A 72089-nucleotide genomic window follows, 5' to 3' on the forward strand; every position below is an offset into this window, starting at 1 on the left:
TAGCAACAATGGTGTTCAAAGCGTTCATACTAATATTATTGCTACTAGCATGCAAATAAGGTTCCATAGGTTTTTTAATTTTCGCAGCAAACAATCCATGTCTTAACTCAGGAAATAGATTAAAAAGCTCATAGTTGCTTTTCATTATGCCAAACTAGTGATAAACAAGAAACAAAAAGATGCAATTGCAGGATCTAAAGGAAATAGCTTCGAGCACTTACAACGGCACCAGAAAATAACTTAGTTACCTGGGACCGGAGTGTGAGTGCCTTTTACCTTTCCTCCCCGGCAACGGCGGCAGAAAATAACTTGATGTCTACGCACGCTTCTATTCCTGTAGACAGTGTTGGGCCTCCAAGAGCAGAGGTTTGTAGAACAGCAGCAAGTTTTCCCTTAAGTGGATCACCCAAGGTTTATCGAACTCAGGGAGGAAGAGGTCAAAGATATCCCTCTCAAGCAACCCTGCAATCACGATACAAGAAGTCTCTTGTGTCCCCAATACACCTAATACACTTGTCAGATGTATAGGTGCACTAGTTCGGTGAAGAGATAGTGAAATACAAGTGGTATGAATGTATATGAGCAGTAGTAACGGCGCCAGAAAATAGCTTGCTGGCGTGCAGTTGATGGTAGTGATATTGCAGGAAGTAAAGATGCAGTAAAACAGTAAATAAGCTATGATTGCAGTATTTGGAAACAAGGCCTAGGGATCATACTTTCACCAGTGGACACTCTCAACATTGATCACATAATAAAACCACTCTACACTCTCTTGTTGGATGATGAACACCATTAATTGTGTAGGGCTACAAGAGCACCTCAATGCCGGAGTTAACAAGCTCCACAACATTCGATGTTCATATTTAAATAACCTTAGAGTGCATGATAGACCAACGCAATTATACTGAGTACTAACATAGCATGCACACTGTCACCATCAAGCTATGAAAGGGGGAATAGATCACATCAATACCATCATAGTAATAGTTAACTTCATAATCTACAAGAGATCACAATCATAAACTACGCCAAGTACTACATGATGCACACACTGTCACCATTACATCATGGAGGAGGAATAGAGTACTTTAATAACATCACTAGAGTAGCACATAGATTAATAGTGATACAAAGCTCATCATATGAATCTCAATCATGTAAGGCAGCTCATGAGATCATTGTATTGAAGTACATAGGAGAGATATTAACCACATAGCTACCGGTACAGCCCTTAGCCTCGAGGGAGAACTACTCCCTCCTCATGGGAGACAACAGCGGTGATGAAGATGGCGGTGTTGTCGATGGAGATGCCTTCCGGGGGCACTTCCCCGTCCCGGCGGCGTGCCGGAACAGAGACTTCTGTCCCCCAGATCTTGGCTTCGCGATGGCGGCGGCTCTGGAAGGTTTCTCGTACCGTGGCTTATTCCCCCCGAAGTTTTTAGGTCAGGAGGCTTCTTATAGGCGAAGAGTCGGAGTCGGAAGGGCTACGGGGCAGCCACGCAACAGGGGGGTGCCCCCCGGGCCGCGCCGCCACCACGTGTGGTGGCCCTGGGCCTCTCCTCTGGCCCCTCTCCGGTGTTCTGGAAGCTTCGTGGAATTATAAGATACTGGGCGTTGATTTCGTCCAATTCCGAGAATATTTCCTTACTAGGATTTCTGAAACCAAAAACAGCAGAAAACAGGAACTGGCACTTCGATAGGTTAGTTACGGAAAATGCATCAAAACGATATAAAGTGTGAACAAAACATGTAGGTATTCTCATAAAACAAGCATGGAATATCAAAAATTATAGATACGTTGGAGACGTATCAACCCTCTGGTCTTGAAGCCATGCTTAAAGAATTTATTAGTACACAAACTGCTTTTAACAAATCCGTTGAAGAAAAGCTTGGTAAAATTGATGTTCTTGCTTCTAAGGTTGATAGTCTTGCTGCTGATGTTGATCTTTTAAAGTTGAAAGTTATGCCTAATGAAACTAAAGATATTAAGTCATTTGCTACAGCAAACGCTATCAAAGTTCGAATTAATGAAAATATTAGATTGATGGCTGAATTGCATGCTAGGTGGGAAAGAGAAGAAAAACTTGCTAACGAGAATAATGTAGCTAAAGTTTGGACTATTATCACCACTAGTAATGTTGATGCTTCACACGTTGCTAAACCTCCTACTATCAATGGTAAAATAATTGGTGTTGGCAATGTTTCTACTCCTAATACAAAGCGTGCAAAACTGTCTGAAACTGCTAAAACTACTGAAACTGTTTGTGATAAAAGTGCTGAATTTTTTCAGAATATTGGAGACAATGATCCCATTTCTTTAGATCATAATGGTTTAGATTTTGATAATTGTCATATCTCTGAATTTATTAAGTTCTTGCAAAAACTTGCTAGAAGTCCTAATGCTAGTGCTATAAACTTGGCATTTACAAAACATATTATAAATGCTCTCATAAAAGCTAGAGAAGAGAAATTAAAACTTGAAACTTCTATTCCTAGGAAGTTGGAAGATGGTTGGGAGCCCATCATTAAGATGAAGGTCGATGATTTTGATTGTAATGCTTTATGTGATCTTGGTGCAAGTATTTCTGTTATGCCTAAGAAACTCTATGATATGCTTGACTTGCCACCATTGAAAAATTGTTATTTGGATGTTAATCTTGCTGATAATTCTATGAAGAAACCTTTGGGGAGGATTGATAATGTTCACATTACGGTTAACAATAACCTTGTCCCCGTTGATTTTGTTGTCTTGGATATCGAATGCAATGCATCTTGTCCTATTGTTTTGGGAAGACCCTTTCTTCGAACTGTTGGTGCTATTATTGATATGAAGGAAGGGAATATTAAGTATCAATTTCCTCTTAAGAAAGGTATGGAACACTTCCCTAGAAAGAGAATGAAGTTACCTTTTGATTCTATTATTAGAACAAATTATGATGTTGATGCTTCATCTCTTGATAATACTTGATTCACACTTTCTGCGCCTAGCTGAAAGGCGTTAAAGAAAAGCGCTTATGGGAGACAACCCATTATTTTACTTCTGCAATTTTTGTTTTATATTTGTGTCTTGGAAGTTGTTACTACTATAGCAACCTCTCCTTATCTTTACTTTATTGCATTGTTGTGCCAAGTAAAGTCTTTGATAGTAAGGTTGATACTAGATTTGGATTTCTGCGCAGAAACATATTTCTTGCTTTCACAAATTTGAGTAGATCTCTCTGTAGGTAACTCAGAAAAATCTGCGAAAAATCATGAGTAATCCTCAGATATGTACGCAACTTTCATTCAATTTGAGCTTCTTCATCTGAGCAAGTTAAGTGCCTCTAAAAAATTCGTCTTTACGGACTGTTCTGTTTTTACAGATTCTGCCTTTTATTTCACATTGCCTCTTTTGCTATGTTGAATGGATTTCTTTGTTCCATTAACTTTAAGTAGCTTTGGGTAATGTCCAGAAGTGTTAGGAATGATTGTGTTACCTCTGAACATGTGAATTTTTGATTATGCACTAACCCTCTAATGAGTTTGTTTTGAGTTTGGTGTGGAGGAAGTTTTCAAGGGTCAAGAGAGGAGGATGATACAATATGATCAAGAAGAGTGAAAAGTCTAAGCTTGGGGATGCCCCCGTGGTTCATCCCTGCATATTTCAAGAAGACTCAAGCATCTAAGCTTGGGGATGCCCAAGGCATCCCCTTCTTCATCGACAACTTATCAGATCACCTCTAGTGAAACTATATTTTTATTCCGTCACGTTTTATGTGCTTTACTTGGAGCGTCTGTATGTTTTTATTTTTGTTTGTGTTTAAATAAAATCGGATCCTAGCATTCTTTGTGTGGGAGAGAGACACGCTCCGCTTGTTCATATGAACACTGGTGTTCTTAGCTTTACTTTTAATGTTCATGGCGAAGGTTGAAAACTGCTTCGTTCATTGCTATTTGGTTGGAAACAGAAAATGCTTCATGTGGTAATTGGTATATGGTCTTGAATAATTTGATACTTGGCAATTGTTTTGAGCTCTCAAATAGATCATGTTTAAGCTCTTGCATCATGTAGATTGAACCTATTAGTGGAAAATTACTCTAGAGCTTGTTGAAATTTGGTTTGCATGATTGGTATCTCTAAAGTCTAGATATTTTCTGGTGAAGTGTTTGAACAACAAGGAAGACAGTGTAGAGTCTTATAATGCTTGCAATATGTTCTTATGTAAGTTTTGCTGTACCGGTTCATACTTGTGTTTGCTTCAAACAACCTTGCTAGCCAAAACCTTGTACTAAGAGGGAATGCTTCTCGTGCATCCAAAACCTTGAGCCAAAACCTATGCCATTTGTGTCCACCATACCTACCTACTATGTGGTATTTCTCTGCCATTCCAAAGTAAATTGCTTGCGTGCTACCTTTAAAATTTCATTCCTTGTCTTTGCAATACATAGCTCATGGGAAATAGCTTAAAAACTATTGTGGTAAAGAATGTGTAGCTTATGTATCTTATTTCTTATAAGTTGCTTGTTGAGCGGTAACCATGTTTCTGGGGACGCCATCAACTGTTACACCTTTGTTGAATATCAAGTGAGTTGCTATGCATGTTCGTCTTGTCTGAAGTAAGGGTGATTTGTCATGATTAAATAGTTTTAGTATGCATATTGTTAGAGAAGAACATTGGGCCGCCAACCAAAGCCATGTATCATGGTGGAAGTTTCAGTTTGGACATTAATCCTCAATCTCTTATGAGAATATTATCTGTTGTTGAATGCTTAAGCATTAAAGAGGAGTCCATTATCTGTTTTCTATGTTGTCCCGGTATGGATGTCCTCGAGTTGAGATCTATCAAAAACGAGAAATCAAATGCGATCTATCTCCTCGGACCTTTGTACATGCGGCATAGAGGTACCCCTTTGTGATACTTGGTTGAAACATATGTAATGCAATGATAATCCATGGAAATCCAAGCTAATTAGGACAAGGTGCGAGCACTATTGGTATTCGATGCATGAGGCTTGCAACTTATAGGATGTTTTATGCATAACACATATGAATTATTACTACCGTTGACAAAATTGTTTCTATGTTTTCAAAATAAAAAGCTCTAGCACAAAGAGTAATCCATGCTTCCCTCTGCGAAGGGCCTTTCTTTTACTTTATGTTGAGTCAGTTTACCTACTTCTTTCTATCTTAGAAACAAACACTTGTGTCAACTGTGTGCATTGATTCCTACATACTTGCTTATTTGCGCTCATCATATTACTTTGTGTTGACAATCATCCATGAGATATACATGTTGAAGTTGAAAGCAACTGCTGAAACTTATATCTTCCTTTATATTGCTTCAAAACCTTCTACTAAGAATTTATTGCTTCATGAGTTAACTCCTATGCAAGATTTATTGATGCTTGTCTTGAAAGTACTATTCATGAAAAGTCTTTGCTATATGATTCAGTTGTTTAGTCATTGTCTTTACCATTGCTTCGAATCACTTCATTCATCTCATATGCTTTACAATAGTATTGATCAAGATTATGATAGTAGCATGTCACTTCAGAAATTATCCTTGTTATCGTTTACCTACTCGAGGGCGAGTAGGAACTAAGCTTGGGGATGCTTGATATGTCTCAAACGTATCTATAATTTCTTATGTTCCATGCTAGTTTTATGACAATACTCACATGTTTTATATACACTTTATATCATTATTATGCATTTTCCGGCACTAACGTATTAACAAGATGCCGAAGCGCCAGTTCCTGTTTTCTGCTGTTTTTGGTTTCAGAAATCCTACACAGGAAATATTCTCGGAATTGGACGAAACAAAAGCCCAGGGTCTTATTTTCCACGGAGCTTTCCAGAAGACCGAAGGAGATACGGAGTGGGGCCACGAGGTGGCCACACCACCTGGCGGCGCGGCCAAGGGGTTGCCCGCGCCGCCCTATGGTGTGGGCCCCTCGGGCGCCCCCCGACTCTGCCCCTTCGCCTACTTAAACTCTCTGTCGCGAAAACCCTATTACCGAGAGCCACGATACGAGAAAAGTTCCAAAGACGCCACCGCCGCCAATCCCATCTCGGGGGATTCAGGAGATCGTCTCCGGCACCCTGCCGGAGAGGGGAATCATCACCCGGAGGACTCTACATCACCATGATCGCCTCCGGACTGATGTGTGAGTAGTTCATCCTTGGACTATGGGTCCATAGCAGTAGCTAGATGGTTGTCTTCTCCTCTTGTGCTATCATGTTAGATCTTGTGAGCTGCCTATCATGATCAAGATCATCTATTTGTAATGCTACATGTTGTGTTTGTTGGGATCCGATGAATATGGAATACTATGTCAAGTTGATTATCAATCTATCACATATGTGTTGTTTATGATCTTGCATGCTCTCCGTTGCTAGTAGAGGCTCTGGCCAAGTTGATACTTGTAACTCCAAGAGGGAGTATTTATGCTCGATAGTGGGTTCATGCCTCCATTGAATCTGGGACAGTGACAGAAAGTTCTAAGGTTGTGGATGTGCTGTTGCCACTAGGGATAAAACATCAATGCTTTGTCTAAGGATATTTGTGTTGATTACATTACGCACCATACTTAATGCAATTGTCTATTGTTTGCAACTTAATACTGGAAGGGGTGCAGATGCTAACCGGAAGGTGGACTTTTTAGGCATAGATGCATGCTGGATAGCGGTCTATGTTCTTTGTCGTAATGCCCTAAGTAAATCTCATATTAGTCATCATGATATGTATGTGCATTATTATGTCCTCTCTATTTGTCAATTGCCCAACTGTAATTTGTTCACCCAACATGCTATTTCTTATTGGAGAGACACCACTAGTAAACTGTGGACCCCGGTCCATTCTTTTACATCTGAATACAATCTACTGCAATCATTGTTCTCTGCTGTTCTTTGCAAACAAACATCATTCTCCACACCATACGTTTAATCCTTTGTTTACAGCAAGCCGGTGAGATTGACAACCTCACTGTTAAGTTGGGGCAAAGTATTTTGATTGTGTTGTGCAGGTTCCACGTTGGGGCCGGAATCCCTGGTGTTGCGCCGCACTACACTCCTCCACCAACAACCTTCACATGGTCTTCATCTCCTACTGGTTCGATAACCTTGGTTTCTTACTGAGGGAAAACTTGCTGCTGTACGCATCACACCTTCCTCTTGGGGTTCCCAACGGACGTGTGCTTCACGCGTTATCAATATGGACGATTTTAGTTCCTTTTATAACATCTGGTTATCAAATGATCATATGGCTAGTATTACTACTGCTGCTTTCCTCTAGTCCTTCTGGAAGAAGTTATGTGTTTCCAGGGATGGAAGTGGTTGAGCATGTTGATAGTTTGGGATCGTGCAACTTCGATGCTACAGAGCTGGGCGCCTTTTCCTCAAAGAATCGTGATCTCGATTGATGGACAGAAGCCTACGTTTGCTGGATATGAAGCGGGCGGATTTACGGATTGCTTGGTGGGTCTGAAGACTGATGCGAAGTGTCGGCGGTACCTGATCGCCAACACTACCTGGTACATGCAGGAGTAGTCTGTATCTTCCTGAAGATAGTTCGAAAATCTTTGAGCTTTGTCAAATTGTAATATTTGCTGGAGGGTTACTCTAATTCCTCGGAATGTTGTACTGGTACCTCGGCTTAGTTTTAATAAAAATAGGGCTAGGGGGCCTTTGGCCCTCCTATTTTTCAAAAAAAAGATAAAAAAATATAATAGACGCAACACAAGTAATTTTGAAAGAAACTGCATAGGCTCCTATGGTAGGACCAATCCGTAGATTACGCTAACTTCCATGTTGGATAAAAGTATCCTTCATCGCGTCCTCTTCAATCATGTAGATACCTCCATAAAAAGGTCGTGGTTCTTCATGCACTAAAGAGACGACCATGAACGGAGAAAAGTTGTGCACCGGTAGATAGCCTACATAAGATAAGAAGTTTTATCATTAAAAAACTTGTCATTTATACATGGCTGCAGTGACCAAATAACGGCAAACACTTCCACCCTAATAAGTATTTTTAACCTTTGATCGATACCGTTTAGCCAATTGTCGAATATATTAGCAACGTACAAGGCGGGTATAAGGTAAAACTGTAGGGTTCATTTCATATAAAACAAAAAAATTCTACCGCAAGAACGAATAAAACCCAAGATTCAATCTAGGGAAAAACCAAGATCTATTTAGACTATTGACTATATAGATCTAGCGAATTTGCATGGGAAGAGTAAGTGTTTGATAGTCCTGTCATGATGAAAGACACTCTTTGTACTTACATGGCAATTGCGCATGATTGTCTTAGCGAGGATTACACCTCTACGAAGATACCACACAAAAACCTTAGTCTTTAGGGGAATCTTCATTTTCCAATTTTGTTGTTGTTATCAACTGGCACTTCTGGCTGGATTATTGCTCTGTACATGGAATCTATAGATTTCATTGAAACTCATCGCTCCCTTGTGTCAATTGGACCAAATCCAGACGATGCGCATCAAAGCATTCCATGATGCCAGCCTGAAACCAACAAGATCTTTTTTTGAAATTCACATTTCATGGTGAAGTCTCTAACACCTTAGCAATCTTATCGCTTTTCGGACACACAACATTGCACAGAGCTGGATATGGTTATTAAAGTGTTACATTACCTAACCACTTATCCTCCACGAATCATATTTTCAAGCCATCCTTAATTGTGAAAGAACCATATGGGAAGAAATATGTCTTCGTCATCATTAGACTAGCCCAGAAGTGTGAGTCTCAGGGTTTCCAATAAATTTGAGATAATGCACGTGAGCATACGCAGTGGCAGAACCACACTAAGACTGCGTAGTCATACGACTGCACAGTTTTCCACTTACATAGGCATAAATAACGCAAAAAAATACAAAAAAGTTATATAAATACATGTATTTAACTACACAAATTTAAACTGACTACACATGGTTAACATCCTGGCTCCGCCACTGAGCATAGTATTTCCTCTTTAGAAGAGTTTACCACATCCAAAATTTTGTAAGTAGATTGAAAATCCATTTACCTATGAGGGCTTTGTTATTCACGTCAAGGTCCTGAATCCCGAGACCTCCTTGATATTTAAGGTGCAAACTACATTTCTTTAATCAGCCTCCATTTCTTTTTCTCACTATCTCCTTGCTAAAAAATCTTGATCAGAATAATCCAATCGTTTTCAAAACTTCTTTGGATAATTGGAAGACAAAATCATATACCCTAAACCTAGTCTTCACCTAGAGATAGTAATTTTTCTTTCCAACTGCTTAATTGTTTTCGTAGCCTTTCCTCGACGTTCAACGTATGTGAGTCTCCGATAATCTATCAGAATTCCTAAATAGCTCATAGGAAACTGACCTTACCCGCACCCAAATAGGTCGGCATAAAGGGCGGCTTTATCTTGAGCCTCACCGAAGCAAAACAATTACTTTTGTGGAAGTTTATTTTAAGACCAGAAAACTATTCGCTGATAATATTAATTTATATTTTTTGTCTTTTCAAGATCATGTTCCGTAGAGAAAATCGTATCATCAACATATTGAAAGTTAGACACTCCACCATCCGCCAGGTGCGAAACTACTCCTTTAATTTGGCATGCTCTATGATTATAGCTAACATACCATCCACTATTAATTAACATGGGTGATAATGGACCTCATAGCTTAATTTTTTCTCTGGCCTGGAAGTATAAGTATGTACCAACATCATCATTGACTTTGGTACATACGCTTCCTCCAAAAACAAAATTATAGATTAAAGCGTGTCACTCATCAGAAAAACCTTTCATTTAGTTGAAGGCAAAATCATTTGACTTTATCATAATCCTTTTCGAAGTTAATTTTTAGTATCATCACATTCAAGTTTTTTCGATGTAGCTCATGAACTGTTTCATGTAGAGTTACTACCACATCTTGGATATTCTTTCCTTACATAAAAGCAGAGTGGGACGAACAACATGTCAGCCACCGAATTCAGCTTTATAGTTGCGGTTTGAGCCTATGGTGTAGGATCATTTCTTCTTCATTACCATTCGTCAATAAAATTATCTCGCGAAAATTTATGCGAAATAGGTCTAGTTATCCAGCATGGAGATGGGTGAACAATTCTAGCAGATCCATTTTAATGGTCCCAAAAGTTGGGGAACCATCTTGTCCAGGGCGTTGTTGTGTTCCATTAAAAAAAACGACTATTTTGCTTCATCCTTCGATGGGTGTTTTCCTCATCAAAAACATGGGATGTCTTTCTATGCGTTTTCCTTCCGGTAATCAGAAAACACAAGTGCATTACAGCAAACGACAAGACAGATCAAGAAAGAAATAACCAAGTTTGGGTACGAGTTGTTATAGTTTTGATCTGGCGAATAGTTGATAAACGAGATGAGTGTAAGAGGGGAAACAACATATTAGTGTGAAAGCCCACGATTTTACCGTATAGGTCTTTAATTCACTACTCTTATAGCATAGTTAGACAAGTTATTTTCCTTTTCTCGGCCAATTGATTCATCACCATACTTTTGGCACTCTAAGTTTCTGAACATCATAGCCTATATGTTACAGAAATAATTGGCGTACAGCCGCACGTGTGAACAAAGATGCAAGAGCAAGGATCGTAAAGACATTTTGAACTGATGGCCAATTAGAGTAGAATGCGTGCATCAGACAGGGTGTTACATAAGGTGTGTATTCCCACGAAATGGTATATGTGACTAACTGACGGAAGGAGGGGATATCGTCAGGCAAGGAAACACTATTGACCATTACTAGTGGGTTCTACTTCGACCGCCCCGTTGCTGTTCCCTTCAAACTTGGGCACTTGCAGCTGCCTCTTCACCAGGGCTGTGTAGATGCCGTCACGGTCGAGGAGCTCGTCGTGCGTGCCACTCTCCACTATCTGGCCTTCAGATATGACGGCGACAGTGTCAGCGCTCTTGACAGTTGAGAGCCTGTGAGCTATCACAAGAACCGTCCTCCCTGCCATCAAGGAGTCCATTGCATCCTGTGGCACGTATGAGGAAGAATTGTTTGTAGAATTTCAGAATAAGAGAATTGTTTGTTTCCATTTGGAGTCAGTTCAGGAGTTGGTAACAGTGAGCGCAGGTGGTACCTGAACAAGATATTCGCTTTCAGCATCCAGAGCACTGGTAGCTTCATCCAAGAGAAGCACTCGTGGATTCATAAGCAAAGCTCTCGCAATGGCGACCCTCTGCTTCTGCCCACCGGATAACCTGATGCCTCGCTCTCCCACGACGGTCTTGTATTGGTCTGGGAAGCTGCATATGAAGTCATGTGCGTTCGCCATTTTCTGCAGTCAGAAGTTAGTCAGATCCTGCAATCTTGAGGTATGCTCAATGCTCCAAATTTCAGATACTTACAGCTGCGTTTTCAACATCAGCAGAGCTAGCTTTGCCCTCCAGTCCATAAGCAATATTCTCTTCAATGGAGCAGTTAAAGAGCACAGGCTCCTGGCTAACTATGCTCACCTGAAATGATTTGGATGAGAAAATGAACATTTAAGAAAAATCTGCAGCGAGATATACAAGTATATCCATGAGTCATATACATCACGTGCTCCTAGTTGTGCTAGTCAGATGCACAAGTAATCTCAGAGGTTCACGAGTTGAATCTCGAATGGCCAGTGACACTAACATGACACTACCAAATTAGTGAAATTGCCAACTAATAGCTAATTTGATTTCTATTCCTAAAGTAAGCAGAGTATTTCTGGATTCTCGAAAAAAGCTTGTAGGTTCATACCAGTACTTTTTCCAAAAGGTTTTTAAATGTCAGCGTAGTGTTACAGGACTCTAGTTTTTTCCTTTGTTTGCTAGGAGCACAATTGTCTAGTGACTAGAATACACGGTAGACCTGCGAAGTGGTGCAGTTTACAGAAGTGCACTAGTATCTTCCAGTTCAGGATTCAGCACAATGCCAGCTACTAGAACTTAGAACTTCGAGAAACTACTCCATAAAAATCATATTATAGACAAAAATGGTTGGACACTATACCTTTTGGTGGAGATACTGATGTGAAATTTCTACCAAAGGCACTCCATTTAGCAAGATCTTTCCCTTTAGAGGGTCATAAAACCTTTCAATCAAATTTGCTATTGTTGTCTGCAGGAGCATGTAAAAAACCAAAGTTATAAATGAGAGGTGCAAGTGAGCAACAATTCCGTACTCTATAACACTAAGCATGTGAGCTGATTAGCATACAACCAAAACTAAGCTTACTTTTCCACCACCACTTGGCCCAACAAGTGCAACCTTTGAACCTGGTGCTAGCTTTAATGTGATTCCCTGAAATATTGATGACACACGATACAAACTGAACTGAGATGCACCATGCAAAGTTGAAAGTGTATTTTTCTCTCAAGAAATATTGCACGTGATAAAACTCCTCAAAGTCGACTTGTGTTCATTACGTGTCGTAAAAAATAGAACTACAGCGATAATTGAAAATTTCACTATTTGGTAATGTTGTAATGTGTTGCCATCATGTAGGTCGCCATATGTAGCAGATATATTCTTTCATTTGTATAGTAGAAAAAACAAAACACTAAGCATCCAAGTTTAAGAAAGTGGGCCATGTTATCCGAAATGCAGTGTCAATTCTGTAAGGGAAAGCATGAAAGATAAGAATGAAAGTTACACCTAGCTTTCTCTCTCATGTACACTGCACATACACAAGGAATAAAGGATAACACCATGGTAGAGTACATCGATCATAAATGTCCATGTCTCTTGCAAGGAAATGCAATCTGAAAATATTTACCTTAAGAATCATATGAGAAGGACGAGAAGGATATGCAAACCAGACATCGTCTAGCTCAACTTCCCCATCATTTTCACTAAAAAGGAACGAAATGACAACAATATAAGGTACTGCACACTGCATAGGTAGAAAAAACCGAGAAAGCTAATAAACAATGAAAATTACACTAAAATGGAAGGAAATGCCAATAATACAAGGTATTGCATACTTAGGTATAATCAACAACAAAATTGATAGACAATGAGACTCACTTTTTGGGACATTTGTCCCCAGCGGTTGTCATTGAGGAAGTGCGGTCAAGTAGTTGAAAAACTCTGCGGCTTGCACCTGATGCTTTCATTACAGTTGTGTATAGTCCCGACAAGGCAGAGAATGACGAACCAACTGTATACTCAAGAGAGGGTGAATTGTTCAGAAAGGTCAGCATACACATAATCATGAAAATGAAAACAGACATGCCCCTTAGTCTCTACACACATAATTGTTATTCTGACTAGTAAATTTCCAGTTGTAGTATTGGTAGAATACTGTTCATTATAAACAAAATTGCTAGTGAAAAACCTTACCTGTAAGGCTGTATAATATGAATGATGTTAGAGAACCAGTTGTCATGTAACCGTTGATGGTTAAGTTAGCTCCATAAATAACAACAATAACAACCGACAGGGTTGATGCAGCATTAAGCCCTCCAGAAAATAGTCCAACAACTTTCTACAACGAAATGCTAGTCAGATCGCTATGCAAAATAGTGCTATGCTTTTTATAGGAACATTACAGTACTCACAGCTTGCTTGAGACCAAGTTTCAGTGTCTCGTTTACTTTTCCCCCATATCGTGAAACTTCATGAGGCTCCTGGGCAAAGGCTCTTACAGTGCGAATGGCACCAAAAGATTCCTACAAGGTAGTAGACAGAATTGTAATGCACAAAAACAATTAATCAATGACTATGATGATTGAAGTAAAAACTCAAAGCGCATATTTGATTGTAATTTTTCTGTAAATTGTTAGAGTAACTAAGGAACGGTTTAACAAAAATTCTCCTATTATCATTAACAAATCAAACATCAGATATACAAACCTCAGCTATGGATGAAGCTACAGCAGCTGCAGCTTGTGTCTGGTGTGAAAGCTCACGAAGAAAACGCCCAAATTTACGCACAGCGACTGATATCACCGGAACAATTGCAAGCGCCAATACTGTGGAGAAAAATAGTAAATGAGATTTACTGAATGATATGGGTAGTAGAGACTAAAGGGACACTGAATTGAAGAGTGTGCTTATTTTTAAAGCTGCATGTACGCAAGTAAAAGTATCACAAGACCACACTTTATAAGGAACCATTTAGGGAATTACAAACTTCTCATGTAACGTGCAGAAGACTAAACTTTCTTCAGAATAAATGGAACCAACAGGCCAGGTCTACACACCGCACAAGCAAGCCTGGTCTCATTTTATTGATGTGGAGCTGGATGCCGTGTAGGCAAACAGATCATCACATCTCAATCAGGTCCATGCTTCAGGTGGCTTAGCTGAGGTGAGCTGGCACCTCAGATCGATCCATATGCCCACCAATAAGATTCAACGCCCACTTGATATGGACTAGGATATGATGAGCGTATTTGAATGGCATATGTCTCCACTTTGACAAACCCGACCAAATTTTGCTCACATTTAAGGTAAGTCGTCCTGTCTATGGTTCTGACAAGAGCTTGTTTTTCTGTTGGCTAGGGAAAATGACATTTAGTTCCTTCAAAAGGTTTTGTAGAACGTGATAGGCTGTCTTTGAGAAGTTTCCTCCATTGAATTATAGAAGTAAAGAAACGTAATTATTTGACAATATCCCTCACACAGGTTGTTCCTTTGCGGAGTTTATAGAAGCAAATGAAGCTATGGTATAACAGCAGATGAGATACAACCAAGTTCTTAATCTACAGAGCACAAGCTTAGGAACTAGTACTTACATGTTAGCTTCCATGAAGTTGAAAACATAAAGCCAAGACCAATAGCTGTAGTAGTAACATTACGCAGTGCTTCTGAAAGGTTTGTTGTAGCCGCATTCTTAATTATTTGAGTATCTTCAGAAAGCCTGCTTAAGAGCTCTCCTGTTCTAGTAACATCAAAAAATGCTATTTCCTGTGGGGGCACAAGACACATGTGCAGATTTGATAGTAAGAACGTAGCTTTATGGAAGACTATAAAGCAGCCATTTGGACATAATTAATGCACTTGCCTGGTTTATCAGGTGACTGAACAAGTCCTGTCTAAGTCGAGCAACAACTCTCTCACTAGCAGAATTGAATAGCCATGCCCGAAGAGCTGTGCAAACTGACCTGAAACAGGGGCAGAGTTGGTTTCCAATATTTCAAGCAAAATAACTACATGATTTTCTAAAAAGGAGAGAGGAGCTAGAGGTAAATGGACCAATTAAAATCGTGGCCTACCTAGATCCACCAAACACAAACTGAATAAATAAAAGATGGTAGTGTAGAACAGAATATCCCCTTTAAGTTTTGAAGAAACATACCCGGTTACAACTATCACCACAATGTAGAGAATCGTGCCATTCACATCTGCCAGGGCTTGAGCCTTATCTTCTGGATTCTGGACATCTCTTGACACAATATCGATAATCTTGCCGCCATACTTGGGCTGTAGGACAACAGGAGGTGTTCCACCCATTAGGCTTAAAACAAAAATAACGACCCATCCATTACTACAAGAAACATGTGCAACATCGATGCTCTTTTAAACGGAAGTAGAGCTTGCTCTGCACGGAGTACTATTTAATCCTGATGCATACTAACCACTATTTGATCCTCTCACTGAAGAAGAAAACGTATACTGACCACTATTTAATCCCGTCACACAAGAACCAACATACTCTGCTCAGTTCAATCCTAGCACACATGAAGTCATGGACCGATGTAGTCTAGTGCCGTACTCACAAGCAAAAGTCAGAACTTACTACTGAAATAATAGTTACAGGTACGCATTTCTCCATTTCGTAATTTCCAGGTAGCTACGATTCTATCCTAATCTCAGCTGAGCCACGACTACTGCTGCCGTGCGAGCGAGACTGATCAGTTTAATGATTAAAGGTCTGGCCCATGTAAGAACCTGAGGTGCCGCGTTACTGCTCATATATATAAGGCTTCACCACAATTAACAGTAGTAGAAGGGTCACAACAAAGGAATTCATTCAGCAGCGAACAACTGTTTATAGGTGTGGAGTACCTACAACGAGGAGGTTGCTGAGCGAGGCGACGAGCAGCGCGACGGTGGCGAAGACCAGCTTCCCCGCGTCTTTCTTGGCCTGCGTCCCCCATTTGCGAGCTCGTGAGTTTAGCAAAGCGAGCACATGAGCAGCAAACAAAAAATTGGTGAACCTAGTAAGTAGTAGTATCAGGCGGTGCTCACCAACTTGATGACCCGGCAGAACCCGACGTTGGCTGCCTGGGGGAGAGGGTTCCAAGCAGACGAGGAGAAAAAAAACGAATGAGTTAGCTGAACCAGAAACCAAGGAAGCGCTACTGCTACTGAACCGAGGGAGCCGGGGCGGCGAACCTGGACGTTGTTGCCCTCCTCGAGATCGGAGAGGATCCTGGACGTCTCCTGCAAAGCCGCGAGCGCGAGCGCGAGCGCGAGCGTGATGATCGATCAGCCTCCCAAAATCCCCAACACGGACGGACGGATATAATAATTAAAACAGAGAACGGGAACTGGGCCGCGCGGCGCGGCGCGGCGCGTAGGTGCGTACCCCGTTGTTGAGGAGCGGCGCGCGATTGCCGCGGGGCGCCGAGTTGATGCGCATCTCCCTCACCATCGCCGGCGCCTCCGCCGGCGCAGTTGGGCTCGTCGGAGGTTGCAGGCCAATGGGTGGGGTGGGGTGTGGTGTGGGTGGGGGAGAGAGACCAGGGAGGGATGGAGGGAGGAGCCGGAGACGAGAGGATGGTGCGCTTTTAATTTAATTTTCGTTTGCTTTTTTGTTCCGTCACATGTCACGTGCGGACAAAGGGGGACGCCGGGACGATCGCAACCGGTACAGCTCGTATATGATGATACGTGCTGCTGCTCCGGGATCCGCCGGCGAGTGCGTTCCCACTCGAATGCCGACGACACAAAAAGTAGAGTACGACACTACGACTGATTGGGATCCGCACTGCAGTTCGCGCAGCGATTGGTGGTGGCCCGAGGAATATCCATCCCACGAGCCCAGCCTAGGCCACGATCCTCCCATAGTCCCATCCCATCCCTCGACGTGTTCCGGTGCTTGGCGAATCAGTCGTGCTGTCCTCTGTGCGTGTGCGAGCAGTTTAGCTGTAACGATCTTGCTAGATTTAGGTTTCCCATAAATAAATAAAAGTTGTTTTCTACCTCCCATTTCTATTCTATGGCGGACTTTTGCGAGCTTCTCTTTCTCCTCAAGAAAACTTGTCGTCATTGGACAGCGAGTCTCCGAGAAGCATGCCTTCCACAATCCATATGGTCCTTGTAACAACGAACGGGCACGCTCGTGACAGCAACAATCATGCCTTCCCACATCTCCTTCAACAGCACATCAGCGCTAGCAGAGAGAGAACAGTTCAAACTTCAAACCATTTCTCCCATCTCGAGCCTGTCATACACTGCAAGAACCGTGCCTTCCATCTCAAACATTTATTTATCTCACAACCACTAATCATAATTCCTCTTTATTCGAGAGGGAACAAAAACAATTGCATCTGCCGAACATACAATGCCCACAGTTTAGATCGCCATTTGCGCCACAAAATTGGATTACCAAAACTTCGCTACACGATCTGTACATACACCAGCCACTAAACTGAAACCACCTAGAGGCTATAAACAAACTGACAAAATTTCAGTGTCTCCAGAACAGAATTCCTTGTGCGCATCCAACTTCCAGCCACTCAACCAGCACCTATAAACGGATCAATAGCTCCATCAGCGTCGATCTGCAGTCTGCACCATGCCGTGCCTGCTTTTGATCCCAGGCTGAGCCGAATCACCCATGAATAATTCTAGGTCAGCACTTGCCTCCCCGCAGCGTTTCAGCATGCCAGATTCTTCAAGGATGTAGCCGTTGCTCATGGATGTCTACAACCTCAGTATGGTCCGAAGCGTATCACAAAGGTTCTGAATCGTCTGCTGCTCTTCTGCCGCTTGGGAATCTTGCAGAGGCATGTCCTCATAGCACCTACAATATTTACGAACAACATGATTATATTTACAGAATAAAACCAATTCCTTCAAACATTACAGACAGAAAAGCTCTAGCGAAATGGACCAGTTTGAACCACTCACGTCTTATGGTAAGCAAGAGCTTGGGCCAGGTTCATCAATGTGGGACTTGTCGTCAATCTATGGTGCACACCAGGAGGAAGAGGAACCTGATGTAATAAAACCCAGTATCAAACACACATCTAGGCATGAGAAATAGCATCACTGAACAAAACAGTCACAACATACTTCATTTTGCCCTTTGCGCCCTTTCTTTGCCTGCCCATCGCCGCTGAATAGCTCCCTAACTGCTTCCAAGGCGTCGGTTGTGCTTGAACCAGCCGGGCCATTGCCCGCTACACTATCTGATACTAGAGCTAGCGGTGAAACGTCAATCGCCTTAAGAAATGGAATAGGTACAGTGTTTCCAGCAGCATAAATCGACCAGAGCTACAACAGGAGAAGAATCATAATTTAGGAGGGGTGAAATGTGAAAGCATGCAATTGCAAGAATATTTCTGAATTACTTCAGAGTCATAAAGCAAAATATGTTGAGGTCTGACCAAAAAGCATATACCTTATCCTGAACCGAAAATGCTTTACGGCTTGGGCTGCTATTTAATTTGGTCATCGTGCTGGCAACACCTGGTGATGCAGAGCTAATTAGATTATCTTGTCGCAACACAGTCCCTTCTATACCCTTGTTATGTTTAACTGTTCCAGTTGAAGGTGGCATTGATCTTGGTTCTTGGGTGTCAGGAAGTCCATCTAAGTCCCGCTCTTTACTGGCATCACTATCAGCTGCATTCTCCGCCCTGTCAAAATAGCATGAATAAATTTCTTTCTGGCAAGAGATGCTTCTTTTTTGCTTTCTAAAACTGAAAAACGTACATGAGAAAATAATTTTGTGCTTCTCATACCAAAGTTTTGAAATAAGCTCAGCCCTCTTTGGATCATGTGTGAATGAGCTGATGCTACCAAGGCCGGGTATGAACTCTGCTTTTGGGAAAATGGATGATTCCGCCACTTCATCACCATCTTCGGGATGAACTATCATTGTACCAAAATCACCTGTAAACAGAAAATTAAATGCTGGTTTCAGGTGCATAGCGTAAGGCTAATAAAAACACTAAACGGCAACACTTTGAAGCATCCCATTTAAGAAATAACGAAGATCCTCCCCACGAAAAGCATTATAAGAAGCTACCTCAATCCTGGATACATGAAATGATACTAGCAGGTCACTAGAGCGAAAAGTGAATTTGAAGGGGCATTTTGAAGTTTCAAAAAAATCCAAAAAAAATCCTAGATGTTGACAATGACATCTTCTACGGACTTGTGAAATCTCAATACGAAATAGTTTGTACTCTGGCCTACACAAAAAAGACAAATACTCAAAAATCTGCAGGTTTTTTAATTTTGCCCTGTTCACTATCTCACGAAATTTGTTGTCTTTTTTACACAGCTCATAATACATAATATTTCACATTGATTTTTTGTACACTGGTTAGAAATCATAATTATGTAGATGCAACATTTTTCTCGGAATTTTTTGAAACTTTAAAATGCCAATTTTTTTATAAAAAAAAAACAGAAAACAGGCTCCATGGAGCCCATCCTCTGAAACGACGCACTCATCACTAGAGTGGGTATTTGCTTAGGGCGTGTCATGTTCAACTACTAAAAAATTCAAGCTTACATGTTACATGTAAGGCGCATGATTCATGAACATCATGTATCAGGTTATCTATTTATCATTAGTAACCCTAGTGGGAGAACAGAACCCACGAGGAAACTCAAGAAAGACTACATGATGAGGAAGTAGTGTCAGGATAACAGCAAATCTGAATTTTGTGTGAAATGGATGTAGTAACTGGGGAACATGATCATGATCATGATGTAGACTTTCACAGTTATCATTACCTGCCCAACCATCATTATGTGTTTCATGATTTGGCTGGGAGTTTAGCGGAACAGTTTCCCCATAATCTTCATTAATTCGAACAGTTGCATCATACATTTCCTGTAAGATACCGAAGTCAGAGAACCATAGTGACAAAACCAATGTACATGCACATAATAAATAGAAGAGTTGTTGTACATCGTCAGGGTCAGGCGGCTGGTTTTGCGCAAGGGTGTCTCTGATCTCCTTTGCTTCCTTGATCTTTGCCAACATTTTAGAAGCTCCAGTGTTGCACTTCTCAATAAATTTGTGCTGCATGAGAATTAAAGAAAGAATGAGAACAACACAAGTAAATATGGAATAAGAAATCATCAAAATGCATCACAAAGGTACCCCTGAGCACTAAATAAGTACCTTCAGCATCTCCACTGCAGCCGGGCGGAGTCTTGCATCTTTCGTTAGGCACTTGGCAATAAAATCATGGAAAAGAAGAGACCTGAAGGGTAGGATACAAGAACTTAGACCAACCAATGTTTAAAACTCGAATGCTTCATTGGATTAAGCTTTTCGGCGCCGCTTGACTAAATATAAAAACTTAAAGGATCAGTATTAGCAGGAAGTGGTAAACTTGGCAAGCAATAAACCAAATTAAAAGAAAATAGCTATGTGGCTCCCTCTTTTAGAGCAGATCTATAATTTCTCCGTGCTCTAAGCAGTTCACTATCGAAATATAATTGAGACTTTGTGTTTGAAAACTCATGAGGGCTTAAGAGGTCAACATATATTACTATACCACATTAGAAGGGTCAGGATCTGATAGAGGAATACATGAACAAAATAAGTAAGAACATGATTACTACTGTGGGTGAACTGTGTCTTAATCTGTATGAACTAAGCATCACAGCTGTCTTGGTTCTGAAACCAGGTAATGCACTAGAAGCCGGTAAAATGCGTGTTGACTTATAGACAGTTTATTACAGTATCAACTCTGGTACATAACAAACTGTGTCCTAAGTCAACAACAGCTAGGCCTCATCCAGGGACTAGCCAAAATCTAGCTACGAAATAGAAAACGTTGACAAAAACAAACTTACAAGTTCTACACTACTTCAATAACTTCCCAATAACATGAAGTATTTTGTTTACAAATAAACCTAATATGAATATCGGATGGCATCCTTGAAAAAATAATTCAGATAGAAGGAAACCTAGGCCAAAAGCCCTATGTCTGAGGTTTTTAACGATTTAATTTAAAAAAGTGAGGCCCAGTTCAGTTTTCCATTACTCGGAGAAGACAAAAGGTCGTATGGTGTATTATAAGCCACTCACCACTTCTCCTTATCCTCCAGCATTGGTGCAGGTTCACTAGATATCATGAAGATCACCTGAAGGGGGAAGATAACACAATAAGCTAATGCAACAAGCAGTGTGAGGATGACACACATGCACATCAAAAGAAAGGCAGCTGCATCCGATATCAACAAAGTGGAGAAGCAATACGTCAGGAATGAAAGACAGTTTGAAAAATATATCCACATTAGTGGCCCTACTGTACTAGGTCAAGGGGGAAAAAGAATGCACACAGCATGATTGAAGAAAATATATAATAAAAGAACTGCTAGCAAGAAAACCTAGTTCAGAAACCAGGTATGGATTGAAACGTAAAGGGATACAGAGTACAGGGTAAGTAGCTTTCAGTCAGCTATATTCGCACCAACTAAGATAATAAAAGGAATCGAGAAGCCATGCGCTTACTCTCATTGGATGCACAGTGGATCTAGGTGGCATGCCCTACAGTCAGAAACACCAAAAGAAAATGTTAACTGATATATGTATCACAAAACCAAACTGCATAGTAACAAAAGGTAGAACCAAAGAACGTTTTCTACCTCTGCCATCTCGATTGCAGACACACCAAGTGCCCAAACATCAACCTGGGAAAAGATAACCCAAAGACAAGGTCAACTTTACAGTCTTTGCTATGACATATCAGGATGATGAACTGTACAAAGAAAATTCAATTGTAAGATGTTTTCTCAATGCTATAAGCCTACAGAATAGTAGTATCTTAGTCATCCTAGGTCAGAAGTTTGCCACTTCAGGAACTATCAAGAAAAGAGAGAAAAAAGAGAAGACTTGCATGTTTGGGTAGGGGTTCTTTAGCTTTATATTCAAATACAGAATACTGGATGCTAACTACCTTCTATGCCAGCAGAGCTACAATTTTAGCTTTCATGTCAAATATTCAAATACGTTTTTTCATCAAAATGAAGCCCAAACATTCATACTTGCTTATTCACTAACAATTCTGCAGAATATATTTTGCAGCTCTAAGTCTGGTTATACACATGGATGTGCTTAGTGCTTATTTCACCATAGATATTGCTTTGGGACAGAGGAGGGAGGAGGGAGAGAAATATATGTAACCTTCCCATCATAACGGCTTTCTTGAATGACCTCTGGTGCCATCCAGTGTGGAGTACCAATGAACTGCAAGACATGACATAAAGCGCCAGGTTATGGAAATTAGAATGGGTGCCAATACAAATTTGTATTTCGGGGAAAAGGACACAATGGTGTTTTCTTTGGAAAATGACACTTCAGACTAGGTTTATTAGTAAAACGATGTCATTTTGACACCATTTTACTCTTTCTTCCGTTGATTTTTATGCGAACCAGCTTAGTGTGTTAACAGCATTGACATGCAGACTCGTGTATGCCAAGGTAGGCAGTACCAAACAGAAACAAATAGATGTGATACTTTTCCAACACAAATTTATAGTTTAACTTCCTACGAAATTACCATATTACTCAATAACTACACAAATATGGGAGTTCTCATGGTAAACTATGATGAATGACTTTTATCTGGCACTTCCTCTCGTTTTTTGCTGAAAAATTAATGCATGAAGTTATGGAACTTTAGGATATATAAAACAAACATGTTTGGAAAAAATACCGACCGTGTTGCGCTTTGACATGGTTCTCGTGAGCTGGGCAGCCACGCCAAAATCGCCTGTTCAAACATCATTATGTTGAGACACCATGCTGAATTCACATGCGATGGCATATACAATAATTACAAGTAAGTGAAATTAAAGCATACCAAGTAACAACTGTACTTACCCAACTTCACCTCGCCTTGCTCAGTCAGTAGAATGTTGCCACCCTTGATATCTCTATGTACTTTGAAAATTGTGTGCAAGTAAGCGAGACCCTACAGCAGAAAATATGCAAGAAAAAGTAAAACATCTGAAGATCACCACCACAGGGCAACTCATGCTTTCTCTCAAGCCCCCAGAGGCTAACTGTAGCGTGTGTTCTAGCCTAATAGAGTATTTAAAAGAACTGGTGATGCAAACATGTAATGCAATATAAGTACGTAGCAGTTTAAGACCGCATTTATGTCAGAAAAATGAATAAACCTTCAGTGATTCTCGACATATATAAGCTATTTGCGGTTCGTCAAGAGGCTCCTCTGTAATGCCTATCAAGTCAGCAACACTTCCACCACCACAGTATTCCATAACTATCTGCACATATAAGCTCACATCAGTCGCAGTTTAATGCGTTGACAAGTACCACATACTGCCAAGATAAAATAGTGCAGCTATTATGCAGCATTAATAAGAAAACATATATTTGTCAGGTTAATGGAGTATACCCAAAGGTATTCTTCTCCTTGGTAACTTCCAAAGTAGCGGACAACATTTGGATGGCTGCATTGCTGTAGCATCTCAATTTCTCCCCTTATATCTTCATATCCTTCTTCCTGATAACAAACAATGAAGTTTAGACTTTAGACAAATGCAATGATCAGAAAACAGATAACTTCATTTTTTATGAGTGTGTAAAATTCCAAGGGAGCAACTAGGGAAGGAGGTGCCCTCCACAAAGCGACTAGCAGGCACGCTCTCCAAGTGATATGCAGATGGTAACCCCCACGCCCACCTCAGGTTAATTTTTTTTTCAGGTTTTGTTTCGTTTTAACGGGTTTTTCGATTTTATTATACCTTGTTAGTTTAAGGCAAACATTCGGTATAACGGTCGCTACTGGCTGCACCTAATCAAGGCGCCTCCGGCTTTAATATACATAATGAAAGGGTACATAGGTTGAAGCACACATTTGTCGCAGTCAACACTCGGCATAGGACCTGTTACTGGTTGCGCCGAATCATCCACTAGAAAAATGATGTAAAAAACTGATCACCAAGCATTTTCCAAATGGGGGGTGGAGACTTTTGGAGACCTCGATACGAGGAACAAAACAGTGAAGACGATTCACAATATAGATGCTTGGTTTGGAATTATTGCCTTTCGTATTTTTGTTCAAGCCCCGTTGATCACACGACAAGTAACATGGACCCAAGGACATCAAATATGTACGTAGGGGAGGACAGATTTTATTTTAGTACAGACGGAACAAAGTGCAAGCATTATAAAAGCAAAGACTTGGGAAGTTTGTGGTAGACGTGTTTATATTGTTGCCATCCTCAGCAATCAATATTAACGGGCACTAGATCCACGCGTTGCCGGCGAATACTTCAGATATTGTTTTTATATGAAAAATAAATAGAGCTAAACATAATATGTGGCACGAGCACAAACGGAAATGTTGTCTCAATTAATGTCATGATTTAATAAGAAGTCAAGACTAAAGATGTACCACCCATTTTGGTAATGCCACAATATTTCTCCCTATCGTGGGATTGCCTAACACTAAATTTGAAATCGTTCAAAATTATCAACTATGATTAGTGTCTTATTAAAAATTTCAACTAGATGATGAGGTGAAGTTCTGTTACGCTATGGGTATTCAGAGAGTTGATGAAAGATCTAGGTTTTCCCCTTCTTTTCATCCTCCAGCGTCGTCTTCTGGCTTTTGTGAGAAGAGATGTGACATGTATAGGCATATTTTGTACTCGTTTTCAAATAGGGTCAGGATTAGAGAGCATATATCTGGTGTATGGTTTGCATATAAGCTACATTTGAACACATGGTGATGTCCTTTGCACATGCTCACTAATTAGTGTTAATGATCTTTGCAAGTCTTAACAGAAATTTATCGAGAAAGAAACCGACCCCTTCTGATAAGGAGATGATCTTGACGGCCACAAGCTCCTGTGTTCTGAGATCTCTTGCCTTGTATACTGCACCATACGAACCTTTGCCTGCATTCCCCAATTGAATAATTCATTATGCAGACAACAACAAAATTAGGTGGAAGCATTCTGTACATACAGAAAAGGAACTATTAATTAATTTCATAACAAGAGGCGCACCGAGCTCATGGAGCAGCTCATACTTGGTTGAAGGATCCTCCCTGGCAACGCTGTCCGGGACCGAGCTCATCGATGCCTGCCGCCTTGCTTGCTGCTGCTGCATCAGAAGCGACGGCTGCCGGTCCTCCTCCGCCTGCCCAGCCGAAGGAGTCGAGAAGGAGGACCCAAACCCTACGCCTGCACCGGAGACGGAGTCGCGCGGACTAGAGGCGCCGCTGGTGCGGTGAATGAAGGTGCCGGAGAAGGACTCGTGGGAGCCACCGGGGCGGCGGATGAATGTGCCGGAGACGGACTCGCGGGGGCTGGAGGAGCCACCCGGGTGCCGTATGAAGGTGCCGGAGACGGATTCGCGGGGGCTGGAGGAGGCGCCGGGGTGGCGTATAAAGGTGCCGGAGACGGACTCGTGCGGGCTGGAGGCGCCGCCGGAGCGCCCGGTGCCGTGGACGACGAAGGTGGAGTACGGGTCCTCCTCGGCGGCGCGGGGGCTGGCGCGGCGCAGATCCAGGAACGGGGATCGGGAGGAGGCCGAGGTGGAGGCGGGGGCGCCGCGCTTGATGACGACGGTGGCGGAGAGCGAGGCGTCGTCGAGGTCCGAGGAGTAGGGGTCGTCGTCGTCGTCGAAGGACGCGCCGCCGAAGTCCTTGGGGAGGCGCTGGAGGAGCGGCGGCAGCGCGGAGGGGTCGTCGTCGTCGTCATCCTCCGCGCGGGCAACGCCGCCGCCGCCGCCGCGGGGGTCGTCCTCGTCGTCGTGGACCACGACAGTGGAGTAGATGTCGGGCTTCCTGGAGCGCGACCACGGCGAGCGCGGGGAGAAGGCCATGGAGGAGGTAGGGGAAGGGGAAGGTGGGTGCTCGTCGGGAATGGGGAAATTAGTTTAGTTGGAGCCAGTTCACTCGAATCTCGCAACATGGGCTACGCTTCAATGGGTCACCACATTTAGGCCCACTTGTGCCATATATCACCATACTGTAATTCACAAGCAATCAATCAAAGAGATGAAAAAAATTACTCCAGAAAGATGCTGATCAACACGTGTGAAACATTCTTGCCAACCTGTGCACGATATTTTATTGCCAAGTTTGTTACAATGTAAAATCTTCAGGAACACGTACAACTACTAGAGTTACAAGAGGAACCAATTCGCAAAAAAAAAAGGGTTACAGAGGGACTGCACACGAGCAAATCTTCCCTTTTATCCCCCCCCTATGCTATAGCAAATCTTCTGATTTGAGTACTACTTTGAATCTACGCCGTTTGTTTCCAGAATCTGACGGATCGGTCGTTTCCGCATGTAACAAACGCTGGCTCTACAGGAGAGTGCTCCAGCCACCTAGGGGCGCCAGTGTGGCCAGAGGGCAATCTTGCCACCTTTTCAGTAGTAAGTGCATCCCAGACGACAACCTGAAGACCAGGAAGTATTACAATCAGGTACACTTACAGCTCCCTTCTGAAAGACTAGTATTGTTACTATTGTACTAGTCTGAATTGAAATTTACCTCGCTGGTTTGTTCGTCAGTTGATATTACAAACTCCCCGCTTTCATTAAAGACAGCCTAAGAAAACAAAACCAGTTGTTGAGGTAACAAAGTTAGTGGTACGATTAGTTACAAGCTCGAGCTGCAATCCATTTCATTTGGGGCTAGCCCACATTAGCTTGCTAGCTAAACCTCTTAGCTCCCATTGGCGCAAGAAGAGCGTGTATTGTGTTGTGTGTAAATCAGAATGAAAGAAAAGGGAATCATGCAACTAACCTGGCACCGGAATTGCCCGTTAACAGCACCAGCATATTGCTTCACAAGTCTTCCGGTTCCAACTTCCCATAAATTTATAGAAGAATCCTTCCCGCATGATAGGATGTACCTGAAAAAACATTTTAGCCTTCAGGTTTCATAACAAATGGCCATGCTACATGGATAAACTTTTCTCAAGCCCAGGAATATTACTACTATATAATTCAAAATGGGCAACTAAGTCCTTCAGTTGGCCTACGTTCACAACATTGGGTTCGCTAAACCAGCTTCTATATTCAATCTAATCACAGGTACATCCATGCATGCGAAGTTGCAGATTTTTAACCACCAAATGCAAAGCCTCAAACAGAAAAAAGCTTTGCATTCCAGTTCCAGACACACTAGTGTGGCCATGTGACACCACAATAATGTCCATACCTGCCCAGTAACCACGGTACACCACAAAAGAGATAAAGGTACGAAAACTGAGAATTGGCCACTTGGGACTGACCCACTATTACTAGCCCAAAATCGGTCAAAAATTGCTGAAACATTTATATTTTTAAGACTTCTCATCTCATACTAAAAGATAGTCAAGTACTACCTCCGGACGTAATTAATCGACGCACCTACACACTAATGATATGCATGGGCAGGCCTCCCTCAGCGTCCATTAAATCCGACCGGAGGGAGTATTATCTTAGCACAGACATTTTTGCACATATCTCTTTGTTCTCCAAAAGAATTTTTACACATGCTGCCACTTGCTAACCTCTCGTCTTTGGTGAAAATTGCACTAGTAGCTTCTGCAGATCCATGTGCTCCACTTATTGTACGGACACATTCAGCAGATACTCCATCCCAGATGCGCAGAGAACCATCCTTTGAAGCAGTCACATACAAGCTCCCAGTATCCGAGTAGCGCACCTGTAAATCACAAAGAATGAAGAAAAGTGTGATGTAGGACAGTAACTTTGTACTTCTCATTAAGATAATAACTGGTGCAGGATAAAGCTTGTGAAGTAAAAGTAAGAAATTGCCTGGTTAATGGCAGCAGTACAATCCTGTGGATTTGCCGCTAAGTAGCATGTGAAAGTGTTCACATCATAGAGATGAGCAACTGGGTGATCAGTCCCTGCAAATATTTCTACCAGCGTCAGCTGCTTCCAAGGATTGGATATTCAATAGGTTAATATGGCTATACCCTGCACTGGTATGAAACTAGAGGGCATTTTTCAAATATCAAATATGTACATGATTGAAACAGACAGTCTGACTTTGGAACAAAACCCAAAATCATTGAGTCTAGATGCTAAATATTCCCAGTCACAAAAGTTAAGACATGCTATATAATTATACCTACAATATATTAGCAAGTAATAATCCGTGATCACTTAGCATATGGCGATTCAAAACATCATCAGCGTATCATCATGCACGAATTATAAATAATTGCTTCATAAAATACATGACAAAGGATAAGTTGATTCTGAAATCTAAACCAAACCAATATCAGAATGGATAATCAGTGTACAACAGAACAAATAGATGTTACAGGTAAAATCCTTATTTGGCGAAAGGAAAACCATACCTGCTAAAATGTAATCCCCACAAGGGTGAAAACATACAGATCTAACATTATGAGTATCCTGCTCAAGCAAATATTGAGGGAAAAACTATTTAGACGCAACAAAGAGAATATATGAGCAGATTCAGCATACAGTTAGTAAGCACTTTACTACCTGAATAACTCTGAACGCCTTCCTTGCAGCAGTTTTTGAGAAGTCAAAAAACCTGTCAGGCAAGATTCAAGTTCAAAGGGCATACGGCTTAGTTAATATCACGTACTTGTATGTAACTAGTTGACCAATTATGCTTAACGCATGTATGAACTCCTAGAACTGCATAGCAAACAACGAGGATGGGAAGCAATGATAAGCATACTTTATTGTGTTATCTTTTGCTGCAGATATCAGTATTGGGCTAGTAGGATGAAAATCCAGGTCATTGATGGGCTGCAAGCAATCAAACATGTTAAAAAAGTAACTGGAATATATAAGAGGAACTACGACTCTTTAACTATAAGAATAACTGGAGATTAGACCCATGACTTCGACTACCACAACCATGTGCTTTAACACTAGGTGGCCATGCCCATAGGAAATTAAACATGTTTACTTGTTATATTACAAAGCATTGTGGCAATTCAAGCAATTGAAGGTAAAAAAAAAAAGCAAAACTATGAGGAATGAAGCAAATGAGCAAGTTAATAGTTACTGGTTACAAAGTTCAATACCCTATCGCAATGATTAAAGACATGGTAGAAGGTCAAGAAGTAATGGAATAGAGCACATACGCTAGTTACCAGTTGCAGAGTTCAGTGCCTTGTATGTCTAGCTAGAAGAAGTTGGGTAAGCAGCAATCAAACTATGAATAGGAGTCTTACCAGGACGCTATATTACAGAACAGGATGAGAAGAGCCTTGGCCAGTGAGGACCTAAAGAGTAAAATGCTCACCTGCATGTGATCATAAAATGTACGAACCACAGGCCGGCCACCATCTTTGGAATCCCCTAGCATCGACTGCTTGATTTTTGCAACCTGTAAGTGGATTCCAATGCTGAGCAACTTAACAAAGCACCTCACCCACTCGAAGACGCGGTGGTAATTCAAGCTCACCTCAAAGAACTTGATCGATGTATCTCCGCTTCCAGTTGCAAAATATCTACCATCGGGACTAAATTTCGCACATCGGGCAACATTCTACACAATATAAGAGTAAGTCAGTGAAAAAAGAAATCTATTGACAATTCCTAGCCATCTGGTCTATCAGACCACTATAAACAGGACCCAAAAAAAAATTACGGAGCTGCACGAGTGAGGTGTCATAGCAGGCACAAATCCTGCAAATGTTGCAATTGTATCCCGTAAATGCACCCAGATTTATGCTTAGAAAATAGGGTTGCCCAGCTGATTTTAGATTTAGTTCATGGCGTAAATTAAGTCGAGCATGGTGCATTGAGCAGGGGAGAAGTAGAACTATGCACACCTTATGATCAGAGATGTGCTTGGCCTCGTGCTTGGAAAAGCTCTTGGAAGGGCCCTTAACATTCTGCATACTACACATAGCTCACGAATCACAATCAAATCCACGCACAGTTAACTTGTCAAACGCCACAACCACGAACAGCTGGGTTTCACCTGAAATCCACGGCATTGGTGGCGAGCGGGCGCCCCATACCACCGCCACCAGCGGAGTCAAACGCGGCGGGAGCTCCACCTCCCCTCGCCGCTTCCCCCTGCTCGACCGCGAGGCCCTGAGAACCAACAAACCAGCAGCGCGCGGCGAAGGGTTTAGGTCCAGGCTGCGTAAACCCTAAGGGAGGCGGGGGTAGAGAGGGGAGCACCTTGGCGACGAGGCGGAGGAGGTGGTTGGGGAGGGAGGCGGCGGCGGAGAGCGGGGTCATGGTGGCGGCGGCCACGGCGAGGGCGGCCTGCGTGAGGTTCTGGTCGCGGAGGTGCGCCACGATGAGCGCGTTCACCTGCCGCAGCAGCTTCGCCTCCTGCACCGCCGCGTCCATCTCTGCCCCGGCCGCCTCTCTGCCGATTTGCCCCGCCGGTTTTGGTTCTCCCGTGGAGCGGCCACGCCAGCTACAGACTGAACTGGCGTTGCGTTGAGCGGACTGGAGTGTGGAGGTTTGGAATTGGGGGGCTTTGACGCTTGGAAACAAATTCTGTGCATCACACTTTTCTTTGCAAATTCATTATCTGCCAGAGTGGATTTTGTACACCCACGCATGGGTGTGGGTGTTTTCGTCACCGTCCATTGTGCTTTGAGATTCGGATAAAAAGAGGAGAGAGAAAGGAATCTTTTCATATACTATGGTGGGCACGAATCTCGAGGAATAAATGAACGGTGAATGAAACACCCACACCCATGCGTGGGTGTACAAAAGTATTTCCGGTGTGGCAAATTGTCAAATCCCCCATGCTTCCTGTACAATTCTCACGTATTCCTCTGAATTTTTACAGCGAAAAATGTGATTCCAACTACACGGACGTATTCGGGCATCCCGATCTGACAGCAGCCGGGTTGTTGTGGTGCGTACAGGAGTATAATTCAGTGCTCTCGCAACAAAGTGAACATCTATGGAGAAGGTCAAAACTGTTCTCACAATCTCACACGGTGGAAGCAACGCTAGAGATAGAGTAAACTTCAGAAAACCACAAATTCTAAGCTAAAACTGCCAGCTTTTTTTGTAGGTCTGCTTCACGCTTAAATATGTCAAATATTTGTAGCCAAAATCAAAACGTTTAGTTCTCTCAATAATTGTACTAGTAGTTTTGTGAAATCTACTGTGGAACATTTGAACGGGGAGGGCCAAACACGTCAGTCTGCAATACAACTATTATCTGTCAGTACAAAATCAAGGGACGCCCCAGTTTTTCTCTCCTAAATTGAAAGCAATCATCTCAAACGTTCTTCAAAATACAGCAGGATGTAAGTGGTCCTTTTGGGTAAGGCACAACCACATCATTGGACTTTGCAAATACATATGCACAGTTGTTCTTCTTCATAACAACTCAAAGATTTACATGCTACTGTGTTACTTGCGATTCGAGGATATAAGCTTGGCGATGAGCTCGTTCAAAACAGAGGGATATGTTGTAATGATATGCTCCCAGCCAGCAGACGCCATTACCTTATCCAAGCACGAGGGGGACTGGACTTGGAGAAACTGGAAGCACGAGTCCTTGAGCACGCGGCAATGGTGTCGCGCAGCTAGAGCGAGGGTAGACGCCACGGAGCTGATGCTTACGGCTCGGACAAGTGCTTTTCACACAGGAACTTGAGGCGCTGGAGATCGTATCTGTCGGCGGCCACGAGCAGGTGTTGCACCCACATTACATCCTCCGCTTCTTCCTCCTCCATGCCGTCGATCTCCATCTTAGGCAGGCAGTCCGTGTAGATGAATCCGAGCAGGGCCCTGAACACTCGTGGCTCCATGTCTTTGATCTGTATGCCGCTCGTCGTGGCGGAGGCCTCCTTCATGGGGCCGAAGAGCTGCGCCATGAAGACGTTGGACCGGGCGGCGAGCACGCACCTGTGGGCGACGAACGTCTCGCCGCAGACCTCGAACCTCACGTCGGCACCCACCTGGGTCTGAAGGAGGCGGTGAAATTGCTGGCCCATGTCGTCCGGTAGGAGGGCCGCGTCGGCGCTGCCGTCGTAGTCGTTGCAGATCACCATGATGTCGCAGCGGATGGTGACGCAATCGCGCCTCAGATTGGGCGATCGTTCGAGGGCGTCTCTTCCCATGAACCTCTCGTGGCCCCATCTAGGGTTCTTGCCGTAGAAGCTGCACGGTTCGGTTCCATATAGGTACACAGGTTTCTGCCTCTCGGCCTCGTCGACGAAGCTGAAGCCGAACTGCGCCTCCACGGGCTTGCTTGTTGGCGCCGCCCCCGACGAGGCAGACGTAGAGAGAGATGAAGTCGTCGCAGGTGGCGTTCTCGCCGTTCGGGTAGTACTCCACGCACCATTGGTGGCCTCCTACCGTGAACGGACGAGAGCTGATCTTCCGGCCGGTGCATCTCTCTCTTTTAATAGCCGTGTAGCCTTGGACCACGAGCAGATGGTACCCGCCGCTGCATTCTGTGCCGGCGTAGTCGGCGACGGTCCACTCGGAACATGAGCACAGCTCACCATCGGCGACGATGGTTACGCCGGCGAATGACGCCATGACGAGTCGATCGCGAATCTGGAAATTCTGCGAGCCGCCGTAGAGTAATACGGAGTATTTATTAGGGTTTTATGACTTACTACTACCCATGTTTTACTTGGGTTTGCAAGGCTGTCGCAGCCCACCAGTTACAATGTACCGGGACTGCCCGAGCCGAGCTGGAATTTGCTGGATGCAAAAGTATAATCCACTCAAAAAAATAAAACTATATTTCATTTACGGAACTAATTGCTAGAGTTATGTACTATACAGTAACGGGGAGTTGTGATCATCAAATATTTTGCAGAATGTGTTAAATCTTCAGCGAGCTTTGCTCTGATGAATGAATTGTGATTTCACCACAATATTTGTAGAACCACTTTGTGTTCATTGTGAATGATCAAAGAGCTGCAGAAGGGAACACAGAAATTCGGCACAAAACAAAACAGAAGAGTAACGAGCAAATGCGAAGCTTGCTCCGTGTCATTCATTACAACTGGTCCCAAACCAGACTTCGAGTTTAAAGAATGGAAATTGAATACACCTGATCTCTCAGTTTATATGTCCATGTAAAATATTCTGCCTAATCCATATCTGTCACTAGAGGCAGATAATACGAGCCTCAAAATTTTCAAAATACCCTCCAGGGCACCGAAGTTTGTAAGAACCACTGTCTAGCTATCAAGTCAGCGAGAAACAGAGCCTTCAGATGGGTGTCACTGATATCCTCTTATACCATTGTTTTTTTTTAAGACTCTTATACCATTGTTGCATTTCAGCTACCAAAAACTTCCAGCATTGAAGAAACCACATAAGGATTTCAGGCCTCTTCAGCTTTAGCGCACACGCGCTCTGGGAAAAAAACAGGAGGTATCTACAGTTAGCAATGGAGAAAAATGGAATAGTTTTAGATCAGGTCAGAAAATTGAGGAATGAAAAAACCCTCTAAACAACTACGGCACTGGAGTTTGTACTTTTTTTTAACACGTTTGTACATGTTTGGACATATATGAACCTAAACAAGCATTCTTTTATGAATTTTCCTTTTTTTACTTGAATGTCAAACCATTGAAATTTATAAAACAAATGGTTTTCATTCATCTTTGTTTTGTGAAAATGAATACACTAGTCATGGACTCATTGTACCAAGAAATAGACCAGCTTCACCTAATTGCATTTGCCACTTGTATATGCCAATACTCCTGCCATACACCGAGAGTGCAGGATGCATCCAATCATTCATAATGTGATGTTCTAAAACTTCAACGATCTACCTTTCATGTAAGCGAACAGCCTTATAGTACAGGGGGCAAAAGGACATGGAAGCTCCACAGTTTCAGATGTATTCAAGTGGTTTATATTGCACAGGGAATTTTGGTATAACATATAAGAGAGATGATCAAATCGATAGCAAGTGACTACAATGACACAAATCTTCATGATGCAATTAATCGCAACAGTGTAGTGTTTATTTGTATGCAACTATGTATGCTTGCAAATAGCATTAGATGTGGCGAGTTAAAAACAGTATACATCAGACTTGGAAAGGAGAGATGGCCATACTCAAGTATTCGTAGCATACTATCATTGATGTACCCCAGGCAGATGAGCTGAAAAACCTTGGACCTAACCCTCTGTAGAAACCTTTCCATCCTTCTTCAGCAATCAATCTTCTAACTACTTCACCGGCTTTTGGCTTGTTTTGATTAACCTAGATGACAAAATAGAAAAATAAATAAAGCTAATTGAATGTAAGAGCTCAACTCAAAGGATGCACATCATAGTTAAGAAAAAAATATACAGTATAAAAAAACCAAATGGCATGTTGATAAAAAAGACAGCATCTGCTGCACGGAGCATTTTTAACACATCACTAGGAAAAAATGGGCATTTAATTTATGAATACAGGGAAGACGAGGTTGAACACTACAGTCAACAAGTATGGTTGTGAAAAACTTAAAGTTTAACGGTTTCATTGTCAATACAGATACAGCATGCAAAACAGCAAAAGTGTAATGTTCAGCAATCTGTGAAGTCATCATGCCATATCCTTGAACTCTTAAGCCACTTAAAAATTTCTGCATTTATGCTATAAACAGAGCAATTGTCAAAAAAAAAAAAAAAAAGCTTTCAGAAGAAAATTTTCCCTTTCAGCCACATAATAACAGAAAGTGATCCAAGTACCATAGCAGCTTGCCTTTCCAATGACCATTATTGAGAATAGAGCTATATATTGACTAATAAAGACTGCATTCCTTTAGTCTAGCTCCTCCGTACCATGTTATTAGATATTGTACCAATATGAACATCTTAAAGATGGACATCAATATATTTTCATACACCAATACATCTCCATGCTGCTACCAATAAATAACAGCTGTATTGATAATGGAGTCAGGTTATCAAAATCTTAATGGAATCAACATAAAACCTATAAGCACTAGTTAAAGGGCAATCCTGAGCAGAAAAAACTTTATTCGGATCCAATTATGCAAATAAACAACAATGCCACCAGAGGGGGTTGAAACGTCACCTGTAGCCTGGTTTTGATAGTATCAAGGGGGGTTGAAACACAAGAGGTCACTGCACCAGCAATCATCCCCCCTGTAGCTTGAACACCGACTATTTTCAACTGGCTAGGAGTATCTTCTTTGTCATTCAAACGGCCAAGCGCACTGCTTAGACAAGTAGAAGAACATAGTATTGAATTCTCGGATAGTTATGCTAACAAGATAAACTGCTAAAACATTTCAGATCTGGACCTTCTTATTTACCACCACGAATTAAGAAAGAACTCCCCAGAACTACACTTAAGTGCTGGCTCTTAAAATCACTGAGAGCACACTACTGCATATCATCTCCATCAAGTTGTCCAGGCCACATTATGGATTAGTGTGTCTATCATCTTCATTGAATTGCTTCAGGTTGTTCATAACGTTTTCCGAGTGCCCAGTGCATGAGAAGTATTTATGTAACCTAATCACTTAAGCTACACATTTTATCAGAAATCAACTATCATGGCTATTATTTCTACTTAGAAATACAGAGAAAATGTGAATTGGTTGCCGCATTAAACTAACAGTTTTAATGAAACAGACCAAAGCAACATCAATGTTTTCCCAAAATAGATCAATGTAAATAAAGCTGTAGTTTGGGATTCTTGAAAGAGTATGTCACATCAAAAGGAGCAGTTTTCAAAATGTTGTATGATTATCCAGATCGAAATGGCCACTATACACAAATGTAGAGTTAGTATTTTCTTCCTTGTTCAACTTAACCAACCTGTGAATTTAAACAGGATAACACGCAAAGACAGAGAGAGAGATAAACAGCGGTAAGCCAGTTAGACCATCACTAACCTCCAAATTACACGCTGGCTGAATCCGTAGCTGGCCCACCACACAGCGCTAGACGGTGCATACGTCATAACAGACAGGCCAAATCCCCTGTACAATCCCCTAGGTCCATCAGCCTTCATAATCTTTTCAACAACATCTAGTCCACCTGTATAATTGACATGGCCAGAATATCCCTGAACCATCAATTTCTGGCTAACCTGATAGAGGCCAACACAAGAGCACATGATAAATGAGTTTTCCAAATCAGGCAAGACTATAACACAGCAGTTTGCAGCATCACTGGAAACTGGAAATGGAATAACACAGCTGTTTGCAGCACCGCTGGAAACTGGAAATGGCTAATAGTAAGCGTATGTACCACATCGATTGGCACGAACACCGCCTGCGAGCAGAGAGACGCCGTCAAACCACCAAGGCCGTTAGCGAGGGCAGCCTCCGTCGACTCGGACAGCTCGAGCGGCTTGACGAGCCTGAGCGAGGTGGCCTTTGTCTTCTCGAGCGCGCTGAGGAAGATGATCCTGGCCGGGATGGCCCCGGTGATGACCGTCCCGAACCCCCGGTAGAGGCCCGGCACCCCATCGGCCTTGAGGATGTTCTTGAAGGTGGCCAGCGCGTTGCTCCTCATGGCCTCCCCGGAGGCGACCTGCATCCGGGTCTTGACCACGGAGACCGGGTACAGCGCAACGGTCACGCAGCTGAACATGCCGGCCCCCACCACGTAGAACTTGGTCATGTCGAGGCTGCAACATATATATAGACAGCAATTTGAGAACAATATGTCGATCCGATAGGTAGCGAAAATCAGTGCTGATGAACCACAGCTTCCTTAATCGCAGTCCAGTGGGGGACGAGAACGGCGGCGGCTAGTTTCCTTCCTAAATCGCAATTTCTAATGTCGATTCCGGATAGAGCCCAGGGCGAGGCGCGGAATCGGAACTAGATGCTCGGGAACACGGGCAGGGGGGAAATTGCGGAGATATAGCGGGAGGGAAGAGGCAGCGGCGCTTACTTGTCCCAGTTGATCTCCGTCTGCTGGTGGAGGGAGGGGATCTTGGCCGCCCTAGTAGAGGTATCCATGGCCTCCCAATCCCGCGATCCCCCAGGGGCGAGAACGCGGCGGGGGCTCGGCGGGAATGGCGGCTGCCGCTGGTGCGCTTCCGCCTCCGTGCTCTTGGCAACAACTGCAGCTAGGCTTGAGCGAGGAGAGGAGAGGAGAAGAGCATGTGTTCCTCGCCTCCTCTGGTTCGGAGGCGTCAATGGCGTCCAGGGTGGGGGCTCCTACTCCTACTGGGTCGCGTCGCCGTTTTCCTTTTCTTTCTTGAGCCCAAAGGAATACTGGTGGTCGTTGCTGGGCTCTGTCCTGGAAGCCCGTTTGTGATTTCCTATTTTATGGGAGATGTGGATGTGGTTGTTGTTGCCACGTTATACTCGTTTCCTTTGGTCAATATAAGGAATCTCATTTTGATTTGGTGATTATAGAAAAGAAAAGTCGTTTCCTTTGCAGTGGTTAACAGATTGAAATTTGAATGGACAATTAAAAGAACCTACCACCTGGTCATATGGTTCTCAGCTTGGACAGTTGAGCACACTTGGTCTCGTGAAGGGGCTGCAGTGTATAATGAAACCGTTAGGCAGTTTTTTTCTCCTCCTTTGATGGCAGTAGGGGGAGGCGGTGCTTAAAACTCTAAGGTTTCACCAGCTGCAGTGCTCATTTAGTGAGTGAGAAGATGGGTTCCAAACAAGGTTTAGGTTTGATGTTTGGCCGTGGGGCTAATCACGCGCTAGTTACTATAAGGAAGAGAGTTTGGGTAAGATATCAGGGAGATGGTTGCCTACACAAAATGGTCGCTTCGGTCGATGGTAGCCTAGCGGGCAGCGCAACAACTATTCTGGTGGCACTGTGATCACTTGGAAGCGAAAGGATCCATTGCATGAGTTCTGGAGTCTAGAAGAGGTTCGAAAGGCAAGTGCTACCGATGTGGGTAGCCTAGGCTCAAGGTAGTTGGTTGGGAGGTGCCTTCAAGTTGTGAGAGTTGTGGCTAGGAGGGACAATTGGCAAAGCAATGTCAAGACAAAGACCATGTGAAATTTTGGTGAGGTTAGTGGGATCTGCAAGTGTAGGCCAAAGTTACTTCTTCCTGAATGCGGAGGAAGTTGATCTACAGCAAAAGAACAAGCATATTGTTATAGCCATCACTATTATTATAGATAAAATTACTGTTTGGTAGTTAGAGATAGGATTTTCTGATGGGCTGGGAGCTAAGTCCAAATAAACATGCTTATTACTAGAGCAAACGGTAATAAAGAGTTAGTAGAAAACCAAATTATTATGATCTTTCCTAGCCTACGAAAATCATGCTTATTACTAGAGCAAACGGTAAGAAAGAGTTATTATCTCACAAGCATATATGGAGGTAAAGAAGAGAAAGGGACAATAGGACATGGACGAAGCTACATGGGTTGAGGGCCATGACCCCCTCCCACATGTTGGTCCTAACAACACACATGTCATATGTTTTGTCGCACCACTCTACATTTGGGGCAACATAGGTCATGTCTCTCAAAGATAGCCAGGTGGATGATGTGCATGCATGGTAGGAGAACATTTGCAGGTGGTAAATTAAGTCCGGTACGCATGCGGAAAAAACATCATGGACATCGCTGACCAGATACGCCGTCACATTATGAGGTACTTATCGAAGGGGGTATTCTTTCAAGTGGGGCAATGTTCAAGGTGATTAAGTAGTGAAACCAATGGGAAGCATTGCCATCAAGAAAGCTATAATAAAATGGTGAAACTATAAACCGTTGGCCATTGTCCTTCTTTTCAAAGCCAGATGTGGGTCATCATGGTCTACAATGCATGTCCACACCATGTTCTCTACTACGCTACAACAATAGTGAAAGTGCATGGAGTCCCATGTGTGATTTTGGTAATTAATGACAATCCCTATGGACTATTGTTTTTATTGATTTATATACGAAAGAATCTTCCATAAGTAATGCTTGAAGAACATGTGTTGAAATCAAAAGTGGATGCCATGAAGATAAACATGCATATTGAGTATTGGAATCAAGATCATTGATTCAAAGAGGTGAATTCAATATGATCATTAAGAAGTTAAAGGAGATGGATTCCTTGTGTGGAACTCAAATGATGCCATGCTCTAGCGTACGAGTTAAGCCATGGAGGATCGGGATCTCCAGAGTTTGTTTCCAAGAGACATGTCTCTAAGTCCAAGAGATATGTTTCCAAGAGTTGAGCTATGGCTGACCAAGACTTAGATCATACAATATAATTAAGTCAAGAACTATTTATGTGCCTAAAGAGATTGTGATAGAGCATGAGAAGATACAAGGTTTACCAAGTCAAATAGCAAGATGTGTATTTAAGTTGGTCAACAAACAAAGCATAAAGAATGTGCCACGTGTGATCAAGTGATCTCGCGGTATGGTAAGCATTGTCGATTATGTTTTGTGAACTAACCATAAATATGTGTGCCTTGTGTTGCTATGTGGGGTTAGGTATCTTTTCATGGGCTTACACCAAAAGGAGGAGTTCATATAGCTCATGTGAGGAGGGCATCAAGTGTGACCATAATTAAGGTTGAGAAGCACACGCTCAAGATGAGCATCTCGAGAAGATTATATGCTTCAATCTTGTCGTCCATTTGGTGATAATAGACATGTTAAGTGATACATCTCAAACGTATCTATAATTTCTTATGTTCCATGCTAGTTTTATGACAATACTCACATGTTTTATATACACTTTATATCATTTTGATGCATTTTCCGGCACTAACCTATTAACAAGATGCCGAAGCGCCAGTTCCTGTTTTTCTGCTGTTTTTGGTTTCAGAAATCCTACACAGGAAATATTCTCGGAATTGGACGAAACAAAAGCACACGGTCTTATTTTCCACGGAGCCTTCCAGAAGTCCGAGGAGAAGACGAAGATGGGCGACGAGGCGGCCACACCCTAGGGGGGCGCGGCCCCACCCCTAGTTCACATCAACATATTCTTGTTGGGCAACCAATGAAGCTAACGGAACATTATTAGGATCAACATTAGATCTACCATTCACAAGCATAGACATAATAGCATCAATCTTATCACTCAAGGAGGAGGTTTCTTCGACAGAATTTACCTTCTTACCTTGTGGAGCTCTTTCCGTGTGCCATTCAGAGTAATTAATCATCATATCATCAAGAAGCTTTGTTGCGGCGCCTAGAGTGATGGACATAAAAGTACCTCCAGCAGCTGAATCCAATAAGTTCCGCGAAGAAAAATTTAATCCTTCATAAAAGGTTTGGATGATCATCCAAGTAGTCAGTCCATGGGTAGGGCAATTTTTGACCAAAGATTTCATTCTTTCCCATGCTTGAGCAACATGCTCATTATCCAATTGCTTAAAATTCATTATGCTACTTCTCAAAGATATAATTTTAGCAGGAGGATAATATCTACCAATGAAAGCATCCTTACATTTAGTCCATGAATCAATACTATTCTTAGGCAGAGATAGCAACCAATATTTAGCTCTTCCTCTTAATGAGAAAGGAAACAATTTTAATTTTATAATTTCACCATCTACATCCTTATATTTTTGCATTTCACATAGTTCAACAAAATTATTAAGATGGGCAGCAGCATCATCAGAACTAACACCAGAAAATTGCTCTCTCATAACAAGATTCAGTAAAGCAGGTTTAATTTCAAAGAATTCTGCTGTAGTAGCAGGTGGAGCAATAGGTGTGCATAAGAAATCATTATTATTTGTGCTAGTGAAGTCACACAACTTAGTATTTTCAGGAGTACCCATTTTAGCAATAGTAAATAAAGCAAACTAGATAAAGTAAATGCAAGTAACTAATTTTTTGTGTTTTTAATATGGAGAACGCAAACAAGATAGTAAATAAAGTAAAACAAGTAACTATTTTTTTTGTATTTTGATATAAAGCAAACAAAGCAATAAATAAAATAAAGTAAAGTAAAGCAAGACAAAAACAAAGTAAAGAGATTGGAAGTGGGAGACTCCCCTTGCAGCGTGTCTTGATCTCCCCGGCAACGGCGCCAGAAAAAACGTTGCTTGTGACGGTACAGCACGTGTTCGTTGGGAACCATGATGTCTACTCACGCTTCTTTTCCTGTAGACAGTGTTGGGCCTCCAAGAGCAGAGGTTTGTAGAACAGCAGCAAGTTTTCCCTTAAGTGGATCACTGATACGTCTTCGACGTATCGATAATTTCTTATGTTCCATGCCACATTATTGATGTTATCTACATGTTTTATGCACACTTTATGTCATATTCGTGCATTTTCTGGAACTAACCTATTAACAAGATGCCGAAGTGCCAGTTGCTATTTTCTGCTGTTTTTGGTTTCAGAAATCCTAGTAAGGAAATATTCTCGGAATTGGACGAAATCAACGCCCAGGGGCCTATTTTTCCACGAAGCTTCCAGAAGTCCGAAGACGAAACGAAGTGGGGCCACAGGGAGCCCAAACCCTAGGGCGGCGCGGCCCCCCCCCTTGGCCGCGCCGCCCTGTCATCTGGGGCCCCTGTGCCCCCTCCTGACTTGCCCTTCCGCCTACTTAAAGCCTCCGTGACGAAACCCCCAGTACCGAGAGCCACGATACGGAAAACCTTCCAGAGACGCCGCCAACGCCGATCCCATCTCGGGGGATCCAGGAGATCGCCTCCGGTACCCTGCCGGAGAGGGGAATCATCTCCCGGAGGACTCTACGCCGCCATGGTCGCCTCCGGTGTGATGTGTGAGTAGTCTACCCCTGGACTATGGGTCCATAGCAGTAGCTAGATGGTTGTCTTCTCCCCATTGTGCTATCATTATCGGATCTTGTGAGCTGCCTAACATGATCAAGATCATCTATCTGTAATTCTATATGTTGCGTTTGTTGGGATCCGATGAATAGAGAATACTTGTTATGTTGATTATCAAAGTTATATCTATGTGTTGTTTATGATCTTGCATGCTCTCCGTTATTAGTAGATGCTCTGGCCAAGTTGATGCTAGTAACTCCAAGAGGGAGTATTTATGCTCGATAGTGGGTTCATGTCTCCGTGAATCTGGAGGGGTGACAAGAACCTCTAAGGTTATGGATGTGCTGTTGCCACTAGGGATAAAACATTAGTGCTATGTTCAAGGATGTAGTCACTAGTTACATTACGCGCAATACTTAATGCAATTGTCTGTTGTTAGCAACTTAATACTGGAGGGGGTTCGGATGATAACCTGAAGGTGGACTTTTTAGGCATAGATGCAGTTGGATGGCGGTCTATGTACTTTGTCGTAATGCCCAATTAAATCTCACTATACTCATCATGATATGTATGTGCATGGTCATGCTCTCTTTATTTGTCAATTGCCCAACTGTAATTTGTTCACCCAACATGCTGTTCGTCTTATGGGAGAGACACCTCTAGTGAACTGTGGACCCCGGTCCAATTCTCTTTACTTGAAATACAATCTACTGCAATACTTGTTCTATCGTTTTCTGCAAACAATCATCTTCCACACAATACGGTTAATCCTTTGTTACAGCAAGCCGGTGAGATTGACAACCTCACTGTTTCGTTGGGGCAAAGTACTTTGGTTGTGTTGTGCAGGTTCCACGTTGGCGCCGGAATCCCTGGTGTTGCGCCGCACTACATCTCGCCGCCATCAACCTTCAACGTGCTTCTTGACTCCTACTGGTTCGATAAACCTTGGTTTCTTATCGAGGAAACTTGTCGCTGTACGCATCACACCTTCCACTTGGGGTTCCCAACGAGCGTGTGCTTTACGCGTCATCAAGCTAAATTTCTCGGCGCCGTTGCTCGGGAGATCAAGACACGCTGCAAGGGGAGTCTCCACTTCTCAATCTCTTTACTTTGTTTTTGTCTTGCTTAGTTTTATTTACTACTTTGTTTGCTGCACTAAATCAAAATACAAAAAAATTAGTTGCTAGTTTTACTTTATTTGCTATCTTGTTTGCTATATCAAAAACACAAAAAAAAAATTAGTTACTTGTTTTACTTTATAATATCATGCATGTTTTTATTACACTAGTTTGGCATAATGGACAAGAATGATCTTCTTATTCTATTTCCTGATTTAAAACATGGATTGTTTGATGCGAAAATTAAAAAACCTATGGAACCTTATTTGCATGCTGGTAGTAATATTAGTATGAACGCTTTGAACAGCATTGTTGATAATAATGTAGAAAGTTCTAAGCTTGGGGAAGCTGGTTTTCATGTTCTTTTTATTCCCCCAAGCATTGAGGAGAAAATTTACTTTGATAATACTTTGCCTCCTATTTATGATAATAATATTGGTCTTTTAGTACCGCCTGTTATAGAGGATAAATTTGATTATGATTACAATATGCCTCCTATATTTGATAATGAGAATAATAATGATAGCTACTTTGTTGAATTTGCTCCCACTACAACTAATAAAATTGATTATGCTTATGTGGAGAGTAATGATACTTTTATGCATGTGAATAAGAATGCCTTATGTGATACTTATATTGTTGAGTTTGTTCATGATGCCTCTGAAAATTATTATGAGAGAGGAAAATATGGTTGTAGAAATTTTCATGTTACTAAAATGCCTCTCTATGTGCTGAAATTTTTGAAGCTACACTTGTTTTATCTTCCTGATCTTGTCATTTTGCTCTTCATGAATTTATTTGTGTACAAGGTTCCTTTTCATAGGAAGCATGTTAGACTTAAATGTGTTTTGGATTTGCTTCTTGATGCTCTCTTTTGCTTCAAATACTATTTCTTGCGAGTGCATCATTAAAACTGCTGAGCCCATCTTAATGGCTATAAAGAAAGAACTTCTTGGGAGATAACCCATGTGTTATTTTACTACAGTACTTGGTTTTTATTTTGTGTCTTGGAAGTTGTTTACTACTGTAGCAACCTCTCCTTATCTTAGTTTAGTGTTTTGTTGTGCCAAGTAAAGCCGTTGATAGAAAAGTAAGTACTAGATTTGGATTACTGCACAGTTCCAGATTTCTTTGCTGTCACGAATCTGGGTCCACCTCCCTGTAGGTAGCTCAGAAAATTAAGCCAATTTACGTGCATGATCCTCAGATATGTACACAACTTTCATTCAATTTGAGCATTTTCATTTGAGTAAGTCTGGTGCCATTTTAAAATTCGTCAATACGAACTGTTCTGTTTTGACAGATTCTGCCTTTTATTTCGCATTGCCTCTTTTACTATGTTGGATGAATTTCTTTGATCCACTAATGTCCAGTAGCATTATGCAATGTCCAGAAGTGTTAAGAATGATTGTGTCACCTCTGAATATGTTAATTTATATTGTGCACTAACCCTCTAATGAGTTGTTTCGAGTTTGGTGTGGAGGAAGTTTTCAAGGATCAAGAGAGGAGTATGATGCAACATGATCAAGGAGAGTGAAAGCTCTAAGCTTGGGGATGCCCCGGTGGTTCACCCCTGCATATATCAAGAAGACTCAAGCGTCTAAGCTTGGGGATGCCCAAGGCATCCCCTTCTTCATCGACAACATTATCAGGTTCCTCCCCTGAAACTATATTTTTATTCCATCACATCTTATGTGCTTTTTCTTGGAGCGTCGGTTTGTTTTTGTTTTTGTTTTGTTTGAATAAAATGGATCCTAGCATTCACTTTATGGGAGAGAGACACGCTCCGCTGTAGCATATGGACAAGTATGTCCTTGGTTTCTACTCATAGTATTCATGGCGAAGTTTCTTCTTCGTTAAATTGTTATATGGTTGGAATTGGAAAATGATACATGTAGTAATTGCTATAAATGTCTTGGGTAATGTGATACTTGGCAATTGTTGTGCTCATGATTAAGCTCTTGCATCATATGCTTTGCACCCATTAATGAAGAAATACATAGAGCATGCTAAAATTTGGTTTGCATATTTGGTTTCTCTAAGGTCTAGATAATTTCTAGTATTGAGTTTGAACAACAAGGAAGACGGTGTAGAGTCTTATAATGTTTACAATATGTCTTTTATGTGAGTTTTGCTGCACCGGTTCATCCTTGTGTTTGTTTCAAATAAGCCTTGCTAGCCTAAACCTTGTATCGAGAGGGAATACTTCTCATGCATCCAAAATACTTGAGCCAACCACTATGCCATTTGTGTCCACCATACCTACCTACTACATGGTATTTTCCGCCATTCCAAAGTAAATTGCTTGAGTGCTACCTTTAAAATTCCATCATTCACCTTTGCAATATATAGCTCATGGGACAAATAGCTTAAAAACTATTGTGGTATTGAATATGTAATTATGCACTTTATCTCTTATTAAGTTGCTTGTTGTGCGATAACCATGTTTACTGGGGACGCCATCAACTTTTCATTGTTGAATTTCATGTGAGTTGCTATGCATGTTCGTCTTGTCTGAAGTAAGAGAGATCTACCACCTTATGATTAAGCATGCATATTGTTAGAGAAGAGCATTGGGCCGCTAACTAAAGCCATGATCCATGGTGGAAGTTTCAGTTTTGGACATATATCCTCAATCTCAAATGAGAAAATTATTAATTGTTGTTACATGCTTATGCATAAAAGAGGAGTCCATTATCTGTTGTCTATGTTGTCCCGGTATGGATGTCTAAGTTGAAGAATAATCAATAGCGAGAAATCCAATGCGAGCTTTCTCCTTAGACCTTTGTACAGGCGGCATAGAGGTACCCCTTTGTGACACTTGGTAAAAACATGTGCATTGTGATGATCCGGTAGTCCAAGCTAATTAGGACAAGGTGCGGGCACTATTAGTACACTATGCATGAGGCTTGCAACTTATAAGATATAATTTACATGATGCATATGCTTTATTACTACCGTTGACAAAATTGTTTCATGTTTTCAAAATCAAAGCTCTAGCACAAATATAGCAATCGATGCTTTTCCTCTATGGAGGACCATTCTTTTACTTTCAATGTTGAGTCAGTTCACCTATTTCTCTCCACCTCAAGAAGCAAACACTTGTGTGAACTGTGCATTGATTCCTACATACTTGCTTATTGCACTTATTATATTACTCTATGTTGACAATATCCATGAGATATTCATGTTACAAGTTGAAAGCAACCGCTGAAACTTAGTCTTCTTTTGTGTTGCTTCAATACCTTTACTTTGAATTATTGCTTTATGAGTTAACTCTTATGCAAGACTTAATTGATGCTTGTCTTGAAGTGCTATTCATGAAAAGTCTTTGCTTTATGATTCACTTGTTTACTCATGTCATATACATTGTTTTGATCGCTGCATTCACTACATATGCTTTACAAATAGTATGATCAAGATTATGATGGCATGTCACTCAGAAATTATCTGTGTTATCGTTTTACCTGCTCGGGACGAGCAGAACTAAGCTTGGGGATGCTGATACGTCTCCGACGTATCGATAATTTCTTATGTTCCATGCCACATTATTGATGTTATCTACATGTTTTATGCACACTTTATGTCATATTCGTGCATTTTCTCGGAACTAACCTATTAACAAGATGCCGAAGTGCCGATTCTTTGTTTTCGCTGTTTTTGGTTTCAGAAATCCTAGTAAGGAAATATTCTCGGAATTGGACGAAATCAACGCCCAGGGGCCTATTTTTCCACGAAGCTTCCAGAAGTCCGAAGACGAAACGAAGTGGGGCCACAGGGAGCCCAAACCCTAGGGCGGCGCGGCCCCCCTTGGCCACGCCGCCCGTCATCTCTGGGCCCCCGTGCCCCCTCCTGACTTGCCCTTCCGCCTACTTAAAGCCTCCGTGACGAAACCCCCGCATCGAGAGCCACGATACGGAAAACCTTCCAGAGACGCCGCCAACGCCGATCCCATCTCTGGGGATCCAGAGATCGCCTCCGGCACCCCGCCGGAGAGGGGAATCATCTCCGGAGGACTCTACGCCGCCATGGTCGCCTCCGGTGTGATGTGTGAGTAGTCTACCCCTGGACGATTGGTACATAGCAGTACCTTGATGGTTGTCTTCTCCCCATTGTGCTATCAATATCGGATATTGTGACCTGCCTAACATGATCAAGATCATCTATCCGTAATTCTATATGTTGCGTTTGTTGGGATCCGATGAATAGAGAATACTTGTTATGTTGATTATCAAAGTTATATCTATGTGTTGTTTATGATCTTGCATGCTCTCCGTTATTAGTAGATGCTCTGGCCAAGTTGATGCTAGTAACTCCAAGAGGGAGTATTTATGCTCGATAGTGGGTTCATGTCTCCGTGAATCTGGAGGGGTGACAAGAACCTCTAAGGTTATGGATGTGTTGTTGCCACTAGGGATAAAACATTAGTGCTATGTTCAAGGATGTAGTCACTAGTTACATTACGCGCAATACTTAATGCAATTGTCTGTTGTTAGCAACTTAATACTGGAGGGGGTTCGGATGATAACCTGAAGGTGGACTTTTTAGGCATAGATGCAGTTGGATGGCGGTCTATGTACTTTGTCGTAATGCCCAATTAAATCTCACTATACTCATCATGATATGTATGTGCATGGTCATGCTCTCTTTATTTGTCAATTGCCCAACTGTAATTTGTTCACCCAACATGCTGTTCGTCTTATGGGAGAGACACCTCTAGTGAACTGTGGACCCCGGTCCAATTCTCTTTACTGAAATACAATCATCGCAATACTTGTTCTATCGTTTTCTCGCAAACAATCATCTTCCACACAATACGGTTAATCCTTTGTTATAGCAAGCCGGTGAGATTGACAACCTCACTGTTTCGTTGGGGCAAAGTACTTTGGTTGTGTTGTGCAGGTTCCACGTTGGCGCCGGAATCCCTGGTGTTGCGCCGCACTACATCTCGCCGCCATCAACCTTCAACGTGCTTCTTGACTCCTACTGGTTCGATAAACCTTGGTTTCTTACTGAGGGAAACTTGCTGCTGTACGCATCACACCTTCCACTTGGGGTTCCCAACGAGCGTGTGCTTTACGCGTCATCAATCACCCAAGGTTTATTGAACTCAGGGAGGAAGAGGTCAAAGATATCCCTCTCAAGCAACCCTGCAACCACAAAGCAAGAAGTCTCTTGTGTCCCCAACACACCCAATACACTTGTCAGATGTATAGGTGCACTAGTTCGGCGAAGAGATAGTGAAATACAGGTGGTATGAATATATATGAGCAGTAGTAGCGGCACCAGAAAATAGCTTGATGCTACGACTGGCGTGTGGTTGATGGTGGTAATATTGCAGCAAGACAGATGCAAGAAAACAAAGAAACAAGCGGTGATTGCAGTATTTGGGAACAAGGCCTAGGGATTATACTTTCACTAGTGGACACTCTCAACATTGATCACATATCAGAATAGATAAATGCTATACTCTACACTCTCTTGTTGGATGATGAACACCACTAATTGTGTAGGATTACACGAACCCTCAATGCCGGAGTTAACAAGCTTCACAATATTCGATATTCATATTTAAATAACCTTAGAGTGCATGATAGATCATTGCAATTACACCAAGTACTAACATAGCATGCACACTGTCACCATCACACTATGAAGGAGGCATAGATCACATCAATACTATCATAGCAATAATTAACTTCATAATCTACAAGAGATTACAATCATAACCTACGCCAAGTACTACACGATGCACACACTGTCACCATTACACCGTACAGGAGGAATAGAGTACTTTAATAACATCACTAGAGTAGCACATAGAATAGTAGTGATACAAAGCACATTGCAATCATAAAGGGATATAAATAAGCACTTCACTATGCTATTCATAACAGTGAATAAGTATTCTGTAAAATATAGCCTAAGAGACCCACACGGTGCACACACTGTCACCTTTACACACGTGGGACAAGGAGTCTCCGGAGATCACATAAGTAAAATCCACTTGACTAGCATAATGACATCTAGATTACAAGCATCATCATATGAATCTCAATCATGTAAGGCAGCTCATGAGATTATTGTATTGAAGTACATAGGAGAGATATTAACCACATAGCTAGCGGTACAGCCCCTTAGCCTCGATGGAGAACTACTCCCTCCTCATGGGAGACAGCAGCAGTGATGAAGATGGCGGTGGAGATGGCAGCGGTGTCGATGGAGAAGCCTTCCGGGGGCACTTCCCCGTCCCGGCGGCGTGCCGGAACAAAGACTCCTGTCCCCCAGATCTTGGCTTCGCGATGGCGGTGGCTCTGGAAGGTTTCTCGTACCGTGGCTTTTCCGTATCGATGTTTTAGGTCAAGGACCTTTATATAGACGAAGAGGCGGAGTCGGAGGGCTGACGAGGCAACGACACAACAGGGGGGCGCGGCCCAACCCCTGGCCGCGCCAGCCTATCATCTGGGGCCCACAGGGCCCTCCTCTGGTGGCTCTCGGGTGTTCTGGAAGCTTCGTGGGATTTTAAGATCTTGGGCGTTGATTTCATCCAATTCCGAGAATATTTCCTTACTAGGATTTCTGAAACCAAAAACAGCAGAAAACAGCAACTGGCTCTTCGGCATCTTGTTAATAGGTTAGTGCCGGAAAATGCATAAATATGACATAAAGTATGTATAAAACATGTAGGTATCATCAATAAAGTGGCATTGAACATAAGAAATTATCGATACGTTGGAGACGTATCAGCATCCCCAAGCTTAGTTCCTGCTCGTCCCGAGTAGGTAAACGATAACAAAGATAATTTCTGAAGTGACATGCCATCATAATCTTGACCATACTATTGTAAGCACATGTAATGAATGCAGCGATCCAAGACAATGGTAAATGTAATGAGTAAACAACTAAATCATATAGCAAAGACTTTTCATTAATAGTACTTTCAAGACAAGCATCAATAAGTCTTGCATAAGAGTTAACTCATAAAGCAATAAATTCAAAGTAAAGGCATTGAAGCAACACAAAGGAAGATTAAGTTTCAGTGGTTGCTTTCAACTTGTAATATGTATATCTCATGGATATTGTCAACATAAAGTAATATAATAAGTGCAATATGCAAGTATGTAAGAATCAATGCACAGTTAACACAAGTGTTTGCTTCTAAGACAGAAGGAGATGGGTAAACTGACTCAACATGAAAGTAGAAGAAAGACCCTTCGCAGAGGGAAGCATTGATTGCTATATTTGTGCTAGAGCTTTTATTTTGAAAACAAGAAACAATTTTGTCAACGGTAGTAATAAAGCATATGTATTATGTAAATTATATCCTACAAGTTGCAAGCTTCATGCATAGTATACCAATAGTGCCCGCACCTTGTCCTAATTAGCTCGGATTACCTGGATTATCACCGCAATACATATGTTTTAACCAAGTATCACAAAGGGGTACCTCTATGCTGCCTGTACAAAGGTCTAAGGAGAAAGCTCGCATTGGATTTCTCGCTTCTGATTATTCTCAACTTAGACATCCATACCGGGACAACATAGACAACAGATAATGGACTCCTCTTTAATGCTTAAGCATTCAACAACAAATAATATTCTCATAAGAGATTGAGGATTGTTATCCAAAACTGAAACTTCCACCATGGATCATGGCTTTAGATAGCGGCCCAATGTTCTTCTCTAACAATATGCATGCTCAAACCGTTCAACTCATGGTAAATCGCCCTTACTTCAGACAAGACGAACATGCATAGCAACTCACATGATATTCAACAAAGGGTAGTTGATGGCGTCCCCAGGAACATGGTTATCGCACAACAAGCAACTTATAAGAAATAAAATGCATAAGTACATATTCAATACCACAATAGTTTTTAGGCTATTTGTCCCATGAGCTATATATTGCAAAGATAAAGGATAGAAATTTAAAGGTAGCACTCAAGCAATTTACTTTGGAATGGCGGAGAAATACCATGTAGTAGGTAGTTATGGTGGACACAAGTGGCATAGTGTTTGGCTCAAGGATTTTGGATGCATGAGAAGTATTCCCTCTCAATACAAGGTTTAGGCTAGCAAGGCTATTTGAAACAAACACAAGTATGAACCGGTACAGCAAAACTCACATAAAAGACATATTGCAAGCATTATAAGACTCTACACCGTCTTCCTTGTTGTTTGACCCTTACTAGAAAATATCTAGACCTTAGAGAGACCAATCATGCAAACCAAATTTAAGCAAGCTCTATGTATTTCTTCACTAATAGGTGCAAAGTATATGATGCAAGAGCTTAATCATGAGCACAACAATTGCCAAATATCACATTGTTCAAGACATTATACCAATTACCACATGTAGCATTTCCCGTTTCCAACCATATAACAATTAACGAAGCAGTTTCAACCTTTGCCATGAAAATTAAAAGCTAAGAACACATGTGTTCCTATGAACCAGCGGAGCGTGTCTCTCTCCCACACAAGCATTTATTCAAACAAAAACAAAAACAAAAACAAACAGACGCTCCAAGTAAATTACATAAGATGTGGCCGAATAAAAATATAGTTCCAAGGGAGGAACCTGATAATTTGTCGATGAAGAAGGGGATGCCTTGGGCATCCCCAAGCTTAGATGGTTGAGTCTTCTTGAAATATGCAGGGATGAACCACCGGGGCATCCCCAAGCTTAGAGCTTTCACTCTTCTTGATCATATTGTGTCATCCTCCTCTCTTGACCCTTGAAAACTTCCTTCACACCAAACTCAAAACAAACTCATTAGAGGGTTAGTGCATAATAAAAATTCACATGTTCAGAGGTGACACAATCATTCTTAACACTTCTGGACATTGCACAAAGCTTCTGAAAGTTAATGGAACAAAGAAATCCATCCAACATAGCAAAACAGGCAATGCGAAATAAAAGGCAGAATCTGTCAAAACAGAACAGTCCGTAAAGATGAATTTTATTGAGGTACCAGACTTGCTCAAATGAAAATGCTCGAATTGTATGAAAGTTGCGTACATATCTGAGGATCACTCACGTAAATTGGAAGAATTTTCTGAGTTACCTACAGAGAATTCAACCCAGATTCGTGACAGCAAGAAATCTGTTTCTGCGCAGTAATCCAAATCTAGTACGAACCTTACTATCAAAGACTTTACTTGGCACAACAATGCAATAAAATAAGATAAGGAGAGGTTGCTACGGTAGTAACAACTTCCAAGACTCAAATATAAAATAAAGGTTCTGTAGTAAAATAAACACATGGGTTATCTCCCAAGAAGTTCTTTCTTTATAGCCATTAAGATGGGCTCAGCAATTTAAATGATGCACTCCCAAGAAATAATAATTGAAGCAAAAGAGAGCATCAAGAAGCTAATTCAAAACAAATTTAAGCCTAACATGCTTCCTATGAAAAGGAATCTTGTAAATAAACAAGTCATGTAGGCATAATGCAACAAGCATAGAAAGACTAGACAAACGCAACTTCAAAAATTTCAGCACATAGAAAGGTGTTTTAGTAACATGAAAATTTCTACAACCATATTTTCCTCTCTCATAATAATGTCCAGTAGCATCATGAGCAAATTCAACAATATAACTATCAAATGAAACATTCTTATCATGAGTCTCATGCATAAAATTATTACTCTCCACATAAGCATAATCAATTTTATTAGTTGTAGTGGGAGCAAATTCAACAAAGTAGCTATCATTATTATTCTCATCATCAAATATAGGAGGCATATTGTAATCATAATCAAATTTATCCTCCATAACAGGCGGCACCAAAATACTACTATCATTATAATCATCATAAATAGGAGGCAAAGTATCATCAAAGAAAATTTTCTCCTCAATGCTTGGGGGACTAAAAAGATTATGCTCATCAAAACCAGCTTCCCCAAGCTTAGAATTTTCCATATCATTAGCAACAATGGTTTTCAAAGTATTCATACTAATATGTTCCATGGGTTTTTAAATTTTCACATCAAACCATCCATGTCTTAACTCAGGAAATAGATAAAAAGCTCCATGTTGCTTTCCATTATGCCAAACTAGTGTAAAACAAGAAACAAAAAGATGCAATTGCAGGATCTAAAGGAAATAGCTTCGAGTACTTACAACGGCGCCGAAAAATAGCTTAGTAGCCGAGATCCGGAGTGTGAGTACCTTTTACCTTTCCTCCTCAGCAACGGCGCCAGAAAATACTTGATGCTGTCCAGGACTGGCGCGTTGTTGACGAGGGAGGAAAGCTTGTTCCTTCAGGTCCCCGGCAACGGCGCCAGAAAATATGCTTGATGTCTACTCACGCTTCTTTTCCTGTAGACAGTGTTGGGCCTCCAAGAGCAGAGGTTTGTAGAACAGCAGCAAGTTTTCCCTTAAGTGGACCACCCAAGGTTTATCGAACTCAGGGAGGAAGAGGTCAAAGATATCCCTCTCAAGCAACCCTGCAACCACAAAGCAAGAAGTCTCTTGTGTCCCCAACACACCCAATACACTTGTCAGATGTATAGGTGCACTAGTTCGGCGAAGAGATAGTGAAATACAGGTGGTATGAATATATATGAGCAGTAGTAACGGCACCAGAAAATAGCTTGATGCTACGACTGGCGTGTGGTTGATGGTGGTAATATTGCAGCGATACAGATGCAAAGAAAAGAAACAAGCGGTGATTGCAGTATTTGGGAACAAGGCCTAGGGATTATACTTTCACTAGTGGACACTCTCAACATTGATCACATATCAGAATAGATAAATGCTATACTCTACACTCTCTTGTTGGATGATGAACACCACTAATTGTGTAGGATTACACGAACCCTCAATGCCGGAGTTAACAAGCTCCACAATATTCGATATTCATATTTAAATAACCTTAGAGTGCATGATAGATCATTGCAATTACACCAAGTACTAACATAGCATGCACACTGTCACCATCACACTATGAAGGAGGCATAGATCACATCAATACTATCATAGCAATCATTAACTTCATAATCTACAAGAGATTACAATCATAACCTACGCCAAGTACTACACGATGCACACACTGTCACCATTACACCGTGCAGGAGGAATAGAGTACTTTAATAACATCACTAGAGTAGCACATAGAATAGTAGTGATACAAAGCACATTGCAATCATAAAGGGATATAAATAAGCACTTAACTATGCTATTCATAATAGTGAATAAGTATTCTGTAAAATATAGCCTAAGAGACCCACACGGTGCACACACTGTCACCTTTACACACGTGGGACAAGGAGTCTCCGGAGATCACATAAGTAAAATCCACTTGACTAGCATAATGACATCTAGATTACAAGCATCATCATATGAATCTCAATCATGTAAGGCAGCTCATGAGATTATTGTATTGAAGTACATAGGAGAGAGATTAACCACATAGATACCGGTACAGCCCCTTAGCCTCGATGGAGAACTACTCCCTCCTCATGGGAGACAGCAGCGGTGATGAAGATGGCGGTGGAGATGGCAGCGGTGTCGATGGAGAAGCCTTCCGGGGGCACTTCCCCGTCCCGGCGGCGTGCCGGAACAGAGACTCCTGTCCCCCAGATCTTGGCTTCGCGATGGCGGCGGCTCTAGAAGGTTTCTCGTACCGAGGCTTTTCCGTATCGATGTTTTAGGTCAAGGACCTTTATATAGGCGAAGAGGCGGAGTCGGAGGGCTGACGAGGCGACAACACAACAGGGGGCGCGGCCCACCCCCTGGCCGCGCCAGCCTATCATATGGGGCCCACAGGGCCCTCCTCTGGTGGCTCTCGGGTGTTCTGGAAGCTTCGTGGGATTTTAAGATCTTGGGCGTTGATTTCGTCCAATTCCGAGAATATTTCCTTACTAGGATTTCTGAAACCAAAAACAGCAGAAAACAGCAACTGGCTCTTCGGCATCTTGTTAATAGGTTAGTGCCGAAAAATGCATAAATATGACATAAAGTATGTATAAAACATGTAGGTATCATCAATAAAGTGGCATGGAACATAAGAAATTATCGATACGTTGGAGACGTATCAAACCCCAAGAGGAAGGTGTGATGCGTATAGCGGCGAGTTTTCCCTCAGTAAGAAACCAAGGTTATCGAATCCAGTAGGAGTCAAGAAGCACGTTGAAGGTTGTTGGTGGCGGAGTGTAGTGCAGCGCAACACCAGGGATTCCGGCGCCAACGTGGAACCTGCACAACACAATCCAAGTACTTTGCCCCAACTTAACAGTGAGGTTGTCAATCTCACCGGCTTGCTGTAACAAAGGATTAGATGTATAGTGTGGAAGATGATGTTAGCAAAGAACAGTAGAACAAGTATTGCAGTAGATTGTATTCGATGTAAAAGAATGGACCGGGGTCCACAGTTCACTAGTGGTGTCTCTCCGATAAGATAAAGCATGTTGGGTGAATAAATTACAGTTGGGCAATTGACAAATAAGGAGGGCATGACCATGCACATACATATCATGATGAGTAGTGTGAAATTCAATTGGGCATTACGACAAAGTACATAGACCGCTATCCAGCATGCATCTATGCCTAAAAAGTCCACCTTCAGGTTAGCATCTCGTGACCCCTTCCAAAAGATTAAGTTGCAAACAACAGACAATTGCATTAAGTATGGTGCGTAATGTAATCAACACAAATATCCTTAGACAAAGCATTGATGTTTTATCCCTAGTAGCAACAAAGACATCCACAACCTTAGAACCTTCACACATCGTCCTGCATTTAATGGAGGCATGCACCCACTATCGAGCATAAATACTCCCTCTTGGAGTTACAAGTATCAACTTGGCCAGAGCCTCTACTAGCAATGGAGAGCATGCAAGATCTTAAACAACACATATATGATAGATTGATAATCAACATAACATAGTATTCCATATTCATCGGATCCCAACAAACGCAACATGTAGCATTACAAATAGATGATCTTGATCATGTTAGGCAGCTCACAAGATCCAACAATGATAGCACAATGAGGAGAAGACGACCATCTAGCTACTGCTATGGACCCATAGTCCAGGGGTGAACTACTCACACATCAATCCGGAGGCGATCATGGCGATGAAGAGTCCTCCGGGAGATGATTCCCCTCTCTGGCAGGGTGCCGGAGGCGATCTCCTGAATCCCCCGAGATGGGATTGGCGGCGGCGGCGTCTCTGGAAGGTTTTCCGTATCGTGGCTCTCGGTACTGGGGTTTTCTCGACGAAGGCTTCTTATAGGCGGAAGGGTAGGTCAGGGGGCGACGCGAGGGCCCCACACGCCAGGGCCGCGCGGCCCAAGCCCTGGCTGCGCCGCCCTGTTGTGTCGGCGCCTCGTCGCCCCACTTCGTTTCCCTTTCGGTCTTCTGGAAGGTTCGTGGAAAAATAAGACCCTGGGCGTTGATTTCGTCCAATTCCGAGAATATTTCCTTTGTAGGATTTCTGAAACCAAAAACAGCAGAAAACAACAACTGGCTCTTCGGCATCTTGTTAATAGGTTAGTGCCGGAAAATGCATAAATATGACATAAAGTATGTATAAAACATGTGAGTATCATCAATAAAGTAGCATGGAACATAAGAAATTATAGATACGTTTGAGACGTATCAAGCATCCCCAAGCTTAGTTCCTGCTCATCCTCGAGTAGGTAAACGATAACAAAGATAATTTCTGAAGTGACATGCTATCATAATCTTGATCAATACTATTGTAAGAACATGTAATGAATGAAGTGATTCGAAGCAATGGTAAAGACAATGATTAAACAACTGAGTCATACAGCAAAGACTTTTCATGAATAGTACTTTCAAGACAAGCATCAATAAGTCTTGCATAAGAGTTAACTCATAAAGCAATAGATTCAAAGTAAAGGTATTGAAGCAACACAAAGGAAGATTTAAGTTTCAGCGGTTGCTTTCAACTTGTAACATGTATATCTCATGGATAGTTGTCAACATAAAGCAATATAACAAGTGCAATAGGTAAACATGTAAGAATCAATGCACACCGTTGACACAAGTGTTTGCTTCTAAGATGGAAGGAAATGGGTAAACTGACTCAACATAAAAGTAAAAGAATGGCCCTTCGAAGAGGGAAGCATGGATTGCTATATTTGTGCTAGAGCTTTTATTTTGAAAACAAGAAACAATTTTGTCAACGGTAGTAATAAAGCATATGTGTTATGTATAAGATATCTTATAAGTTGCAAGCCTCATGCATAGTATACCAATAGTGCCCGCACCTTGTCCTAATTAGCTTGGATTTACATGGATTATCATTGCATAACATATGTTTTAACCAAGTGTCACAAAGGGGTAACTCTATGCCGCCTGTACAAATGTTTAAGGAGAAAGCTCGCATTGGATTTCTCGCTTTTCATTATTCTCAACTTAGACATCCATACCGGGACAACATAGACAACAGATAATGGACTCCTCTTTAATGCATAAGCATTCAACAACAGATAATATTCTCATAAGATATTAAGGATTGTTGTCCAAACTGAAACTTCCACCATGGATCATGGCTTTAGTTAGCGGCCCAATGTTCTTCTCTAACAATATGCATGCTCAAACCATTCAACTCATGGTAAATCGCCCTTACTTCAGACAATACAAACATGCATAGCAACTCACATGATATTCAACAAAGGTGAAATAGTTGATGGCATCCCCAGGAACATGGTTATCGCACAACAAGCAACTTATTAAGACATAAGATACATAAGTACATATTCAATACCACAATAGTTTTTCAGCTATTTTTCCCATGAGCTATATATTGCAAAGACAAAGAATGGAAATTTAAAGGTAGCACTCAAGAAATTTACTTTGGAACGGCAGAGAAATACCATGTAGTAGGTAGATATGGTGGACACAAATGGCATAGTTTTTGGCTCAAGGATTTTGGATGCACGAGAAGTAATCCCTCTCAATACAAGGCTTAGGCTAGAAAGGTTGTTTGAAGCAAACACAAGTATGAACAGGTACATCAAAACTTACATAAGAACATATTGCAAGCATTATAAGACTCTACACTGTCTTCCTTCTTGTTCAAACCCTCACCAGAAAATATCTAGACTTTAGAGAGACCAATCATGCAAACCAAATGTCAACAAGCTCTACAGTATTTCTTCACTAATAGGCGCAAAGTATATGATGCAAGAGCTTAAACATGAGCACAACAATTCCCAAGTATCAAATTATTCAAGACATTATACCAATTTACCACATGTAGCATTTTCTGTTTCCAACCATATAACAATTAACGAAGCAGTTTCAACCTTCGCCATGAACATTAAGAATAAAGCTAAGAACATATGTGTTCATATGCAACAGCGGAGCATGTCTCTCTCCCACACAATGAATTCTAGGATCCAATTTGTTCAAACAAAACAAAACAAGAACATAAAGACGCTCCTAGTAAAGCACATAAGATGTGATGGAATAAAAATATAGTTTCACTAGAGGTGACCTGATAATTTGTCGATGAAGAAGGGGATGCCTTGGGCATCCCCAAGCTTAGATGCTTGAGTCTTCTTGAAATATGCAGGGATGAACCACGGGGGCATCCCCAAGCTTAGAGCTTTCACTCTCCTTGATCATATTGTATCATCCTCCTCTCTTGATCCTTGAAAACTTCCTCCACACCAAACTCAAAACAAACTCATTAGAGGGTTAGTGCATAATCAAAAATTCACATGTTCAGAGGTGACATAATCATTATTAACACTTCTGGACATTGCACGAAGCTACTGAAAGTTAATGGAATAAATAAATCCATCAAACATAGCAAAATAGGCAATGCGAAATAAAAGGCAGAATCTGTCAAAAACAGAACAGTCTGTAAAGATGAATTTTTCTGGGGCACTTAACTTGCTCAGATGAAAATGCTCAAATTGAATGAAAGTTGCGTACATATCTGAGGATCACTCACGTAAATTGGCAGATTTTTCTGAGTTACCTACAGAGAATAATACTCAAATTCGTGACAGCAAGAAATCTGTTTCGGCGCAGTAATCCAAATCTAGTATGAACCTTACTATCAAAGACTTTACTTGGCACAACAATGCAACAAAATTAAGATAAGGAGAGGTTGCTACAGTATTAACAACTTCCAAGACTCAAATATAAAACAAAAATACAGAAGTAAAATCATGGGTTGTCTCCCATAAGCGTTTTTCTTTAACGCCTTTTAGCTAGGCGCAGAAAGTGTGAATCAAGTATTATCAAGAGATGAAGCATCAACATCATAATTTGTTCTAATGATAGAATCAAAAGGTAACTTCATTCTCTTTCTAGGGAAGTGTTCCATACCTTTCTTGAGAGGAAATTGATATTTAATATTGCCTTCCTTCATATCAATAATAGCACCAACAGTTCGAAGAAAAGGTCTTCCCAAAATAATGGGACAAGATGCATTGCATTCAATATCCAAGACAACAAAATCAACGGGGACAAGGTTATTGTTAACCGTAATGCGAACATTATCAATCCTCCCCAAAGGTTTCTTTGTAGAATTATCAGCAAGATTAACATCCAAATAACAATTTTTCAATGGTGGCAAGTCAAGCATATTATAGATTTTCTTAGGCATAACAGAAATACTTGCACCAAGATCACATAAAGCATTACAATCAAAATCATTGACCTTCATCTTAATGATGGGCTCCCAACCATCTTCTAACTTCCTAGGAATAGAAGTCTCGCGATTTAATTTCTCTTCTCTAGCTTTTATGAGAGCATTTGTAATATGTTTTGTAAAGGCCAAATTTATAGCACTAGCATTGGGACTTCTAGAAAGTTTTTGTAAGAACTTTATAACTTCATAGATGTGAAAATCATCAAAATCTAAACCATTATGATCTAAAGCAATGGGATCATTGTCCCCAATATCTTGAAAAATTCCAGCAGTTTTATCACAAGCAGTTTCAGCAGTTTAACAGTTTCAGGCAGTTTTGCACGCTTTGCATTAGGAGTAGAAACATTGCCGACACCAATTATTTTTCCATTGCTAGTAGGAGGTGTAGCAACATGTGAAGCATTATCATTACTAGTGGTGGTAATAGTCCAAACTTTAGCTGCATTATTCTCTTTAGCATTTTCTTCTTTTTCCCACCTAGCACGCAATTCAGCCATCAATCTAATATTTTCATTAATTCAAACTTGGATGGCGTTTGCTGTAGCAAATGACTTAATATCTTTATTTTCATTAGGCATAACTTTCGATTTCAAAAGATCAACATCGGCAGCAAGACTATCGACTTTAGAAGCAAGAATATCAATTTTACCAAGCTTTTCTTCAACAGATTTGCTGAAAGTGGTTTGTGTACTAATAAATTCTTTAAGCATGGCTTTAAGACTAGAGGGTGAACTCCTATTATTGTTGTAAGAATTCCCATAAGAATTACCATAACCATTACTATTATGAGAAGGATATGACCTATAGTTGTTACTAGAATTGTTCCGATAAGCATTGTTGTTGAAATTATTATTTTTAATGTAGTTCACATCAACATGTTCTTCTTGGGCAACCAATGAAGCTAACGGAACATTATTAGGATCAACATTAGATCTACCATTCACAAGCATATACATAATAGCATCAATCTTATCACTCAAGGAGGAGGTTTCTTCGACAGAATTTACCTTCTTACCTTGTGGAGCTCTTTCCGTGTGCCATTCAGAGTAATTAATCATCATATCATCAAGAAGCTTTGTTGCGGCGCCTAGAGTGATGGACATAAAAGTACCTCCAGCAGCTGAATCCAATAAGTTCTGCAAAGAAAAATTCAATCCTGCATAAAAGGTTTGGATGATCATCCAAGTAGTCAGTCCATGGGTAGGGCAATTTTTGACCAAAGATTTCATTCTTTCCCATGCTTGAGCAACATGCTCATTATCCAATTGCTTAAAATTCATTATGCTACTTCTCAAAGATATAATTTTAGCAGGAGGATAATATCTACCAATGAAAGCATCCTTACATTTAGTCCATGAATCAATACTATTCTTAGACAGAGATATCAACCAATCTTTAGCTCTTCCTCTTAATGAGAAAGGAAACAATTTTAATTTTATAATTTCACCATCTACATCCTTATATTTTTGCATTTCACATAGTTTAACAAAATTATTAAGATGGGCAGCAGCATCATCAGAACTAACACCAGAAAATTGTTCTCTCATAACAAGATTCAGTAAAGCAGGTTTAATTTCAAAGAATTCTGCTGTAGTAGCAGGTGGAGCAATAGGTGTGCATAAGAAATCATTATTATTTGTGCTAGTGAAGTCACACAACTTAGTATTTTCAGGAGTACCCATTTTAGCAATAGTAAATAAAGCAAACTAGATAAAGTAAATGCAAGTAACTAATTTTTTTGTGTTTTTAATATGGAGAACGCAAACAAGATAGTAAATAAAGTAAAACAAGTAACTAATTTTTTTTTGTATTTTGATATAAAGCAAACAAAGCAATAAATAAAATAAAGTAAAGCAAGACAAAAACAAAGTAAAGAGATTGGAAGTGGGAGACTCCCCTTGCAGCGTGTCTTGATCTCCCCGGCAACGGCGCCAGAAAAAACGTTGCTTGTGACGGTACAGCACGCGTCCGTTGGGAACCCCAAGAGGAAAGTGTGATGCGTATAGCGGCGAGTTTTCCCTCAGTAAGAAACCAAGGTTATCGAATCCAGTAGGAGTCAAGAAGCACGTTGAAGGTTGTTGGTGGCGGAGTGTAGTGCGGCGCAACACCAGGGATTCCGGTGCCAACGTGGAACCTGCACAACACAATCCAAGTACTTTGCCCCAACTTAACAGTGAGGTTGTCAATCTCACCGGCTTGCTGTAACAAAGGATTAGATGTATAGTGTGGAAGATGATGTTTGCAAAGAACAGTAGAACAAGTATTGCAGTAGATTGTATTCGATGTAAAAGAATGGACCGGGGTCCACAGTTCACTAGTGGTGTCTCTCCGATAAGATAAAGCATGTTGGGTGAATAAATTACAGTTGGGCAATTGACAAATAAGGAGGGCATGACCATGCACATACATATCATGATGAGTAGTGTGAAATTCAATTGGGCCTTACGACAAAGTACATAGACCGCTATCCAGCATGCATCTATGCCTAAAAAGTCCACCTTCAGGTTAGCATCCGCACCCCTTCCAGTATTAAGTTGCAAACAACAGACAATTGCATTAAGTATGGTGCGTAATGTAATCAACACAAATATCCTTAGACAAAGCATTGATGTTTTATCCCTAGTAGCAACAGCACATCCACAACCTTAGAACCTTCTGTCATTGTCCCAGATTTAATGGAGGCATGAACCCACTATCGAGCATAAATACTCCCTCTTGGAGTTACAAGTATCAACTTGGCCAGAGCCTCTACTAGCAACGGAGAGCATGCAAGATCTTAAACAACACATATATGATAGATTGATAATCAACATAACATAGTATTCCATATTCATCGGATCCCAACAAACGCAACATGTAGCATTACAAATAGATCATCTTGATCATGTTAGGCAGCTCACAAGATCCAACAATGATAGCACAATGAGGAGAAGACGACCATCTAGCTACTGCTATGGACCCATAGTCCAGGGGTGAACTACTCACACATCAATCCGGAGGCGATCATGGCGATGAAGAGTCCTCCGGGAGATTATTTCCCTCTCCGGCAGGGTGCCGGAGGTGATCTCCTGAATCCCCCGAGATGGGATTGGTGGCGGCGGCGTCTCTGGAAGGTTTTCCGTATCGTGGCTCTCGGTACTGGGGTTTTCTCGACGAAGGCTTCTTATAGGCGGAAGGGTAGGTCAGGGGGCGACGCGAGGGCCCCACACGCCAGGGCCGCGCGGCCCAAGCCCTGGCCGCGCCGCCCTGTTGTGTCGGCGCCTCGTCGCCCCACTTCGTTTCCCTTTCGGTCTTCTGGAAGGTTCGTGGAAAAATAAGACCCTGGGCATTGATTTCGTCCAATTCCGAAAATATTTCCTTTGTAGGATTTCTGAAACCAAAAACAGCAGAAAACAGCAACTGGCTCTTCGGCATCTTGTTAATAGGTTAGTGCCGGAAAATGCATAAATATGACATAAAGTATGTATAAAACATGTGAGTATCATCAATAAAGTAGCATGGAACATAAGAAATTATAGATACGTTTGAGACGTATCAGTCCTCAAGTTGAGATCTATCAAAAACGAGAAATCAAATGCGATCTATCTCCTTGGACCTTTGTGCAAGTGACATAGAGGTACCCCTTTGTGACACTTGGTTGAAACATATGTATTGCAATGATAATCCATGGAAATCCGAGCTAATTAGGACAAGGTGCGAGCACTATTGGTATTCGATGCATGAGGCTTGCAACTTATAGGATGTTTTATGCATAACACATATGAATTATTACTACCGTTGACAAAATTGTTTCCATGTTTTCAAAATAAAAGCTCTAGCATATGAGTAATCCCTGCTTCCCTCTGCGAAGGGCCTTTTTTTACTTTATGTTGAGTCAGTTTACCTACTTCTTTCCATCTTAGAAGCAAACACTTGTGTCAACTGTGTGCATTGATTCCTACATACTTGCTTATTTGCACTTATCATATTACTTTGTGTTGACAATTATCCATGAGATATACATGTTGAAGTTGAAAGCAACTACTGAAACTTATATCTTCCTTTGTGTTGCTTCAAAACCTTCTATTAAGAATTTATTGCTTTATGAGTTAACTCTTATGCAAGACTTGTTGATGCTTGTCTTTAAAGTACTATTCATGAAAAGTCTTTGCTATATGATTCAGTTGTTTAGTCATTATCTTTACCATTGCTTTGAATCACTTCATTCATCTCATATGCTTTACAATAGTATTGCTCAAGATTATGATAGTATCATGTCACTTCAGAAATTATCCTTGTTATCGTTTACCTACTCGAGGGCGAGTAGGAACTAAGCTTGGGGATGCTTGATATGTCTCAAACGTATCTATAATTTCTTATGTTCCATGCTAGTTTTATGACAATACTCACATGTTTTATATACACTTTATATCATTTTGATGCATTTTCCGGCACTAACCTATTAACAAGATGCCGAAGCGCCAGTTCCTGTTTTCTGTTGTTTTTGGTTTCAGAAATCCTACACAGGAAATATTCTCGGAATTGGACGAAACAAAAGCCCACGGTCTTATTTTCCACGGAGCCTTCTAGAAGTCCGAGGAGGAGACGAAGAGGGGCGACGAGGCGGCCACACCCTAGGGGGGCGTGGCCCCACCCCTAGCCTCGCCGCCCTATGGGGTGGGCCCCTCGAGCGTCCACCGACTCTACCCCTCCGCCTATTTAATCTCTCCGTCGCGAAAACCCTAGTACCGAGAGTCACGATACGAGAAAACATATTGAGACGCCGCCACCGTCAATCCCATCTCGGGGGATTCAGGAGATCGCCTCTGGCACCCTGCCAGAGAGGGGAATCATCACCGGAGGGCTCTACACCACCATGCCCGCCTCCGGACTGATGCGTGAGTAGTTCATCCTTGGACTATGGGTCCATAGCAGTAGCTAGATGGTTGTCTTCTCCTCTTGTGCTATCATGTTTAGATCTTGTGAGCTGCCTATCATGATCAAGATCATCTATTTGTAATGCTACATGTTGTGTTTCTTGGGATCCGATGAATATGGAATACTATGTCAAGTTGATTATTGATCTATCATATATGTGTTGTTTATGATCTTGCATGCTTGTTGTGGGTATACTTTATGGGTGTACCATCGACAGTGCCTAGATCCGGCAAGCCCGGGTGGCCCACAGACGGTGATGAGGCATGTGGCCCATCGGGCGGCCCAGTTGCTGTTGATCATGAAGGAAGAAGTCCAGCCCAGGATCAGCAGGCCGGATCCGTACCGACCTTAGGAGTAACCCGGATCCAGGGAGGCCCATAAGGAACCCGGATCCAGGACCACGTGTATGGAAGGCGGATCCGTGACGTGCACGGCAAGATATTGTACCGTAGCTAGGTTATCTGTAATCCGGCTAGGACTCTCCATGTAAACCCTAGATCCGTGCGCCTTTATAAGCCGGATCCCGGGAGCCCTTGGGGCACAACCACAACTCATTGTAACAACGCGAAAGCGCCCAGATAATTCCAGACAAGCAGCAGTAGGCCCTGTCATCGTGCAGGTGTTCCGAAGCTGGGTAACTCGCGTACCACCGTCCCGTGTGCACTCCGCCCTATGGCCCCTACTTCTTCTCCCCCTCGTGAGGATCCCTCCTCCGGGGTACCGTCGATTAGGCAACGACAGTTGGCGCCCACCGTGGGGCCTGTGGCGTCTGGAGGCCGGAACCGGGAGGGTTCCGCCATGGGAAGCTACGACGACACCATCGCTGTGGGGCGCGTCCTTTACGCCGGGAATCTGCCGATCGTCCCTCCGGATGAGTGCTGGATTCCGGCTAGGACAAACCCCGTCAAGCTCTCCATCGTCCCAATTGGCGGCATTCACATCTTCATCGGGGAAACCGTCGATTCCGACAGAAACCCACTGGTAAGTAACGCAGACGCGACCGCCGCAGAGCTGGACGCGGTCGCGAAGGTCCGTTCTGAGATGCAGGAGCTTCCCAAGGACGATTCCGCCTTGGATCTGGAAATTTCAAAGCCCACCCAATCCGCCCCTGAGCAGGAAACAAAGGTGGAAGACCAATGCGAGATCCGCCCGGGTCTCCTGTGTGTTAGAAAAGCAGAGGTGCCACTTCGTACACTTCTTGGCCCATACCGCCGGAACCGCCCCTCAAGAAGACGGAGCTGGTCCTGAGCAGGTAGAGGCACCGGAAAACAGCGCAGATCCAGATCAGGCTCAGCCTGTCGGAGAAAGCGAAGCTCCGGTTGAAGAGTCGATTTTGGGCAATCTAAGCCCAATTTCCGGCGACACCCCGTCCATGGAATCTGATGACTTCGTCCGCAAGCTAGAGGAGTACGGTCTCGGCGATCAGCCTGAAGTCGGCTCCGCCCAGCCTAAGCAGGTTCTCGCAACGGTAGCAGCGCTGGGACAAACTGGATCTGGAGACCAAGTCAGCCAATCTGACCCCCAACCATCCCAACAAGGATCACCAATGTCTCGGGTGCGACCCCAAAGGGATTCTTCCTCGGAGGAAATCCTGTCAGCAGAGGAGGTGGCCGCGCGTGCAGTTCTTAACACACCTATAACCCCGGGCGACGCCGCAGATCTGGAGGCTCTAGAGACCGCCAGAAAGGAAATGCTGGCTACAGCCAAGAGGCTCGCCGATACCGAAGCTGCGTTAAAGGTAGGAAGGGCAGATCATGCAGCCTGGACGGAAAACTTCGAGAGACAGGACCGCGAGATTACTGCCACACTCGAGCTGGTCAAGAACATGAGGGCTGAGTGGGAGGTAAAGATGACCTATGCGCAGGCGGAGGCCGATCGAATTGTTAGAGAAGCAATTCCGCCTCGCAGAATACCCTTCAACACGCCTGCAGATCACCAGCCGCTGGAAACTCCAAAGGACAACATGCAGAAAGCAGCGGAATTGCTGAAGAAGAAGGACGAAGAAGTTGACATCAACTATCTCCGCACACTTGTCGCTTCAGCAATGCAGCAGCAGAGCAAGGCAGATACTTCGCGCAGGTTGGAATCCAATCCGGATAACTGTGTATCTACCGCGCAGAAGGACGATGAATCGCACACCGGATCCTCGGAGCGCAGAAGAAGGGCCAGGGAGCACCCAAATCCGATCCCCGTTCCGTCACAGACGCCTCCGTCGGATCCAAGGAAGGGAAAGGACGCGATGTACTCCGGAAGAGACAAATACCGCAACCCCTCACCTCCACCCAACGGTTACCCGCGACCCCCTCGCCGCCGTAGTCCAGCCGGAAACACCAGGCCCATAGGGCATGGTGCGCTTGTTATCCGCGACAACGTGCTGCCAAGAAACAGAAACAGGGAGCGCTCGCCGGAACCTCGCCGGAATCAGAACAATGTTCATGAGCCCGAGCCCAGGAGGAGTCAGAATGAAGACCGCGGTCCAGAGCCTCGCCGGAACCGCGATCCAGAACCTCGTCGGAGCCGGGACCCGGAGCCTCGTCGGAGCCGTGACCCGGAGCCTCGCCGGAACGACCAGGGCAGCCAGCGCCAAGGCGAAGGCAGCCACAGGAGCCGGAATCAGCACCAGGAAGGCAGAGGAGATTCAGATGGCGGAAGCAAGAAGTCAGACCGCCCACCTCGCAGGTCTCCCTCACCACCACCTAGCGGTGGCGGCGGAGGTGGAAGCGGAGGCAATGGCCGGAGATCTCGCTCTCGCTCAAAGTCTCCTCGCCACGGCTCGCGCGACGCGCGGGACCACCTTAACGAGTACAGAACCGACTACATTGGCCCGAAGTGCTTTGGCAGGATGATTCGAGAGGAACCAAAGCCAAGGATGAACCTCAAGCTACCCGGAAATCTGAAGCATTATGTTGGCACCGAAAGGCCGGATACCTGGATCGAGGATTACTACAATGCTGTAACCTTCGCCGGAGGAACCCCTAACATCGCCTGCCGCATGCTCCAGTTGTACCTTGTAGGTCCAGCCCGGATCTGGCTCAGCGACCTCGAGAAGAACTCCATTTTTTGCTGGTTCGACCTGAAGAACGCTTTCGAGAAACACTTCAGGGGCACCTACAAGAGACCTGCCACAACAAGCGACCTACAGGCTTGCATCCAGAAGAAGGGCGAAACATCGAGGCATTTCCTCACCCGATGGTTGGCATGCAGAAACGAGTGCGAGAACGTTGACAACCGCACAGCAATGCACGCCTTCATTGGGGGCTTGCAGCGAGGAGGATTGCTGCGACACAAGCTAACTTGCTTGGTCAATGCAAATAAACTGACGTTGGATGACATGATCACCATCGCCAGCGATCACACTGCCGCCGATGACGACGCAGGCGGTGATCTCGCAGCTACAGCAATCCCCCTGCACCAACAAAAGAAGAACCGTGACAACGGCGGCAACAGCAGCCATAAGCGCAAGAACCCTGATGACCAGAAGAGTGGCGGATCCGAGATGGTCGCCATGGCGATTCAACGCGGAGGTCCAGGAGGCGGAAGAGGACGCGGACGCGGAGGCGGAGCCGGCAGGGGTCAACAGCATACCTCCGAGGTCACTGCTGCCGGATCCCGCGCACCGCAAACCTATGAGGAGTACAGAGACATGCCCTGCCTGGCCCATCTGGATCCGGTTACAGGGAAGTCCACTCATACCAACCGCAACTGCAAGTGGGTCAATGATCTAAAGAACGACCCGGAGGCCGGATACAAGCGCGCCCGGAAGCACCGCCCCCGCGGAAAAGGTGGCAAGGGCAAGAACAAGGACAAAGAGGACGATAGTTCCGAGGCGATGGATGAGGATGATAACTCGCCGGATCCCAAGGCAGGATCCGCAGGAAAATCCAACCCATTCGACAAAAAGAGCGTGGGGGCTTACCACACTTTCCTCGGAACCCCGACAGTACGCGCCTCCAAGTCAGCTACCCGGATCCTGAACGCCATAGTTCCGGCTATGCCGCAGTACGTCAGGTGGTCGGAAATCCCGTGCACATTTGATCGGAAGGATCATCCCGCAATTGTGCCGAAGGAATGCTACGCCTTGGTTGTAAGTCCCCGCATCGATGGGTATGACTTCTCCAAGTGCCTCATGGATGGTGGAGCCAGCCTGAACATCATGTACCTGGAGACTCTAGAGCGGATGAACCTCACCAAGGAACAGCTCAAACACAGCAACACTGAGTTTCATGGCGTGGTTCCGGGTAAGAAGGCGAACTCCCTAGGCAGCATCACACTTCCCGTGGCTTTTGGCGATGTTCATAATTTCCGCGAAGAGAAGATCACGTTTGAAGTTGTGCCCTTCAAGAGCTCCTACCATGTCATCTTCGGCAGGCCCACCTACCACAAGTTCCACGCAAGAGCGTGCTACATCTACAACAAGCTCAAGATTCCGGGTCCTAAAGGTATGATTACCGTATCCGGAGACTACAAAAAGGCTCATGAGTGCGAGTTAGGTGAAGCCGCCTTCGCAGAGTCTGTGATATCCGGAGAAGAGCTGAAAGGCTACAGAGCCGCGGTGGATCCGACTGAGATGCAGACCACCAAGAAGCAAATCTCCGAGCAGAAAACCTCCTTCAAGCCCGCGATAGAAACCAAGAAGCATGACCTCATCCCAGGTGACTCTTCCAAGCAGGTTTCAGTCGGAGCCAACATGGACCCCAAATAGGAAAGCGCGCTCGTCGAGTTCCTCCGCGCTAACATGGATATCTTCGCATGGCAACCTTCTGACATGTCCGGAGTACCTAGGGAACTCGCCGAGCACTACCTCAACATAAATCCGGGGGCCAAACTAGTAAAGCAAGCTATGCGACGCTTTGGAGATAAGAAGCGCCGCGCCATAGGAATGGAACTAGCAAAGTTACTAGAAGCAGGTTTTGTAATAGAAGTTATCCATACCGATTGGGTCGCGAATCCCGTCCTTGTACCCAAAAAGAACACTGAAATACTAAGAATGTGCATCGATTACTCGCTTGAACAAACATTGCCCGAAGGATCCGTTCCCCTTGCCGCGCATTGACCAAGTCATTGATTCGACGGCGGGGCGGAACTTCGTGTTTTCTTGATACGTATTCCGGGTATCATCGATCCGGATGAAGGAATCCGACCAAAAGGCGACTTCATTCATTACTCTGCTCGGTACTTACTCGCTATGTTACTATGCCCTTTGGTTTGAAAAATGCAGGTTCTACCTACCAACGTACGATGCAGCGGTGCCTGAAGGATCAAATTGGCCGGAACGTCCACGCTTACGTCGACGACATCGCGGTCATGACCCGGAAAGGATCCGACTTGATCAGCGACCTCACGTAAACCTTCGACAACCTCCGCAGTACAAGATGATGTTGAATCCGCTGAAGTGCGTCTTTGGCGTGCCACTGGAAAACTCCTTGGCTTCATAGTCTCTCACAGAGGCATTGAGGTTAACCCGGAAAAGATCAAGGCAATCCTGTGTATCAAAAGGCCAACTTGTCTCAAAGATGTGCAACGACTAACTGGTTGTGTTGCAGCAATCAGTAGGTTTGTTAGCCGTCTTGGCGAGAAGGCACTACCTCTGTACAAGTCTTGAAGAAAAACAGACAAATTTGTGCAGGGATGACGCAGCCGACGCAGCTCTTCGAGGGTTGAAGGAAATACTTACCTCCTCCTATCTTGGCAGCTCCAGAGAGTCGAGCCAATGCTCCTTTATCGGCAGCTACCAACAAAGTCATCAGCCTCGTCATCGTGGTGGAGCGAAAGGAAGAAGGTCATGAATATGACGTGCAAAGACCTGTCTACTACATTAGCGAGGTGCTGACGGAGTCAAAACAGAGATATGCTCACTTTCAGAAGCTAGCTTATGGCGTGTTCCTAGGTAGCCGGAAGCCGAGGCATTATTTCCAAGAGCATCCACTAACGGTTGTGAGCAAGGCTCCGCTGTCAACAATTCTCAACAACGCCGACGCAACAGGACGTACGGCTAAATGGGGCATCGAATTATCCGCCTTCGACATCGCTTACAAGCCAAGGACTGCGGTAAAATCCCGTGTTACGGCAGATTTCGTTGCAGATTGGACAGAAGCTCCGGATGCAAGTCCGGAGCCGGAACCAAACATGGGTCATGCACTTCGACGGATCCAAGCAGCATCAAGGCTCGGGGAGCCGGAGTCACCCCGAAATCCCCTACCGGAGAAGAACCGCAGTATGTTGCAGATCCACTTCAAGCTACCAACAACATGGCGGAATATGAGGCTCTACTACACGGTCTGCGCATCGCTAAGGAAATTGGGATCAAGCACATCATATGCTGTGGAGATTCCGACCTGGTGGCACAACAAGTAGCCGGAACCTGAACGCCGTAAATTCCGTCATGGCGGCCTACAGAGACGAAGTTGACGAGATCGCCAAGAGCTTCCTCGGATACGAAGTCAAGTACGTCAGAGAGACGATAACACAAATGCAGACATGCTATCCAAGCTCGGATCCGGCAGAAACCAATTCCGCCTGGCATTTTCCTGGAGCATCTCCGGATACCCTCAGTTAAGGGCGCTAACCCGGAAAACCCAGAGGTGGCAGTATCTCCGGCTAAGGAAGTGATGGCTGTCACTCCGGCTTGGACACAGCCTTTCCTGGACTACCTCATCGATCAGAAGTTGCCAGAGGACGAGGTCCTCGCACGACAGATCGTCAGACGAGCAAGAACCTACACAATAGTTGATGGACAGCTCTACAAACGAAGTGCAGCAGGGGTATTTCTTAAATGCGTCTCCAATCAAGATGGCATTGAAATCCTCAGAGAGATCCACGCAGGGGACTGCGGGCATCACGCCGCTCCCAGATCACTCGTTGCAAAAGCTTTTCGGTTAGGTTTCTATTGGCTTACAGCTAAAGAAGACGCTGACAAGATAGTCAAGACCTGCCGAGGTTGTCAGTACTACGCTACTCAACCAAACGCTCCAGCCCAAGAGCTGAAGACCATACCTATCACCTGGCCATTTGCGGTCTGGGGGCTCGATATGGTTGGTAAGTTAAAAAGATCATCTCCTGGCGATTTGAGTACCTCCTGGTCGCTGTTGACAAGTTCAGCAAATGGATCGAGGCTAAGCCAGTGAGAAAAGCCGACGGTGCTACGGCACTAAAATTCGTCTGCAACCTCGTGATGAGATTCGGCATCCCACACAGCATAATCACAGATAATGGCACGAACTTCGCTCAAGGAGAATTGAGGGATTATTGTGAAACAATGGGGATACGATCGGACCTCGCATTCTGTGGCTCATCCACAGTCCAATGGTCAGGTTGAAAGGGCTAACGGCCTAATATTATCAGGAATTAAACCACGCCTTGAAGGACCGCTGCGACGAGCAGCTGGAGCTTGGGCTGATGAGTTGGAGGCTGTTCTGTGGAGTTTACGAACTACCCCTAACAGATGAACAGGGTTTACCCCTTTTTTCCTGGTATACGGATCCGAAGCCACGCTTCCCTCCGACATCATCCACGATTCACCGCGAGTTTCCGCCTACAATGAAGAAACAGCTGACGAGGCCAGACAGCTATCTGTGGACCTGATCGAGGAAGCTCGGAACTTAGCAGACCAGAGATCCGCCATCTACCAGCAAAAGCTCCGACG

At 42.9% G+C, this 72089-nt stretch overlaps 3 protein-coding genes and 1 pseudogene across 3 annotated transcripts; all 4 read right to left on the reverse strand.

The window, feature by feature from the left end:
- Positions 1 to 10605: 10605 nt before the first annotated feature.
- On the reverse strand, positions 10606 to 26038 carry LOC127346844 (uncharacterized). Its single transcript, XM_071828996.1, has 36 exons — positions 25180 to 26038; positions 24980 to 25068; positions 23562 to 23669; positions 23323 to 23430; positions 23024 to 23114; positions 22861 to 22913; positions 22325 to 22387; positions 21787 to 21831; positions 21653 to 21688; positions 21227 to 21282; positions 20312 to 20393; positions 20096 to 20209; positions 19918 to 20017; positions 18915 to 19065; positions 18572 to 18809; positions 18244 to 18444; positions 18079 to 18164; positions 17873 to 17971; positions 17696 to 17769; positions 16532 to 16734; positions 16339 to 16386; positions 16192 to 16227; positions 16013 to 16087; positions 15299 to 15423; positions 15005 to 15104; positions 14736 to 14907; positions 13852 to 13970; positions 13557 to 13667; positions 13339 to 13483; positions 13024 to 13156; positions 12773 to 12848; positions 12232 to 12297; positions 12007 to 12114; positions 11373 to 11480; positions 11105 to 11302; positions 10606 to 10996 (listed from the first exon to the last, which is right to left on the reverse strand). The coding sequence occupies exons 1-36, from the start codon at positions 25997 to 25999 to the stop codon at positions 10748 to 10750; spliced, it is 4686 nt and encodes a 1561-aa protein (XP_071685097.1). The 5' UTR covers positions 26000 to 26038; the 3' UTR covers positions 10606 to 10747.
- Positions 26039 to 26221: 183 nt separating this feature from the next.
- Positions 26222 to 30609, reverse strand: LOC127292798 (cleavage stimulation factor subunit 50). Its single transcript, XM_051322253.2, has 13 exons — positions 30317 to 30609; positions 30111 to 30226; positions 29959 to 30028; positions 29589 to 29672; positions 29427 to 29510; positions 28854 to 28924; positions 28652 to 28703; positions 28501 to 28558; positions 27950 to 28044; positions 27682 to 27836; positions 26931 to 27039; positions 26676 to 26732; positions 26222 to 26580 (listed from the first exon to the last, which is right to left on the reverse strand). Exons 1-13 carry the CDS (start codon positions 30488 to 30490, stop codon positions 26425 to 26427), a joined length of 1281 nt encoding a protein of 426 aa, XP_051178213.1. The 5' UTR covers positions 30491 to 30609; the 3' UTR covers positions 26222 to 26424.
- Positions 30610 to 31093: 484 nt separating this feature from the next.
- Positions 31094 to 32653, reverse strand: LOC127292796 (BTB/POZ and MATH domain-containing protein 2-like; annotated as a pseudogene).
- A 427-nt stretch (positions 32654 to 33080) lies between these two features.
- Positions 33081 to 37300, reverse strand: LOC127292797 (uncharacterized). Its single transcript, XM_051322252.2, has 6 exons — positions 37001 to 37300; positions 36350 to 36731; positions 35992 to 36188; positions 35166 to 35307; positions 34196 to 34343; positions 33081 to 33484 (listed from the first exon to the last, which is right to left on the reverse strand). The coding sequence occupies exons 1-6, from the start codon at positions 37066 to 37068 to the stop codon at positions 33453 to 33455; spliced, it is 969 nt and encodes a 322-aa protein (XP_051178212.1). The 5' UTR covers positions 37069 to 37300; the 3' UTR covers positions 33081 to 33452.
- Between the last annotated feature and the right edge of the window lie 34789 nt (positions 37301 to 72089).

This window comes from Lolium perenne, chromosome 4, assembly GCF_019359855.2.
Source record: "Lolium perenne isolate Kyuss_39 chromosome 4, Kyuss_2.0, whole genome shotgun sequence".
NCBI lineage: Eukaryota > Viridiplantae > Streptophyta > Magnoliopsida > Poales > Poaceae > Lolium > Lolium perenne.

Coding starts and splice junctions, on each gene's coding strand:
- LOC127346844 (XM_071828996.1), bottom strand. CDS start 25,999: ATGGCCTTCTCCCCGCGCTCGCCGTGGTCGCGCTCCAGGAAGCCCGAC. Junction 23,115..23,322: donor TATGTCGAGAATCACTGAAG/GTTTATTCATTT, acceptor TTTCTGCTGTAG/GGTCTCGCTTACTTGCACAC. Junction 15,424..16,012: donor CGCTCAGCAACCTCCTCGTT/GTAGGTACTCCA, acceptor GTTGTCCTACAG/CCCAAGTATGGCGGCAAGAT.
- LOC127292798 (XM_051322253.2), bottom strand. CDS start 30,490: ATGGACGCGGCGGTGCAGGAGGCGAAGCTGCTGCGGCAGGTGAACGCG. Junction 28,925..29,426: donor CATTTTATGATCACATGCAG/GTGAGCATTTTA, acceptor GATTGCTTGCAG/CCCATCAATGACCTGGATTT. Junction 28,045..28,500: donor TGGGGATTACATTTTAGCAG/GTATGGTTTTCC, acceptor AAATATTTGCAG/GGACTGATCACCCAGTTGCT.
- LOC127292797 (XM_051322252.2), bottom strand. CDS start 37,068: ATGGATACCTCTACTAGGGCGGCCAAGATCCCCTCCCTCCACCAGCAG. Junction 36,732..37,000: donor ACGGAGATCAACTGGGACAA/GTAAGCGCCGCT, acceptor TATATGTTGCAG/CCTCGACATGACCAAGTTCT. Junction 34,344..35,165: donor CTATCAAAACCAGGCTACAG/GTGACGTTTCAA, acceptor TTTGTCATCTAG/GTTAATCAAAACAAGCCAAA.